The 72,089-nt window shown below is 39.3% G+C and overlaps 1 protein-coding gene across 2 annotated transcripts; it reads left to right on the top strand.

Annotated features, from left to right (window-relative positions):
• The first annotated feature begins 51,246 nt into the window (after positions 1-51,246).
• Positions 51,247-71,711, top strand: Oprk1 (opioid receptor kappa 1). Of its 2 annotated transcripts, XM_004653361.3 has the most exons (4): positions 51,247-51,442; positions 51,777-52,081; positions 63,691-64,043; positions 67,971-71,711. In XM_004653361.3, the coding sequence occupies exons 2-4, from the start codon at positions 51,825-51,827 to the stop codon at positions 68,501-68,503; spliced, it is 1,143 nt and encodes a 380-aa protein (XP_004653418.1). In that variant the 5' UTR covers positions 51,247-51,442; positions 51,777-51,824; the 3' UTR covers positions 68,504-71,711. The 2 variants fall into 2 exon arrangements, with proteins under 2 accessions (XP_004653418.1, XP_045000510.1); XM_045144575.1 differs by lacking the exon at positions 51,247-51,442 and having other exon boundaries at positions 51,964-52,046.
• Positions 71,712-72,089: the final 378 nt, after the last annotated feature.

Here is a 72,089-nt window from a genome sequence, read left to right as displayed (position 1 = left end):
CTTCATTTGTTTCAATATAATAGACTTCAGGAGCTCAAATTAGTCATTGGCACATTATAGGAAGGCAAGATCGATTTAATAGTAGGTTTTCAAAATAAAGGAACTAGTCAAATGAAAACCTTATCATTGCTCTGTTAGCAGGAAAAACTCAGCAGACATCCAGTAGGCAGCTATACCCCAGTGTTAAGCATAGTATACCCTAATAGAACAGCTTCAAGTCATCTGGAAAAGGACCCTGGGGTAGCTCAGGATGTACCTGGCAATAGACAAGGGTGACCACGGAACTGAGAGCATTCACCTTTCCCCAAGCACCCCAAGCACCCCAAGCCCATAATGTTTTTCAATATACCATTGTTTGACCTCCCTATTTTTGTCCAGCAAACTTCTTTCAAGGTCAAACTCAGATATAATATAGGCTTGAAAATATTCCTACCCTCATAGATTCTAATCACTTCCCTTTGTGCCTTTTGTTCATTGTCTGCTTGAAAACATTCTAACAATTCAAGCCTTTGATTCTTTTACTCCTCTAAACACAGATTCAACAGTAGAGGTGATGAGTTATGCATATTCCTTTAGCCAGTGCCTGGCAAGATGGAACTGATTAGTGGTGAATTAAGCAATCACTGTGACGGTGTGTGCTTACTGCATCCGGTTTGCTCTGACAACTAGGATTAAATTGTGTCAATTTTGACTTCACTGGTTCAAGTCAATATTGCATAAATAGACATGAAAGTATAAATTTACCTCCAGGAAAGTGAGGATTATACTGTCTCTTCATTATTTAAATTATCTACCTTTATACCTGTGAAAGATAAACCTAAAGTAGATGGTAAGACCCAATTGCTTAAGACACCTCATGCTTTGATTGCAAAACACTAGGAGTCAAGCTGGAACTAAGATGAATGCTTCATCCCTGATGGTTATAATCTGGGCAATACTATTCAGGTTTCTAGGGGAGCAAAGTCATCAAAAGCCTTACCTGGCAATGGAAACTACAAGCTATACAACATACAAACCAAGCAAGATGTGCCCACTGGCACATTAGTAGCATGACTATTATGGGGGTAACCAACTGCTCTCTGATTGGTTTTGATACCTGTGACATGGGAGGGAACTCAACCCTGGTAATTAAAACTCAGTCAAAAGCCTATGGTTGGGAATGTCATAGACCGTAGGGGAAAGCTGCTACTATTGTTTGGCTAAGTGGGTATGTTGTTTCCACTGAGCACATTGTCCTCTAAATGCTTATTTCTGCCCACAGACTGGTGCTGCTCTCACCCTTGGTCAGAGAAGTATTTTTCTGCAGATGGTGCAGATGTCAGTGGCTACTGGGGAGAATCAAAAAGTCATCAAAGTGCTAACAATAAGTGACTGCTGAGTGCTTATACAAAATATGGCATCTCTATCATGCCCTCTCAGGCTCAGTAAACACTATGGAGGAAGAATCAGGAAAAATATATGAGCTACAGGATGGGGAGGAGTGCTTTGCAACACTGTCTTCTGGACATGGTGGCCATTTCATTCACAACCTCATGGCAGCTGTTGTTACCTGCACATGGCTTATACAATATCAGGCCCATCAATATCCCATTGTGCATTATGGAGGAGTGCAAGAAAAGACAAAAGAAGAAGAGGAACTAGTTGGCAAGAAGAAGAGGGTCAGTGGAAGTGGGTGTGCAGGGGCAGCCAAAGAAGGTAGGGAGAGTGGGTTATGATCAAAATGTATTATATGGGGCTGGAGAGATGGCTTAGCGGTTAAGCGCTTGCCTGTGAAGTCTAAGGACCCTGGTTCAAGCTCGGTTCCCCAGGACCCATGTAAGCCAGATGCACAAGGTGGTGCATGCATCTGGAGTTCATTTGCAGTGGCTGGAGACCCTAGCATACCCATTCTCTCTTTCTCTCTCTGCCTCTTTCTCTCATCTCAAATAAATAAATAAAAATAAACAAACAAAAAAGCCTAAATAAAACCTTCAGAATATATCACGGGAAGATTATAATGAGTATTTCTCAAAAAAAAAATCACAAACACACTCACTCTTCAATATTATGCTTTTATTTAAAAAAAAAAATAGTAGATTAGGGGTATTTTCCCTGAAGTAGGAATTTTAAAATGGTTAACTTTCCTGTGTATGGTTTCGGTTTGGAGTAGCTGCAGCCATATTGAATCATATAGCCACCATCATTGCCTCCAAGATAACACTGGCTGGTCTTCTTACATAGCTTCCCACTTAGCCATACATGAAACCATTCAACAGTAATGTGGACCATAACCTAGAAATTTGCTTGATTCCTGATGCTGATATTAATTTAATGAACCAGATATAGTATACCTTGGGTGAACTCACTTCTGCCCAAATTGTGAAGATCCACTTCATGTTTCTGCCGTCTGGGATCACACTTTTGTCAAGAAGTCCTTGAATAAACTTCACACTGTGAGATCCTAGATCTTTCTGTCTTATTTTTTTCTCTCTCATACACCTTGTACCCCACTCTCATAAACTGGGGCCATGCTCTTTTGTAATATTTGGATAGTTCCATTATTATGTTGATTTGGCTTTTCTTACAGAAACTATTTCTGTGACTTTTGGATTTTGGATTGTGATCACCTTAAAGGATAGGAGAACAGAGTGTAGCTATTATTGATTTAACTTGATCAATATGTAGAGTCAAGTGGGTAGGTTGGGATCTATAGTGAAATTTAATCTATAATTTAAACAGTGAAATCATCTTCAAAGAATGTAGCAACTCTATCATGAGAACATTATGTTCAGGGCTGAGATGGTTCAGAGAGTAAGGAAGCTTGCTTGCAAAGTCTGTTGGCCCCGGGATCAATTCTCACACCAACCATGTAAGCTGGATGCAAAGAGTGGTGTAAGCATCTGATTAGCAGCAAGAGCCCCTGACACACACACACACACACACACCACACACACACAAATAAATAAATCTAAAGTAGAAAATGTCATACTTAGAATTGAATCAATGAGAAAGACTAAAGGAAAATAGAATTCATCTTCATACATGGCTTTGCATTTTGGATCAAGTAAAACTTTGAAAGTCAAAGCAAATCACAAATGTGTGTTTTCAATTCTAATTATGACCCATGCTTCTCTATTAAATCCAAGCATAGTCACAGCTGTCATTTCCATCTTTTTGAAGTTATGTTGGAATTTAACACTCAATAACCTTTGATAAGACACAGTTTCTTCTTGTTCCTAGTCTCTCCACCCACCTATATGCTTGCATACATATGAATATGCAAAACACACACACACACACACACACACACACACACACAACCTTGTTTTGGCTGATAAGAAAGGAAGGGTCCAGGTAATCATTTTAGAAATGTTCCCCAAACATGATTATCATTTATGCTATTGCTATAACTTCATGATCATGGTATCTCCCATGCCAGGTAAGCATTATTACTACATACTAAAAATATTAGAATACTTTGTTTAGCTCAGTTTGTATTCATCCATGAAGTATAGCACATGGAACCATTTTAGTCATTTCTTTAATATTGGTAAGGAGTTACAGGCATGAATTATCCCAGTTGTTTGCTCCTGGCCTCTGTCTATATGACCACTGGTCATGACCATTGTGTGCATCCTCCTGTTGGCCAAGTGTCATCTCAGACATACCCCCTGGTATCACACTTATGATGAACCCTAGTCAGGTATTATATTAGGCTCCCTCATGCCACTGTCTGTAAGGACTACTGGGAAGGGTCATCTGAGGTGCTTTCTCTTGTCATCTTGTCTGTAAAGATTCCTGAGTAGGTACCATTTCAGATGCTCCCCTTTGACCTTGTCTTTGATCACTAAGAGAGGCATCTCCCTTGGCTCTCTCCCATAGTGATCTCCAGGCACCACCAGCTTTCCCATTGCCCTGTCTGTGCTGATCACTGGGTCCTGGCTATTTCAGGGTCTCTCTTCTTTCACTCTGGTGACCATGGACTCCCTTCATTTGACCACTCTCGCACGACTGTTGGGCAGGCCCATGTAAGATACTATCTCTTTTTGTCCACTTGACTCTAGCTATTGATCAAGTTAAATCAATAATAGCTACACTTGGTTCTCCTATTCTTTAAGGTGATCACAATCCAAAATCCAAAAGTCACAGAAATAGTTTCTGTAAGTTCTGTAAGTTTCTGTGATGGCCATGAGGTCTCTCATGCATTGCATCTGAGCAACACAGACACTTCCCTGTGGTCACAGTATAAATGGGTGAATTATACTGTCTACTTTTGGTCCTGCTTGTGTTAAGCCAGGTAGATATAACTTTCAGTCCATTTAAAACCAAATACTCCTACACCACATGAAGAAATTTCACTGTTAGCACTTTTCCATAACTAAATTGTTTTCTCAAAGCAGACCACTATGAGCACCTTCTTTGCATGATGGTATCAATGTTATTTGGCACAATTCTGAAGGCACTAAGTTCCTTAGCTGTGGACAGATTCAAAATCATATTCAAATGCCCTTTCAAAGTTTCAAAGTCAGCATACTGCTCTTTGCAGAAACTAGAGAAATACATTTGAAAAACATTTGAGACACTGATGTGGAAACCACAAATGATAGCTTGGCTGCACTGAATTAATTTGTGTGCATAGAGGTGGAAAAAAATGTCATTGAGGCTCTTGGAAAGAATTTTTAAAAAAGTGAAGCCCCTTCTTTTTTTAACCAGTGCTTTCTGAATTGGGTACTAATTACATAAATTATAAGTTCATGAGAGAAAAGGACTGAAGATACTTTATTGGACTTGGGAAGAATTAGGAGACAATAAAGAAATCAAACTATGATTTTCAAAAAGGACTAGAAAACAGAGTGGGGAAGGTCAAGTTGTTAAAGTGCCAAGCAATCAAACACAAAATTAAAATGAAAGTCAAATGGGTCAAAAATGTTTAGGAGAAAAAATTCCTGGGTTACCTAATAAAACAAAAAGGAGGTGTGTGTGTGTGTGTGTGTGTGTGTGTGTGTGTGTGTGTGTGTAGGTGTGTACACAGTCATGCACACTTTTTGATGACCAAAAGAAACTGTCTTCATGTGGGCTTGGGGAATAAAATGTCAACTTGCTTTGTTTTGTTACACTTCAGGGAAACTTGTCTCATCTTGTGCTTTTCTGATAAAGAAACTTTCTCTAGAGAAATTTTTAGGGCTTGGATATAAAAAGCCTCCCATAGGCTTGTATATTTGAACACTTGGTTCCCAGTTGGTGCCATTGTCCCTGAATGTTGTGGAAACTCTAGGAGGTGGAGCCTTTCTGGAAGAAATGGATCACTGGGAACAGGCCTTGAGGTTTCATAGAAGGGACCACTTCCTGATTCACCCACTGCATCCTGACTGCAATGTGACAACCGGTTTCCTACTCCTACCTTGCCTTCCCCACCACAAAACTTCTTTCAGATTATAAGGTTGTTGCAGTTAGGTTCACACAGCTGGTAGAAATCACCCAACCAAGAGCAGCTTGTTGGGGGGAAAGTGGTTTATTTTGGCTTACAGGCTGTAAGGGGAAGCTCCATGATGTCAGGGAAAATTATGGTGTGAGCTGAGGGTGGACATCACTCCTGGCCAATGTCAGGTGGACAATAGGAAAGTATGCCAAACACTGGCAAGAGGAAATGGCTATAATACCCATAACCCTGTCCCCAACAATATACTCCTCCAGGAGGCTTTAATTTCCAGTTGCCATCAGCTGGGGAGATTAACATTTACAATACCTAAGTCTATAGGGGACACCTGAATCAAACCACCACAAAGCTGAATTAGTTATTTTCCCTCTATAAATTATTTATGATTGGGTATTTGTTCACAGCAATAAGACAGTAACTGATGTGTTCCTAAAAAATTCCTTCAAAAGGCTGGAGAGATGGCTTAGTGGTTAAGGCATTTACCTGCAAATCCAAAAGACCCTGGTTCAATTCTCCAGGACCCATGCAAGCCAGACGCACAAGGGGGTACATGCATCTGGAACTCATTTGCAGTGGCTAGAGCCACTGGTGTGTGTGCAATCTCTCTCTCCCTCCCTCTTTTTCTCTCTGAAATAAATAAATAAATAAAAATTTTTAAAATGCCTTCAAAATATAAAATGAAAATAGTTCCCCAATTTTTAAAGTCTCTTTTCCTTAAATCACCTTAAAATATTTTATTTATTTATTTATTTATTTATTTATTTATTTATTTATTTGAGAGAAAGAGAGAGAGAACAGAGGACCAGGGCTTCCATCCCCTGCAAACAAACTCCAGACACATGTGCCACCTTGTGCATCTGGCTTACATAGGTCCTGGGGAATTAGATGTGGGTCCTTTGGCTTTGCAGGCAAATGCCTCAACCAGTAAGCCATCTCTCCATAAATCACTTTTTTTGTTGATTGAGTTTATGGTTTACTTATGACTCAAACATTCCAATGTTGTGATAATGTTTTGATTAGCAAAAGACATAGATAAAGGCAACTTAATGTAATTTTAAAAATTCACTCACGAGAATTTTTCCTTTTTTCCTCCTAAAGCTTATGCTATCATTTACAAGAACATTTTTATCTCAGAGGGAAGGAATATTATACCCAGAAAGTTCACTTTTTGACATTTTATCTGCCTGGAGGTTGACCAAGTACATAGATGAACACACAAGTTAGAATATTTAAGCTCTGCCTTGGGTTCACATATCTACCAGAATTTAGAGCCTAGAAAATACAATAGAAGTCATGTCTATATTACTTCATAAAAGTCAGGTGTACTAAAAATTTAGTTGTTGCATTATGGTCCTAGAGAAATGTTACCTTGTTGAAGGTGAAACATTTGCCATTCCCTGGGCACTATGTACATCTCCAGCTAACTTACTATCTCAATAAGCTTTAATATGAACACTGAGCTAGTCCTATGCTGGACTCCAAATGAAGAATTCCCTAGTGCTCTCTGCCTTTGCAGTAGAGTGTTGCCTTTGTTTGGCCTTAGAGCTTGAGTAGCCATGATAGATAGTTAAGAACTGTGCGGAAGGCTAGGGCTGTGGTAGTAGTAGTATTAAAGGAATACTACATATTTAATGTTTCTAGCTTATATTAGTTTAGATGGAATATAATCAATGTATCTATAAGAAATGTAAATGTACCTAGGACTTTCAATGAAGCGATAGATGTTGCACTTCCCTCCTCTGAAACTGTAGCAGGGAGGATTCCTGTGATGGTAGCTAACAAGAATTCTGTGACTCTGAGCCTGACTCCTTTGGATAATATGTAACTATCTTATCTCAGGAGATAGCAGCCTGTACTTAATCTTATTTGACAGAATCCTACACTTACGAATGTAAATCTCTCCCCTCTCTAAGTGTGGGAGAATTCAGATGAAGGGTTGTAAAAGGTAGATAAGTTCAGCACAATCTGAGTTCAGGGCCTCTGTCAGGTTTTTGGCATTAGCCAGCAGAGGTCCATGCGTGAATAAAGGCTCTCTCCTTCTCTCTGAAGTGGATTTTGCCTGATTATCCTCATTGACTCATTAATTCCTTTAATAGCAACTTGATGGTTTTAAATTTCATATGGCCTTTTAGCTAAGAGGTGGTCTTAAGTCTCAGAAGAGATTGGATTTTTGCAGTGTTGGGACTGTTAAGAATATGGAAATTCTTTATTTAATTATTATTTGTGAGTGTCCATGTGTGTGTTGACATGCACATGCTACAGCATATGGAGAGAGGTCAGAGGGCAACTTATAGATGTCTGTGCTTTTCTTCCACCTTCACTGAGACAGGATCTCTTGTTATAGCAAAGGAACATCATTAAAGCTGGACCATGACCTTCAGACTATTCTTTGTCCACCTCCGTTTGTCCTAGGAACACTGGGGTCACAGATGCATGTCCACTTGACATCCAGCCTAATGCAGATGTTGGGAAGAATTGAACCTGGGCTGACACAATTGTCACCAAGTGCCTTTAGCCCTTGAGCAATCTCCTCAATATCTAAGAATGTTTTATGAGGTAGGTTCTCACTCTAGCCCAGGCTAACCTGGAATTCACTTTGTATTCTCAGGGTAGCCTTGAACTCACAGTGATCCTCCTACCTCTGCCTCCCAAGTGCTGGGATTAAAGGCATGCACCACTATGCCAGCTTGCATTTTGTTTGTCTTAACTACATTTTTTCCTTTAAAACTATTATTTATGTTTTTATATCTTTGCGTGTGCATATGTGTGTGGTGTGTATGTATTCCTTTGTATGAATGTAGGCACATACCATGGCCCACATGTGTGGATCACAGCATAGCTTCAGGTATTGATAATCACCTTCCACACTGTTTGAGGCTCTTATTGCTTGACATTTTGTATAACAGACTGGATGGCCTGTGAGCTTCAGCAGAGTATCCTCTCTTCACCTCCCATTTTTTTGTAGGTGCATTGGAGTTATAGATGTGCACTACTGCCTCTGGCTTTACATGGGATTTCTGGGAATCCAAACTCAGTTCCTCATGATTGTGTATACAGCATTTTGTGGGTGGCATAATTTTTGGGAGGCTATGAAGCCTTTCCAAGGTGGGACCTGGCCAGATGACTCATGTGGTAAGGAGCCTATGCCACACATGCCACCATCATGAGCACCCCATGCCTTCACTGCTACAACAGCCTGAAACTATAATGCCAAGTATACACTCCTTCCCTTTACATGTTTTTGTTGGGTATTCTGCCATTGTGTTACAAAAAGAAAGAACTGAAATGTGTTATAGTAAAGGGATCTCATATATTATACAACTCAAGAACAAAGGCAATTATCCTGACCCCTTATTATCAATGGGAGGACTAGAAATGAGTACACTGAGAAAGACCTGTCCTGTGAGTCTAATAGTTGAGGAAAAAGAGGGAATCTTCCATCTTCTGAAGGAACTACAAAACCTGTCCAGGCAAATTTTTGCTGACAGCTATGTTAAAATAACTGGGAGGGGATGGGTGTGTTGGCCCATGCCTTTAATCCCAGCATGCAGGAGAAAGAGGTAGGAGGATTGCTGAGAGTTTGAGGCCAGCTTGAGTCTAATTAGTGAATTCCAGGTCAGTCTGAGCTAGCGTGAAACAAAAACAAAAAATAAATATAAATATAACTGGAAGGAGTTGTGGAAGGTTTCACCAGAATATATTTACTTGAAGGGTATTTCCCTTGATATACCTTCTAAAGCATAAAATCAGTGCAAGTTTCATTTTGTAGTAAACTATTTGGTAGAGGTTTATATTTTTCCATGGCAGCCCTGACATTATATTTTTAGAAACTTTGGTGTTGGGCTGAAGAGATTGCTTAATGCTAAAGCACTTGCCTGTAGAGCCAAAAGACACGGGTTCAACTCCCCAGGACCCACATAAGTCAGATACACAAGAGGACACATGCATCTGGAATTCGTTTTCAGTGGCTAGAGGTCCTGGAATGTTCATTCTCTCACTCTCTCTTTCTCTCTCTCAAATAAATAATTTTTTTAAAAAAGAAACATTTGTGACTCCTAACTTGAATCTACCTGAGATGCTGACATAACTAATAAGATCTCAAGGACCAGACAATAGGGATGGTGGAGCAGGAGGAGAGGGTTAGGGGGCACCAAAAACTGGACCCAAATGGAACTGGTACATGGTATTATGAAAGACAGACTAAAAGGTTGAACCTTCATCAGGTCCTTAGAGGGAATACCCAAATCAAAAGGACCTGGAAAAGGTATAATTAAGACTAACCTTAATCTTCTCCTGTCTTTCTCTCTCTCTCCCTCCCCACTCTCTCTCTTCTCTATTTCTCTTTATATTCCCTATCCTTTTTGGTTCCTTTTCCCTTGGCGCTGGCCTGTAACTCTCAGCACCAGGATGCGGTTAATGTTCACAATGCGCTGCTGATCAGAGACCTACAAGGTTTCCCAGAAGAAGGCAGATTTCTGTCAGAGCACTTGATGATGCACCAAAGGTTAACGGTAAGACCCTACTGCCAAGGACACCATATGCTGTTGGTACAGAACATGGAGAAACCTGGCTAGAATCTGGAAAAGAGTCAGTGCCCAAACAATTAGCTTGCCTAGTGCCAGCAGGTACTATATGAGCGACTGGAGGGAAATGGCCAACATCTGTCCAAGCAACTTGTGGTCTAAGCTACTCAGTGGCAAACAACCTGATGTCATGCTCACCCAAGTGCAATAGTAGCACACAGCCATGGTGCGTAACCACCTGCTTTTGAACTGGCTAACAGGATTACTCAGTGGAATGGAACCCATAGCTGGAACTGGGAAACAAGTCAGAACCATATCCACAAAACAAGTTCACTTTCCAATATCAAGCTCCCACAAATCTTGGGCTACAACAGGGCCTACAACTATTTAATTCTCTCTAAAATAATAATGGTTATTCCATTTATCGGGTGCTAATTTCACTCTCCATTGGAGAATCTGCTTCTCTTTTACAGATGGACACAGAACCTGAGGAGAGAATCAGCCCATCACACCTCACCATAGCCCCAGCTGAAACCATAGAGTAACTGGTGAAATGAGCAAGAGTGCTGCTTTCTTGATGAACCTGGTACCAGAAAAGGGTGAAGGAGATAGACACAGAGAACACTCAACTCCTATCAAACCAGATATCCAGAGACACAGTGGCTCTCAAAACCTCATCATTGAAGTAGACCTAAAATGAACCCAACATGGCTCAGGGAAATTTGTGGAAGAGGGGGTGAAAAGAATGTTAGAGCCACAAGTTGGGATGTTGTGCACAGAGACATTGCCTCTTACCTATAACTGATGGCTACCCCCACAATGCAAGACCCACAATCCCCAATAAGGAGGGTCCTTTGAGAGGGGGAAGGACAGGGAGGAGGCTAATGATGGTACCAACATGGCTGTTTACACACTGAGTATGTACATAACTAATAAATTTTTAAAAAGAAACTTTGCCCTTGATTCAGTAATCTTTCTCATCCATAAGGAAAAATAACCCTGAACTTGAAAAACAGAAAATAAAATACAGCCATAATAGATATTCTTACAGTAACATAAGAACGGGGTCATTGCCAGCACTGGGGAGATGGAGACAGGAAATCCCTGGGCCTTGCTAGCTCATGTAGCTTAGTCAAGTGAGCTGATTGAGTGAGAGACTGCATCTTAAAAAATAAGGTGGAGAGAGAGAGCCAGTCATGGTGGTGCATGCCTTTAATCTCAGCTCTGGGGAGGCAGAGGTAGGAGGATCGCCATGAGTTTGAGGTGGCCCTGAGACTACACAGTGAATTCCAGGTCAGCCTGGGCTAGAGTGAAATCCTACCTTGAAAAAGCAAGCAAAGAAAAAAAAAATAAGATGGAGAACACTTGACTTCAACTTTAGGTCCCCCACCATACACACATGCATGCATCTGTATACATGCTGTCCACACATGCAAACATATACATACACACACATACTCTCATTAAAAAGCTATAGAAATTAAGTTCTGTCATTGGGGGAGGGGACATGATGGAGAGTGGAGTTTCAAAGGGAAAGTGGGGGGAGGGAGGGAATTACCATGAGATATTGTTTATAATTATGGAAGTTGTCAAAGAACCTTCACCAGGCCCTTACAGGGAACACCTGAACCACAAGACACTGGAGAGGGTAGGATCAAGTCTAACCTAAATCTTCTACATCTTCCCTTCCTCCCTCTCCCTCTCCCTCTCCCTCTCCCTGTCTCTCTCTCTCTTCTTTCTAACTCTTGTATATTAGTTATCTTTTTCCTATTTTCTTAGTGGGCACTGACCTGTAATTCCCAGTACCAGCATGAGGCTATCATCCACAATGAGCTTTTGATCAGAGAGACCTACAAGATTTTCTAAAAGAAAGACAGATTTCTGTCAGAGTATTTGATGACCCCACCAAAGGTTAGTGGTAAGACCCTACTGCTGAAGACACCTTATGTGGTTGACGTGTAAAATGGAATGGCATGGCTGGAAGCTGGAAGAGTGTCAGTCCCCAGACAGCATGTCTAGTGCTAGAGGGTGCTACATGGATGACTGGGGGAAAATGACCAACATCTGTCCGAGCAACTCATGGTCTAACCTACTTACCAGCAAATAACCTGTTGTGATGCCCACACAAGTGCAATAGTGGCACACAGCCATGGTGGGGAACCAACTGCTCTTGATTTGGCTAACTGATCCCCTCAGTGGTATGGGACCCATAGCTGGAGCTGGGAAACAAGGTAGAACCATATCCAAACGTAAGCCCACTCTCCAATATCAAGCTATCATCAATCATGGGCTACAAGAGGGCCTACACCTATTAAATTCTCTATAAAAAAAGTAAGGGTTATCTCATTTGTCCTGGTGCTAACTTACTCTCAGTTGGAGTATCTGCTTCTCTTTTTCAGATAGATGTAGATCCTAAGGAGAGAGCCACCCCATCATACCTCAAAAGGGCCCTGGCTGAAACTAAGAAAAATTGGTGAAACAAGCAAGGGTGCTGTTTTCCTGTTGAACCAGATACTAGCACAAGGGGGAAGGAGACCAACACAGAGAAAAATCAACTCCTACCAAATCAGAGAGCCAGAGCCCCAGAGGCCCCCAACACCTTATCACTGAAGCAGACCAAAAACGAACCCAACATGGCTCAGGGAAATTTTGAAGAAGAGGGGGTGGAAAGAATGTCAGAGCCACATGTTGGGTCAGGATATGCAGAGACATTTATTGTACCAATAACTGTCGGCTAACTCCACAATGCACAACCCATATACCTCAACAAGGAGGGGCCAATGGGGAGGGGGTAGGTCATGGATGAGACTAATAATGGTACCAAACTGACTGTATTTGCTGAATACAAAACTAATTAAAAAAATAAAAAAATAAAAAATAAATACACCCACAAAAAAAAGGGGGAAGGGAAAAAATAATGTGGTTAAATAACACAGTCTGTACAAAGGGTTATGTCTTAATATGAAATTAGTTACTGGCCACAGTAAAACTATATATCTTAAAGAAAAATTGGTAGTGCTTAAGGAAGCCAAGAATTTATTCCAAGCCAGCACATTGTGACAATGGCTGGGCAGAATTAGAAGCTTTCCTAAGACTTTTGAGTGATATAAAAACTTAGACACCATCTTGCTTTAACATTTCCAGTGTTAGAAATTCTCAAACTGTTGTCATTGATGGTATACTTGGGAAGAGTGAAGAGAGTTGTAAGAGTGGGTATTTTTTTCTTTTTAGTTTGAAAGGAATATTTAATTATTCAAGTCTACTGTGTATTTTAGAAAATTTAAGATTAATTCACTTATACAAATTTTATATGTTTCATTCAAGTTTATTCTTAAGTATTTTATCATTTTTGCTATAATCACAAATAGAAATTTTTCCTACTGGTTATTGGCTTAGTATGTGAAGGCTATTAACCTCTGTACATGATTTTTCATTGATTTTTCTAGGCTTTCCCAGAGAGAATTTTATCTCTTCTACAAATTGTTTCTTGTATTTGCTAATTCTTATGCTTCTTGTTCTTGCTTTGTTCATGATACTGGTAAAATATCCTTAAGTTTTTTTATTAAATAAAATGTGTTATGACTGCATCTATCAATTCCTATTTTCTTGAACATTTTCATCAAAACCATATATAAAACTTAATCAAAACCTTTTTAACACCTGTAGACATAACCATATTACCTTTAGGTCTATTAATAAGATATATTATACTAATGAAGGTTCTAATGTTGATTCACTTTGCAATTTTGAGTACATGTCACTCAGTTATTGCTATTTTCTTGATAAAGTGTGAGATTTGGTTTGCTAGTACTTTAATACTTTTGCATTGATCTTTAGAATCATTATTTGTAATTTTGTTTTGTTGTATATATGGACTTTTAAAAACTAGTTAGAAATTTTAACCCTAGGCTTGCTTCAGTTTTTCTTAATTTTCAAAGCCCTGGGCAGTTTATGGAGCTCTAGGATGCTCTGGCCTTTGATTGTTGGTGGAATTCCCCTGTGGCCTGTCTAGGCTCAATGTCTCCCTTGCAGCTGTTCTTACCTGTCCTGCCATTTATAGGATAGAACATCGTTTGGCCTCTGGGAGGATGGAGCAGAGCTGCTTAGGCTAAGCATCCCTACATTATCCACATGAATAACAGAAGTGTTAGCCAACCTGTACACATAGAAACCAAATGGCTTCCAGAATACTCTAACCAATATAAAGATTCATGAAACATTTCAACAGATATTGTATAACAGCACTTTATTTAGGGGTGATTTGTTGTATTTACTTCTGTAAATAGCTGTATGTAGCCCATCAGAATAGGCATATATTTTCACATACATTACAAAAAGCTTGGTGATTGAAGAGGGGTGCCATTGTCCATTTTCTTTATTACTGTGTAGTTCCTACCTTCTTCATTTGTTTGAGCTCTTTCTGTACTGAGAGTAAAACTATAAATAGTTTCAAATATATGCCGGCAATTTGATAACTCTTAAGTTGACCAGGTTTATCCCAAAAAGACATTTACATAATTTTTAGTCATTCCTATAATCACATTCACTGCATGAGTTTTTGAATCACAAAATACCAGTGTTGAAAGAAAACTGGGAGACCTTTTTTGGTCATTATCATGAATAGTTTCTTAGTCACTTTAACAATTTAACATAAAATCTAAACTTTCTGCCCAGAGTAAAAGGAAACACGAGGTGTCTTGCATACAATGTCATAGTGTTCAAGGACTTCCCTAAAGCTAATGTGTGTACCTAGATTCAGAGACCATGATGAAACAACTAGTAAGGCAAAGCTGGGGGCTGCTGTTGTTGCCTACTTGTTTTGAACAGATGAAGACAACATATGTAGAAAGTAAGAAGATAATTTTATATGTTTTACCAGACTCTAAATCTAATGGTACCATGACCTTGACCTTCAGGAACAAGAAAAAAAGTCTGAACAAGTTTTAAAAAGGACAGTTGGCTAGGGATATAGCTCAGTTGCTAGAGTACTTCCCTAGCATACTTGAAGCCCTGGGTTTGATCTTAAGAACAGCATGGTAGTTCAGGCTTGTAATTGCAAAATGTAAGAGGTAGATACAAGAAGATCAGAGGTTTAAAGTCATTCTTGGCTACATAGTGAGTTTAAGGCCAGCATGGAATATATTATATCCTATCTCAAAAACAAATAAGTCTTCAATTCCTATCTCATATTATTGGTATCAAATAGGATATCAATTGAACTAAACTCTTCTTTTTTAAATTGAATATAATTTATTAAAATCTGCATTGTACTTTCATGAGTAAAGTTGGAGTGCTATTTTAAGGCTTAATTTAATTTTAATAAGGAATGAATTCATAAATCAAATTTCAATCTCTTCAGGACACTTTCAGATTTTTCTTTTTGGCAATTTTTTTACCAGCACAAAGGGGAAGGAGATCAACGCAGAGAAAAATCAACTCCTACCAAATCAGAGAGCCAAAGCCTCAGAGGCCCCCAACACCTCAGCACTGGGCATCAACTTTAACATTCTAAGAAAGGGTAAGAACATCTGTATGAAAGCATACAAAGCATCGTTTGTGGCCAGAGAGCAAGATTTTAGAGAACTCGGTGCCATTCAGGAGTATTTTTGCATGATTTTTCCATAATGAAACTGACATAATAAAATATAAAGGGCTTGTAATCCTAAGAATGAATTTTTACTTGATGATCTTTGATTACATTGCCTCTAGTGACTTTTATGTCATCTTTTGTATGGGAGATTTTCTTCTTAGCCAAGAAAGGAAATCTTCAGATACTCGTCTCCCAGGGTCATGTCAGTGTTTTCTGTTAGATTCACTAGGCACTGTGCACAAGCTCAGCTCCTCCAGGGTCCTAGATCTGACTTTGTGAGATAGTGGGACAGGAATAAAAGACAGACAAACAAAATCAGATACACTTCCAAAGCATCATATCCTATTTCAGAATCCATAATGCTGGCAGCCAGTGGTCCAATGTGGCAAGAAGATGATCATTATTTAGAAGAGCTCATAGAGTGCTGAATTCCCCAGTTTGAATTAATTGCCAACTAATTTTACATTAAGCTAGTACATGTACATTGGAAATGATTGCTAATTCTGTGAAGATCAGCATCTAGCCACATGGAGGCTGCATCACACATGGCAGCTGGGTAAAGCCTCTTGGTCTGGCTGGGTGGGCATTTATGTCATCTGCTGGGACCTGGTAAGCCTCTAGTTCAAGGCATATGGCCAAGTTGGTGAGGGAAAATATGACCCACACCAGTGATTATACTGTTTTGTGAAGACCAGAATGGATACATTATATGAAGTCATGTGTTACAGGAGTATGTCTGGAAATTCTTTGCTAACATCTAATGTCAAGTTTCATGTTTATGAGGATGATTTGTTGGACAACTATCATCTCAGATCAAAGCCTCAAGGCTATAAACTTTATCAAGCATGATTTCAACACGCTACATCATCTTGTCAATTTTGCCCCTGCCTCATCATATTATCAATCTAAAATCCCAGACAAGTAAGTGCTTTTAACCACTGAGCAATCTTCCCAGCCCCTATCAAGCTATAATTCCAATTACTGTTTACTAGGTGTCATATGTACCATGAACTCACTTACATGTAGACTGATGAGGTTATCTCAGAGATTTGCTTCACTGCATTGGTAGTGACCTGAGTCTAGCACCTGTAGCTTTTCTCAGGATTGTTCTCTACAGACCTAAGTATCCAACATGTCTACAAAGTTTTAATAAGGAATCCTTCTACTCTAAATCACAGCAAAACTGAAGCTTTAATGTAGCTCTTCATTGTAGCAAGTATGTTTGAAAGTACATGCTCATCAAATTGTATCAGACAAACTTGGATGTAGATGTTACTTTTTTATTTTTTAAGTTTTATTTATTTGAGAGATTCGGAGAGATTCGGAGAGATTCGGAGAGAGAGAGAGAGAGAGAGAGAGAGAGAATGGACATGGCCAGGACCTCCAACCACTGCAAATGAACTCTAGACGCATTGCTACCTTGTGCATCTGGTTTATGTGGGTCCTGGGAAATCTAACCAGGGTCCTTTGGCCTTAACTGCTAATCCATCCCTCTAGTCCTAGATGTTACTTTGAGATAAGCTCTGACTACCAGTCTAGAAATGTAAAATAGATGAACCCAAGAAGAGAGGAAGGCAAGGAGTAGAATCATTACATACTGTATAGAGCACTTAAATACTTTGAGCCACCCAGCAAAGGGAAAGCAAAGGGCATGTGGTCGTCAGCAGGGGAGAACCTAGGAAGATGAGTAAACAATTTACCTTGGAACATCATCCAGATCTGTTGCTGAACTATCTTATTTGCATTTATCAGAAGTGACCACTTCTATACACTACAGAAATAAAGTGATAAACAAAGTGATTGCAAGCTGCACATATTTTTGTGTCTTCAGAAAACCCAAGCTGAGTCCCCAGGGAGACTCAGAAGCATTATTGATGTGACACAATTCTCACAACCATGAAATGTGATATCGGCATTCTACATGAAATATAAAAGGCCCAAGGAATATAAAAGCCAAAACATTTTCTTATTTTATTTTGATGTCAACAAAGCAAAACAAAACGAAAATTGTAGGTAATGAATTATACAGTTTAAATTTATTTCCAGTAAAGAGAAATGCCTTGTCTCAGAAGCCCATGTATATGCTTTAGATTGATTGCACTTGCAAAAATCATTTCATTACTGCTTGATCCTCACTTTCACTGTCCCTCATTGAAAAACTAGTATAGCCACAGCTATCTCCATCATTCTGTTTCCATTTTCCTTGTGATTTATCTCTTCCCTTAAATTGCTCTATTTATATCATCAAAAAAAAATGTAGTCAAGGAACAAGCAATACTCAATTTCCTGCATAGGCAGGTGGTGTGAAATGCCAAAAATAAATATACCTGTGGGAATCAGCATTAGACTTGAAGTTAACGATCTCATTGATTTATTAATATCTTTGAAAAAGTGATATGCTATTTGTTAACTTTAATTGCAAAGGATACTTAATTGGCAAAGTGAAGGGCCACTAAAATGCACAGATGTCAAGTATTTGTAGGAATATTCAAAAGAAAAGTGAAAATTAATTGTCAATGTTTAAAAATTTGAGGGAATATTTTTTACAACCTTATGTTGTAATGTTCTAAATAATGATGAGTTAATCCAAATTTTTCATGAAATGGGGAACAAAATCATATTCTGACATGCTACTTTACTAATGCCCTTTACCCAACCAATCCATAATTGGGATTATTTAATTATATACCAGAACTCCATCTTGAGACGTAGTGACCCTCTTTTTTTATGATCATTCATATGCTGCAGGTACTGACATGAGAAAAATATTGAGAAATTATTATTATTATTATTTTTGTTTTTTGAGATAGGGTCTCACTCTAGCCCATGCTCACCTGGAATTCACTATGGAGTCTCTGGGTGGCCTCAAACTCACAGCAATCCTTCTATCTCTGCCTCCTGAGTGCTAGGATTAAAGGCATGCACCATCACGCCCAGTGAGAAATTATGTTTTAAATGAAGGGAACATTGAAATTCTTAAATGTACATAGAAATACACAGATGAAGTGGAGGAAGAAAGGGAAAGAAAAAGGAAGGAAGGGAGGGAGGGAGAGAATATATCACATGTCATGTCATGCATTACCAACCTTCCCCACCAAACACAAGAACAAGAAAGCCTAGGGCAATGGTTTATGTGTTGGATGATGTGGAAATAAGTGCTGTGAGAGCTAGTGCCAAGTAGGTTTGTTAACTGTTGTTCATACCAACACAGGGTTGGGTTGGGAGTGGGAGAAGTGGATTTGGGCAGATGCACATCTGGAATAGTGATACAGCTATGAAGTCATCCAGGGATGACCAGTTGAAGATGGCCTTGTAGAATTGCCCAGAGGGAGGCAAACAAGCCAGACCATTGACCTCCAATTCTAATCATTTATGGAGTCATAATTTGCCCTAGAAAATCAGACCGAATTTTTGTAATGCAGTTCCTTCAGCTTAAAGCATGTGGAGACTAAAGAAAAGACCAAACATCACACACACACACACCCCAAAACAAAACAAAACAAAACAGGGTGACAGGGATTAATTCATATTTTCCAATAATAATTATCAATATTAAGGATCTCAGTTTTATAATCAAAAGACACAGACTAATAGGCTATATCAGAAAACAGGATCCATCATTTTGCTGCTTTCAAGAAACTCCCCTAAGAGCTGGAGAGATGGATTAGCTGTTAAGGTATATACCTGAAAAACCAAAGGACCCAGGTTTGACTCCCCAGGACCCACATAAGCCAGATGTACAAGGGGGCACAGTGGCTGGAGGCCCTGAGTGCTCATTCTCTCTCTCTCTCTCATTCTCTCTCTCTGTCTCTCTCAGCCTTTTTCACTCTCTCTTTATCTCTCTATCTCTCTCTCTCTAAAATATAAAAATAAGTTTTAAAAAAAAAGAAACTCCCTGGGCCATCAGAGATAGACACTACTTTGAGGTGGAAGAATGGAAAAGATATCCCAAGCAAATAAAAACCAAAACAAGCAGAGTTTCTATGCTAATATCTGAAAAAAATTAGTCTGCAAATGAAAATTAATCAGAATAGATACTGAAGGTCCTTTCAAATGATTAAGGGTACAATAAATCAAGATGGAGTTAAAATTCTAAACATATATTACCAAACACAGATATACCTAATTTTATTTTTAAAATTATTCTAGCTTTACAGTCAGAGGTAAATAGGAACATAATAGTGGACCATTTCAAAATCCTGCTATCATCAAGGGACAGTTCATCTGGACAGAAAATCAGCAAAGAAACATTTGGGTCAAATGATACCAATAACGTAGATAAAATTAGTCTATCTAACATTTATAGAACATTCCATCCAAACACTATAGAATACACAGTATGATCAACAGCCCATGGAATGTTCTCTAAAATAAATCGACTATTAACACACCAAAGCAAGTCTCAGCCAGACGTGATGTACACCTTTAATCCCAGCACTCAGGAGGCAGGAGGCAGAGGTAGGATTGCTGAGCATTTGAGGCCAGCTTGAGACTACATAGTGAAATTCCAGGTCAGCTTGAGCTAGAGTGAAACCCTAACTCTAAAAAAAAAGTATAGGAAACATTTAAATAGCTTCTTGTATTCCATCTGATCACAAGGTAATAAAGGTAGAAATCAACAAGTAAAAGTATAGAAAACAAGTAACTAATGGGTGAATAAACAACATAGTATTGAATAACGATTGTGATACTAAACAACGCAAAAAGAAAATAAAACATTCCTATAATTGAATGGAATTGAAAATACAACATGTCCAAATCTATGGGATATGTTCTATAAGTAAGGTTTATAGTTCTAAGTACCTATATAACAAAAAGTAAAGAACAGGGCTGGAGAGATGGTTCATCGGCTAACGGCACTTGTTTACAAAGCCTGAAAACCTGGAGTTTGGTTCCCCAGTACTCATGTAGACATACTCAAGCCATATGTACTAAGTGGCACATTCATCTGGAGTTCATTCACAGGGCAGAAAGCCCTGGGACACCCATACTCACTCTGTCTCCTTTTCAAATAAATAAATAAAATTTTATATAAAAAGGAGGGCTGGAGAGATGGTTTAGTGGTTAAGGTGCTTGCCTGCAAAGCCAAAGGACCTTGGCTTGATTCCCCAAGACCCATGTAAGCCAGATGCACAAGGGGGCGCATGCATCTAGAGTTCATTTATAGTGGCTGGAAGCCCTGGAGTGCCCATTGTCTCAATCTCTCCCCCCTCTCCCTTTTTCTTTCTCTGAAATAAACAAATGAAAATAAAATATTAGAGAAACAGATATCTCCAGTAACGCATTTAATGATGCAGCTGAAGAACTTAGACAAGCAAGAACAAATACAAAAGTATTAGATAAAAAGAAATAATTAAGACCAAAATGTTTACTCTTACCATTTCTATTTCCTGCAATGTTTGAAGTCATAGAGAGAGAAGACAAGAGAAGGCAAAAAGACACAACTAGGAAAAGAAGTAAAACTTTTCTTAATTGTAAACAATATGATTTTATATATAAAAAACCCCAAATATTGTATTGGGAAACTCATAGAGCTGATAAGCACCTTTGGCAAAGTGTAATGATACAAAATTTATGTATGAAAATAAGTAGTCTTCTTATATACCAATAAAAAATATACTGAGAAAGTCACTAGTGAAATAATTCTACTCACAATAGCCACAAAATTAAATATCTTAATAAACCTAACCAAGGAAGTAGAACACCTCTACAATGAAAACTAAAACACTAAAGGAACAGATAAGAGAATACACAAGAAGATGGCAAGACCTCCAATGCGCATGGATTAGAATTAATATCAGGAAAATGACCATGCTACCAAAAGCAACATACAGATGCAATGTAATCCCTATCAAAATTCTAGCACCATTCTCCAAAGAACTATTTTTAAAATCTTAAAATTAATATGCAAGCACAAAAGGTACTCAAGTCAGAATGGCTATAGTCAAGAAAACAAATTACAACAAATGCTGGCAAAGGTGTCATGAATAGTGTAAATGAGTGCAGTCATTACGGAATTCAATGTGTAGGTTTGTCAAATAGATGCAAGTAGAACTGTCATATGACCCAGCTGTACCCTTCTGGAAAATATCCTAGAGACTCCACCCTTTACTACAGTGATTATTGCTTGTCCTAGTTTATTGCTGTGCTACTCACAAAATAAAATCAGCCTAGCTAAGTATCAACTGATGAATGGATGATGACGATATGATACAGACACAGAGTGTCATTTTATCTAGCTGAGATCATTGAAATTTTTGGGAAAATGGATGGATCTGGAAAAGATACTCAGTGAGACAATCCAAATTCAGAAAGATAAACACTATATATTCTCTCTTATATGTGGATCCTCTCTTTGAGCTTTTAGGTATGTCTATGAGTAAGATCAGTAGAGGCTGGAAATCTAGAAATTGGCCATGAGGGTGCAGAAGGATGGGAGAGGACTTAAGGATAGGGGACAGTAGGACACATGTGATATAAAAACAGAAGGGAGGTATCTTGGGGATAGAAAAGTTTAAGAATAGGGTGGGAGAATGGAGGAGAGTTGGGAGGAATACTAACCAAAACTAAAAACATATAAGAAAAATGCACATAAACCTACTTCTTTGCTAGATAGTTTAAAATTTTTCAGCATAGGTAATTTTCATGGGTAGATAATCCTGCTCCCAGAAACTGTAGGTTACTAATAAGAGAATATTAATAACAGGTGTACAATATCTCCCAGTGAATTGTTGATCAGGGAGTGCCTCTGAGGTCTCCAAAGCAAACCATTGCCATACTCTTGGTTGCTCACCAGAGCTAGATGGTAAAACCTTTTTGCTGCATTAGCTATTTGTTTTAGTTGTAGGACTCTAAGTAGTCAAGATGGAATTGACCTGGGAGATTGCTCAATGTTGGTTGGTTGTCTTAGGGCTTGAAGGTGTTATGCAGGCTGCTGTGCAGAAAAGTCATCAACAATCATACCCAGCAGTGGACCTCCTGAGCTACACAACATATCTTCCAGGCAGGATGTGCACACTTGTGCAACAGTGACATGACTATTATGGGAATAATGCACTGTTCCCTGACTGTATTTAAGGCCCACTTCATAGAAAGGAATTCATGCCTAGTATTTAAAACCTAACCAAAATCCTATGGCTAGCGAGGTCCTAAGCCCTGAAAGGGAAGCTGCTACTGTTATTTGGTTTAAATGGATATGTTGTATACCCAACAAATTACCCTCAAGCTATGTGCCATTCTTTGGCTAGTGAAGCTTTTCTTTGAATATCATGGTGACTACTGAGGAGACTCAAAACATATGAAAGTACAGAAAATTAATGTCACTGGAGTGCTCATTGATATATGACATATCTATATCACTTCTGAAGTCTCAGTTAATATAGAAGAAGAAACAGAAACAATATAAAGAAAGAGTGTAAGAATCAGAGGATAGGAGGAGAGTTGTGGAACACTGCTATCTAGGCATGATATGGCCATTGCTCTTATGACCTCTCAGGGTCCTATAGTGTGCTATAACCTGCACAAGTCCTATATTATGCTAGACCCATCAACACTCCATCAAGCATGATTGAGTTGACCATGATGCCCCCCTCTGTCCCTGAGAAAATGTAGGCAAGTATTGGCAGCTGATGAGGCAAGAAACATTTTGTGTAGTGATACAGCCATGGGGAGGCTCTACATGTTCTAGTAAATAAACCCCACCCATGCCTTAAGCTCAAGGCAACACACCTATCTCAGCTACCCAACTAGGAGAATAAAAGGCATGGGCCACTATACCAGACTTAGGACCTTTTCATTATTTTACCTTATTTTATTTATGAGAGAGATAGAAAGAGAGAGAGAGAGAGAGAGAAGCATATGAGAGAAAATGAAATGGGCCCATCAGGGCCTTAGGCTGCTGCAAACAAATTCCAGACTCCTGGGCCACCTTGTGCATCTGGCTTAGGTGGGTTCTGGGGAACTGAATCTGGGTTGGTTGGCTTTACCTTAATTACTAAGCCATCTCTCCAGCCTGACTTTGTATTATTAATCGCACTCATGTTTATATATTCCATGCTGGTTTTGTTTATGCCTGCATATTATTCATTTGGATCTTAGGTTTGTTCCATATTTTCTCCACCTTGTCTATTATTGGAATCTCTACTACTCTTCCTACACATCTATATTTCCCTCTCTTTCCAACCTTCTTTCCACATTCTCTCCTCTGTATTCTCCCTTTTTATTCTCATAACTATGGCCTTCTATAGTCTCAACACCCTATAAAATCTATGGAAAACAAATATCCTAACTTTCTTTTATCAGATGCTTGTGCCACCTTTATCTTTTTCAAATTTAATCTCATCATAACCTACCTTATACCCTTCCTACTTCTAAGTAACAAAAACCCAAACATTCTTGACATCAGCCTTTAATCACCAGTAATTATTAAAAAAACTTTTTTGAGGTAGGCTCTTGCTCTAGCCTAATATGACCTGTAATTCACTATGTAGTCTCAGGCTGGCCATGAACTTATAGCAATTTTCCAACCTTTTCCTCCTGAATGCTGGGATTAAAGGTGTGCACCATCATACCTGGCTCAACAGCAATTATTAAAGTTAAAAAGATCATTTTGTTTAATTTTCTACTAGGACACTCACATACCAGGCATATCTATCAGGTTGGGTCACTCTTGAAATTACTCTAGGAGGAATATAGAGATCACACCTGGAAACTTGACCCTGAAGATATAACTGCTGATATACACATCTCAGAATATAGCTGATGAAAAGAAAATCCAAGCAAGGAAATTATTAGAGATGTGGAAATGGAGAATGATAGAAAATTTCAATGCCACCCTTTAATCTCTATATTCACTGCATTTTTACATTGTATATTTGAAGTCAAGTTCTTATCTTGTGCTTCATTCTAGCAGCTGTCATATGGAAAAATTTCTGTATAAGATGTTTTATTTCAGCACCAAATAAGCATAAATCCAAGAAGTTTTACATAGTTAAGGGAGAAACTAAAATTATTCTATAACTAAATTTATTTTGGTGTCTTTTGTAGAAAAGGCTGGGATCATAAGCAAATGTGGCTCACATAAGTGTCAGCAATTTTCACCTCAGAATATTAGCTGAATGTGTTCCACAGGGTTGTGGGTACAGAGCCTTCTGTGAACCTCTCCAGGAGGGTGTGAATATCATCACAAGTTGGTCCTACAGGACCACAGATAGTGAAAGTCCCAAGAAAACCTTTTTGTAAAACATTAATTTACATGCAAGAAGATTCTCACATTAAATTCTGGTATGAGTAAAGAAATATTTCCCTTCATACAAAAAAGCAAAACATCTCTGATTTGAATCTCCTATCAAGCACTATCAGATTCTCCCAAACCAGTTTCCAGTACAGATTACTTTTTCTAAATTCATCTGTCAAGATAGATCCAATTTAATCTCCTCTTTAGGATTATCAGCAAGAATATAAGGTAACTTTCTGGCTTCAAAGTATTAGCAGTCTCTTCATTCCTTTGGATACTTTCATTCTTTGCTGACTGGTAGTGTGGGTAACAGGTAGAAGGATTCGTGTGGTAAACATCCTGTATGATGTCTGTTAAGGAAGTTTCTTAGTCCTCAGATAACAGGAGATCCTAGGCAGGGAGAAAGGGAATAAGGAGGGCCACTGGCAGCTAGTGTCTTCTCAGATAGCATTTGGGACATAACATGTGGCTATGTCAGTTTCTGGTGAGAATGGAATGATCCTGGCCTATAAGATTCTTTCTCATGTAGACAGTAGATGCTGCCCATGTCTGGAGACCCCTTAAGACACATGAACACCAGTGCAGGGACACCCTCTGACATAAACAGCATGGTGAACGGTCAGCAGCCCCCTTTGCAAATCTCCATACTACTCTTGGTTGTTGACAGCTGCTGCTTCCCCTTGCCAAGACATGGCTAAGGTCTTCTGAGATCAGGAGAAAATCCACTCTTACAACCTGGAGAGGATGTCTTTAAGCCAGAAGGCAAAAAACATGATACAGCTGAGGACATGACAAGATGGGAGGAATAACCAGCTTTGATGAGATGTCCTTTTAGACCACAGAAACTCACAGTTGCTTGCTGACTTCCATGGCTAAGAACTTGGAAACTATAACCTTTCCTCTGCCTTCTCTTTCCATTTCCTTTCACAGGACACCAGCCAAAATCCTAAGCCTGCTTGCTCTGACGCTCTGAGCTTTCTCATTCGCTCTTTGAAGACACCCCCTCACTCTCCGCAGCTGCAGCTGCTGTCAGGCTGCTGTTGCTGAGCCTGTCAGCTTGCTCTTCTGCTAGCTCAGGATGCCTAACTTTTCTCTTACCTGGCTCTCTCGTCCTAGGTACTTCCAAGATATCATTTGTCTGCCTTATTGTTTCTCTCTCAAACTCCAATAAAATTGCTGCCAAGTTTAAAAAATATTGACATCAGAATTCAATATAGGATTTGTTGATCCAGATCTCCCCGCAAAGGGAATAAGAGGGAGTTTATTCTGAAGCAAGATATAAGTGACCATGGCCTGAGACCACAAATTTAGGTTGCCTCAAATTCCATGTTCCAACATGTTAACAATTTCATGAAGTTTTTTATAGTTTCAGAAGAAAAAAAAAAAAAGATCATAAAGTAAGGCACTTTTCAAGTACATTTGTAGTAATATCAGATGGGGTTCAGCAAAGCAGGTAAAGCTCTAATGTAGGCTTCAGATGCTATCTGATGACATTCTGAGTCTTCTAGTTGGTGGACGCTAGTGGTTTTTTAGTACCCTTCAAAAATCTAATAGTTGCAAGTATGTTAGGTCAAACACAGAGGTGAGCAATAAATGCCTATTAAGGGGAATAGAGTGCCCAAGAAAATTTGGCTCTGAACCTGTAACATTCCATCTCTTCACAAACACAGAAGTGCTAATTGGTCAAATCAGCCTCATTAGAATGTCCCCCATAGCCTCTTATGCTTGTGATTAATCCTCATACTTAATGCCTACCTGGTGGAGCCTTTGGAATATAGAGTTGTGCTGCTAGGGGAGGGCTTTGAGGTGTCATAGCCTAGCCCCACTCATAACATATATCTCATTCTTCCTACTTCTTCCATGCTAATGAAGAGATGTGACATCCAGCTGTCTGTCGCTGCCATACTAATTTCTCCTCAAAGTTATAAACTGGAAATAAGTATTTTTTTCACAGCAATGAGTAAACAACTGCTTCAAAGGTTGCAGCTGTTTTTGGAGAACTATCATTCATTATTTATAATTACTACAAAAATATAAAATGAGATATTGTTAACTTGTTTCTTACCTGTGTGCTCACCAGAAGACATAACCAGACTAAAGTGCACTTAATTTCTTCATAGCTAAAAGATGCTGGTTTTGTGGAGGATGTACCTGAATTTTAACAAGAAATACTTTACTCCAAATTCTGCTGACGTTATAGTAAACCCTGTCTTCTATTACAAATATCAATAAAATGTAATATTTATATAAGAAAACACAGTTATGTATTTGTATTACACAAGATACATACAGTTGGGTGTATGCCCTAAGCACCATTTAAAATACTTTATATTTATTTATTTGACAGGGAAACAGGGAGAGAGAATGGGCATATCAGGGCCTCCAACCACTGCAAACTCCAGATGTGTGTGCCCCTTGTGCATCTGGCTAAAGTAGGTCCTGGGGAATAGGACCTGAGTCCTTTGGCCTTGCAGGCAAATGCCTTAACCTCTAAGCTATCCCTCCAGACCACCTTTTAAGATATTATTTGCCATCTCTAGAGTTTACCTCATAGTCAATACTGCAGAGAGATTCTGAAAGCACATATAATTCTTAGACAATTGTATTTTAAAGACTTTCAGTTTCTCAATCTATGAGAAGCTAAAAGCACCCCATTTTGAATTGCATGAAAATTTAAATGATTGATTTGAGATCTTTCTTTGTTTTGAATAAGTGAATTTATAAGTGTCATAATGTGATTGTGTTCTAGTTTTAGGACATACTTTTTATGACAAAGCATGGTTGGACTTGTGTGTGACTTAGAGCCTACTCTTGCCTATGCTTAGCTTGGTACTTAAAGCTTAGAGAGTGCTTTTCTGATCACTCCTCAGATGACACAGACCAGACAGGTACACATTTCTCCTGGTCACTGGAGAAATCATTAGTTTTAGATAGGCTCTTTTTTTATTTAAAATTTTTTTTAAATTTATTTATTTGTGAGTGACAGAGAGAGAGAGAGAGGCAGATAGAGAGAGAGAGAGAGAGAGAGAGAGAGAGAGAGAGAGAGAGAGAGAATGGGTACACCAGGGCTTCGAGCCATTGTAAATGAACTACAGACTCGTGTGCCCCTTGTGCATCGGACTAACGTGGGTCCTGGGGAATCGAGCCTCGAACCAGGGTCCTTAGGCTTCACAGGCAGGTGCTTAACAGCTAAGCCATCTCTCCAGCCCTAGATAGGCTCTCTTTAATTATCTTTTTCACAATGATGTCATTGTTTTGGACTGCTCTCTCTTTTTTTTTTTTTTTAATTTTTATTAACATTTTCCATGATTATAAAATATATCCCATGGTAATTCCCTCCCTCCCCACCCCCACACTTTCCCGTTTGAAATTCCATTCTCAATCATATTACCTCCCCATTACAATCATTGTAATTACATATATACAATATCAACCTATTAAGTATCCTCCTCCCTTCCTTTCTCCACCCTTTATGTCTCCTTTTCAACTTACTGGCCTCTGCTACTAAGTATTTTCATTCTCACACAGAAGCCCAGTCATCTGTAGCTAGGATCCCCATATGAGGGAGAACATGTGGCGCTTGGCTTTCTGGGCCTGGGTTACCTGACTTAGTATAATACTTTCCAGGTCCATCCATTTTTCTGCAAATTTCATAACTTCATTTTTCTTTACCGCTGAGTAGAACTCCATTGTATAAATGTACCACATCTTCATTATCCACTCATCTGTTGAGGGACATCTAGGCTGGTTCCATTTCCCAGCTATTATAAATTGAGCAGCAATAAACATGGTTGAGCATGTACTTCTAAGGAAATGAGATGAGTCCTTTGGATATATGCCTAGGAGTGCTATAGCTGGGTCATATGGTAGATCAATCTCTAGCTGCTTTAGGAACCTCCACACTGTTTTCCACAATGGCTGGACCAGATTGCATTCCCACCAGCAGTGCAGAAGAGTTCCTTTTTTTCCACATCCCCGCCAACATTTATGATCATTTGTTTTCATGATGGTGGCCAATCTGACAGGAGTGAGATGGAATCTCAATGTAGTTTTAATCTGCATTTCCCTGATGACTAGTGACGTAGAACATTTTTTTAGGTGCTTATATGCCATTCGTATTTCTTCCTTTGAGAACTCTCTATTTAGCTCCTTAGCCCATTTTTTGATTGGCCTGTTTGATTCCTTATTAGTTAACTTTTTGAGTTCTTTGTATATCCTAGATATTAATCCTCTATCAGATATATAGCTGGCGAAGATTTTTTCCCATTCTGTAGGTTGCCTCTTTGCTTTTTTCACTGTGTCCTTTGCGGTGCAAAATCTTTGTAATTTCATTAGGTCCCAGTGGTTAATCTGTGGTTTTATTGCCTGAGCAATTGGGGTTGTATTCAGAAAGTCTTTGCCAAGACCAATATGTTGAAGGGTTTCCCCTACTTTTTCCTCTAGCAGTTTCAAAGTTTCCGGTCTGATGTTAAGGTCTTTAATCCATTTGGACTTAATTCTTGTGCATGGCGAGAGAGAAGAATCTATTTTCATCCTTCTGCAGATATTTATCCAGTTTTCAAAACACCATTTGCTGAAGAGGCTGTCTCTTCTCCAATGAGTATTTTTGGCATTTTTATCGAATATCAGGTGGCTATAGCTACTTGGGCTTACATCTGGGTCCTCTATTCTGTTCCACTGATCTACATGTCTGTTTTTGTGCCAGTACCATGCTGTTTTTGTTACTATGGCTCTGTAGTATAGGTTAAAATCAGGTATGGTGATACCACCAGCCTCTTTTTTGTTGCTCAGTATTATTTTAGATATTTGAGGTTTTTTATGATTCCAAATGAATTTTTGGATTGTTTTTTCTATTTCCATGAAGAAAGCCTTTGGAATTTTGATAGGGATTGCATTAAATGTGTAGATTGCTTTAGGTAAGATTGCCATTTTCACGATATTGATTCTTCCAAGCCAGGAACAAGGGATGTTCCTCCACTTTCTAGTGTCTTCTGCAATTTCTCGCTTGAGTGTCTTAAAGTTCTCATTGTATAAATTCTTTACTTCCTTAGTTAGGTTTATTCCAAGGTATTTTATTTTTTTTGATGCAATTGTGAATGGGAGTGATTCTCTGATTTCATCCTCTGTGTGTTTGTTGTTAGCATATACGAAGGCTACTGATTTCTGTATATTTATTTTGTATCCTGCTACATTGCTGTAGGTTTTGATCAGCTCTAACAGCTTGCTAGTAGAGTCTTTAGGGTCCTTTATGTATAGAATCATGTCATCTGCAAATAATGATAACTTGATTTCTTCCTTTCCAATTTGTATCCCTTTTATGTGTGTCTCTTGCCTTATTGCTATGGCTAAGACTTCCAAAACTATATTAAATAGAAGTGGAGACAGTGGACACCCTTGTCTTGTTCCTGATTTTAGTGGAAAAGCTTCCAGTTTTTCCCCATTTAGTAATATGTTGGCTGTAGGCTTGTCATAAATAGCCTTTATTATATTGAGATATGTTCCTTCTATTCCCAGTCTCTGTAGGACTTTTGTCATGAAGGGATGTTGGATTTTGTCAAATGCTTTCTCTGCATCTAATGAGATGATCATGTGATTTTTGTCCTTCAACCCATTTATGTAATGTATTACATTTATAGATTTGCGTATGTTGAACCATCCCTGCATCTCTGGGATAAAGCCTACTTGGTCAGGGTGAATGATCTTTTTGATATACTCTTGTATTCTGTTTGCCAATATTTTGTTGAGAATTTTTGCATCTATGTTCATGAGGGAGATTGGTCTGTAATTTTCTTTTTTTGTTCTATCTTTGCCTGGTTTTGGTATCAGGGTGATGCTGGCCTCATAGAAGGAGTTTGGTAGGATTCCTTCTTTTTCTATTTCCTGGAAAAGCTTAAGAAGCAATGGTGTTAGCTCTTCCTTAAAAGTCTGGTAAAATTCAGCAGTGAATCCATCCGGGCCTGGGCTTTTTTTAGTTGGGAGATTATTGATAACTGCTCGGATCTCCATGTTTGTTATAGGTCTATTTAAGTGATTAATCTCACTTTGATTTAATTTAGGTAGGTCATATAGATCAAGGAAATCATCCATTTCTTTCAGATTTTCATACTTTGTGGAGTATATGCTTTTATAGTATGTCCCTATAATTTTTTGAATTTCTCTGGAATCTGTTGTGATGTTACCTTGTTCATCTCTGATTTTATTAATTTGTGTCTCTTCTCTCTTTCTTTTGGTCAGATTTGCTAAGGGTTTATCAATCTTGTTTATCCTTTCAAAGAACCAACTCTTTGTTTCATTAATTCTTTGGATTGTTCTTTTTGTTTCTATTTCATTAATTTCTGCCCTAATCTTTACTATTTCTTCCCGTCTACTACTTTTTGGTTTGCCTTGTTCTTCTTTTTCCAAGGCTTTAAGGCGAAGCATTAGGTCGTTTACTTGCGACCTTTCTAATTTCTTAATATAGGCACTTAAGGCTATAAATTTACCTCTTAGAACTGCCTTCATTGTGTCCCAGAGATTTTGGTATGTTGTGTTCTCATTATCATTTGACTCTATAAATTTTTTGATTTCCTTTTTGATTTCTTCATTGACCCACTCATCATTTAGTAGTGTATTGTTTAGTTTCCATGATTTTGTGTATGCTCTATAGCCTTTCTTGCTACTGATTTGTAGTTTAATTCCATTGTGGTCAGATAGAATGCAAGGAATTATTTCAATTTTCCTGAATTTGTTAAGATTTGCTTTGTGTCCTAATATATGGTCTATTTTAGAGAATGTTCCATGTGCTGCTGAAAAGAATGTATATTCTGCAGCCTTTGGATGAAATGTCCTGTATATATCTGTTAGGTCCATTCCTTCTATGACCTCATTTAGTCCAGATGCCTCTCTGTTTATTCTTTCCCTGGATGACCTGTCAATTGATGAGAGTGGGGTGTTAAAGTCACCCACCACCACTGTGTTTGGTGTTATCTGTGACCTTAGTTCTAATAGTGTTTGTTTGACGAATTTGGGAGCCCCCATGTTAGGTGCATATATGTTTAGGATTGTAATGTCCTCCTGTTGTAGTGTGCCCTTAATCAATATAAAGTGACCTTCCTTATCTTTCTTGACTAACTTCGGACTAAAGTCCACCCTGTCTGATATTAGGATAGCAACCCCTGCTTGTTTTCTAGGCCCATTTGCTTGAAACACCGTCTTCCAACCTTTCACCCTAAGATAATGTCTATCCTTTGTAGAAAGGTGAGTTTCTTGAAGACAACAAATTGTAGGATCCTGCTTTTTAACCCAGTCTGCAAATCTATGTCTTTTCGTTGGGGCATTGAGACCGTTGATATTAAGAGATATTATTGAAAGGTGTGTATTTATGTTTGCCATTTGTGTGTGTGTGTGTGTGTGTGTTACTTGTTCTACCTGTGCTCTCTTCTGTTAACTGGTATTTGAGTATGGCTGGTTTTTTCTAGGTTCCTTATATGTGTGCTTTTCCTTTTGTTCAGCATGGAGGATTCTATCAAGTATTTTCTGTAGAGCTGGTTTTGTCTTCAGATATTCCTTTAACCTGCTTTTGTCATGGAATGTCTTTATTTCTCCATCTATTTGGATGGATAACTTTGCAGGATAAAGTAACCTTGGTTGACAGTTGTTATCTTTCAGAACTTGGAATATATCACTCCAGGCCCTTCTGGCTTTAAAAGTTTGTGTTGCATAATCTGCTGTAATCCTGATGGGCTTGCTTTTGTAGGTAACTTGATTTTTCTCTCTAACTGCTTTCAATATTTTTTCTTTGGTTTGTGTGTTTGGAAGTTTGAGTATAATGTGGCGAGGAGAGTTTCTTTCTGGGTTTTGTCTGGCTGGGGTTCTAAAGGCTTCCTGTATCTGTATTGGCACCTCTTTCCCAATTTGGGGAAAATTTTCCTCTATGATTTTGTTGAAGATGCCTACTATGCCTCTGGAGTGGAATTCTTCTCCTTCTACTATGCCCTGAATTCTTATATTGGATCTTTTCATAGTGTCCCGAATATCTTGAAATTCCCACTCATACTTTTCTAAAAGTTTGTCTTTCTCTTTGTTGGACTGCATTAGGTCTGCCACCTGATCTTCTAGCTTAGATATTCTGTCCTCTCCCTCATCCATCCTACTGGTGAGATTTTCTACAGAGTTTTTTATTTCATTAACTGTGTTCTTCATTGCTAGTAATTCTGACTGGTTTTTCTTTATTATTTCTATTTCTCTATTTATGTCTTGTATTGCCTTCTTTATTTCATTAAATTGGTGTCCTGCCTCTTCTTTGATTCCTTTGATTTCCTCTTTGATTTCCTCTTTGATTTCTTCTTTGATTGTTTTCATGTGTTCTTTGACCTCTTTGAACATATTTATAATTATTCTTTTGAACTCTTTCTCAGGCATTTCCTCTAACTCTTTCTCACTGGAGGACATTTCTGATGCATTAATACTTTTAGGTGGATTTATATCGTCTTGCTTTTTAGTGTTTCTTGTGTTATAATGTATATATTTTTGCATCTTGGATTAAGTTAATGCTTGGATTTTCTAGCTAGCTGTGTATTCTTAGCTGTATCAATTGATTTGATGTAATATATTTTCAGGGTAGGACCTTAAGGTATTAGGTGTGGCTCTTAAGACTCTCAGAGTATCTACAAAGATGTTCTTAGGGGTTGAGTTTCCCTGCTATAGGAGTATTCAAGCAGGCTGAGTGGAATAATATACTGGTAGATTCTAAAATTTAGCTAAACACTGTACCCAGTCCATCAAAAACAGCCCCGAGTATGTATGCAAGAGTAGTTATTATAATGACCAGATCCTCTATCAACAAAGAGGTTTAGATTTCTGGTCTGTTGAGGTATCCAAGTCAGCTTGTGACCAAGTGAGACCCTTCCCTGGTGCAATCCCAGTTACCTTGGGTGATTGTGGTCTCAGTCAAGTTGCTGCCTGGGTCGTCGGGCTGCTGTTCTGATTTCTGGAGCTGGGCACTTGCTTTTCCTACGGGGCAAACTGAGCCGCTGCTGCCGCCTCTGCAGCTGTTGTAGATGCCACCCCCGGAGCCCCCACCGCTGCTGAAGCTGCCGTTGCCGTGTCCACCGCTGCTGCTCCCCCCGAAGCCGCTGCTGCGGGATCTGCCGCCGCTGCCGCTCCTGGGTCCGCTGCTGCTGGGGCCACTGGTACCGGTGCTGGAGCCGCTGAAGTTGCTGCCGAATTCTGCTCCTGCTTGGGTCCCGCCGTCAGCCCAAGTTGGCGTGGCCGGGTCCCAGGCCGCTGCTGTGTTCGCTGGAGCTGGGTTCAGGCGGCGGCGGGGGAGGGGAGGGAGCCGCGGCTGCTCTGGTTGTATCGCTTCTCCACGTGTGCTTTTACCTCGCGGTCTGCTCCCCCCTCCGTTGCTCGCTGCCGCTCTCCCCTCACGTTTCCCGAGTTGCGGAGAGCGCGGTGTGAGGGGCAAATCCCGCACCTGGCTTGTCCTGCGGCTCGAGCCGAGAGTCCGGCGGTTTTCTGCCGCTCCGCGGTTGCGGCGGGTAGCTGAGCCGCCCCGGAGCCGCTGTTCCCGCCTGTGCAGGCTCTGGATGCTCTATAACTCTTCCACTTCTCCGCTGCCGCCTCAACTTCCTATACACCTCACTTTTTAGTAAAAGTGTGTATTTTGCTGAGTTTTTTTTGGTCTTTCCCCCCCCCAGGCTGCTTTGGAGTGGTACCTACGCCGCCATCTTAACTGGAAGTCCTGCTCTCTCTTTTTATGGTATCTTCCCTAGCTTCCCCATTCCTCTCTAGTTGTGTCTTTTAAAATATTTAGTCCATGGATGGAGAGATGGCCTAGTGGCACTTGCCTGAAGAGCCAAAGAACACAGGTTTGATTCTCCAGGACCCATGTAAACCAGATGTACAAAGTGGCACATGTGTCTGGAGGCCCTGGTGTGCCCACTCTCTCTCTTCCTTTCTCTCTCTCTTAAATAAATAAATTAATATTAAATAAATATTTAATATTTTAGTTAGCATACAGAGATTTAGGTATCATTCATTCTGGAATTTTCAAGTAAAATTTATATTAGTTGATTCATATGCCCGCTTTCCCCAACTCCTCACTGTTCCTTAATTCCACTATCTTCTTGTATTCTGTTTACATGTCACATGTGGGTAGATTTTCTTCTCTTTCCTTGCCCCTCTTCCTATTCATTTCTTCTTACTCATTTACCCACATTTTCTCCCCTTTATATACATACTCATGAGTATTACAAGCCAGGATCCAAATACCTGAAAGAAATGTGATTTTAGTTGTTCTGAGTTTGGGTCCAGTTCCATCCAATTTCCTTCAAATTTCATAATTTCATTTTTTTTGTACTGATGAATATAATTCCATTGTGTATATCCATTATCCATCCATCTGTTCATGGCATTTAGGTTGATTCCTTTTCATAGCTATTGTAAATAGAGCAACAATAAACATGGATGAACAAATATATCTATAGCAGAGTGTGGAATACTTAGGGTATATGCTCAGAAAAGGTATGACTAGGTTGAATGGGAGTTCTATTTCTATTTTTAAATATTTATTTATGAGATAGAGAGAATGGGCACTCTAAGGCCTCTAGCCACTTAAAAACTAACCTTCAGATGCATGCATCACCTTCTGCAGCTGGCTCTACATGGGTTCTGGGGAACCTAACTTGGGTCCTTTGGCTTCACAGGCAAGTAAGTGCCTTAACCGCAAAGTCATCTTTCCAACCTTCTGCTTTTTTTTTTTTTTTTTTTGAGATAGCTCCATACTGACTTCTATAATGGCTATACTAGTTTGCACTCCCACCAGCAGTGAATAAGCAATCCTCTTTGCCCGAACCCTAGTCAGCATTTGTTGTCACTTTTTTATTTTTTGTTTTGTTTTTGTTTTTTAAGATAGCCATTCTGGCTTGGGTGACAGGAAATCTGAAAGTGTTTTTAATTTGTTTTTCCCTAATGGCTATGGATGTTGAACACTTTTTAAAAATAAATACTTATTGGCTATTTGTATTCTTTTGTGAACTCTCTGTTCATTTTGTTAGCCCATTTGATGATGTTCAGCTTTATTTGGTAGTTTTGCAGTTCTTTGCAAATTCTTATTATTAGCTGACTGCCTGAAGTGTAGCTGGCAAAGATTTTCTCCCATTCTGTAGGCTGTTTGTTCACTTTGCTGATGCTTTCCAAATGGATCAAAGACCTTAGTACAAAACCTGAAACATTTAAACTGATAGAGGAAAAATAGGGAATATATTTCAAGACATAGGCACAGGCAAGAACTTTCTGAACAGGACTCCAATAGCATAGTAAAGAGCCCCAAAGATTTATACAAGAAAGTTCATGAACTTTAAAAGATTCTAATTGCTTCTTTAAGAGCATTGATGTCTCAAATTGCCATTTTTATTAGAGGTATTGATGACCCCTATGTTTGCTGTAGTTACCATCTCATTGCTGGCACCAAATGCCTAACTAAAGCAGTTGATTGGAGTAAAGGGTTTATTTTGGCTTACAGTCTCTAGGAGAAGCTTCATGATGACAGACTAAAAAATACCCCTGCTAGCAGGTAGAAAACTGTAGCAATGGGAAAATGACAAGGCTCTGGCAAGGAGGATCTGGCTATTATACCCCTAAGTTAACCAGGAGTAACACACCTCCTCTAGCGAGGCTCTACCTCCCAAATCAGCTGAGACCAAACACTCAAAGCATATGAGTTTGTGGAGGACATCTGATTCAAACTACCACAATGTTACTGAGTAAATGACTTCTTTCATAACATCAGACATGAAAAGATGCAAACATACATATGTTCTCAATAAAACCAACTTTTGGCATGACTTGTTTTGAGGCACAAATTACTCCACAGTGATTCAAATACAGCCAGATCCCGTGGCAGACACAGGACTTTGCTATTCTCTGAGCAGAAACTCTGCAGTAGGAACAGAAGATGGGTGAGGGGTGGGATGGGGTACACTTACCGCTCCATGAAGACTTCTGGAGCTCAAGCTGGGCCTGTGTAGAGTGATATAGCAGATGCATTCTCATTGCTGGGACAAACCACCTATCCAGAAACATCTAATGGGAACACCAGAATCGCAGGGTCCTGGAGAGGGTAAGATTAAAACTAACCTTAAGCTTCCCATTTCTCTCTCTCTCTCCCTCTTCTCTCCATCTCCTTTATGTTACCTGTCTTTTTCTTCCTTCTTTACCTTGGTGCTGGCCTGTAGCTTCCAGTACCAGCATATGGTTAACATCCACCATGAGCTTTTGATCAAAGAGAGCTACAAGGTGGCCCATAAGTAGACAGATTTCTGTTAGAGTACTTGATGACCCACTAAAGGTTAGTGGTAAGACACTACTGCTTAAGGTACCACATGTATTGGTATAGAACATGGAAGTGATCTGGCTGGAATCTGGAAGAGAGTTGGTCCCCACATAGTTAGCTCATCTAGTGCCAGAAGTTGCTACATTAGCAACAGAGAAAAAATGACCAACATCTGTCCAAGCAACTCATGGTCAAAACTATACTCAGATGTAAAAGACCTGACATGATGCTCACCCAAGTGCAATAGTGGCACACAGCCATGGTGGGTAACCAACTGCTCTTGATTTGGCTAATTGATCTGCTCAGTGGAATGGAACCCATAGTTGGAGTTGGGAAACAAGTCAGAATCATATTCAAAAAACTCTCTCTCTCTCTTGTTCTCCTTGGAAATAAATAAAATGTTCAAAATAAAATAAAATGCTTTTTAAAATGGTAATCATGAGGGGGGAATTATAAAATTATTTTGGTTATTGTGATCTTCTTCTTGGCTCTTGAGCTTGGTTGTTTGACTGTCCCATGCTGGGACAGGGAATCCAGAGCAGGGAGCTTGTAGAAGCCAGGAAACAGATTTTGCAAGCAAGTGCTTTTAACCCCTAAGCTGTTTCTCCAACTCTAGATTAACACTTTTTAAACTAAAAATATTTCTTTTTATCAAAACTTAGTGCTTTACTTATTTGGTTATTTATTGGTATTTTTTTCATAGAATCAAATTTAAAACAGGACTGTGTCATATTTACTCCTCACAGCTGTGCTCACCCATACCTTGCCCATGCAGGGAACACAGACCAGGGAGCTGGGAGGAGCTAGGAAACAGAGGTCTGTCCTACTGGCTCCACATGTGTGCCTGTACGCAGATAGGTACAGGGAACCCAGACCAGGGAGCTGGGAGGAGACAGGAGACAGGGGTCTGGCCTACTCACCCCACACCACCATGCCCCACTCTCCATTACTTATTATTTTTAGTACTAACATAGATTCTATAGTATTTAAAAATAAAATAGAACCTCTCAAAAAAAAAAAAAAGAATTATGTAGAAGGAAGACTACTCAACAAAATGTGAACTAGATTTTGTAGAGGTAAAGAGGAAGGCATTCTGCTCAATTTTAAGAGAAACTGGGGGAAAATTTTTGTCTTCTCATCAAGAAAGTATTTTTAAAAAGTCACAACTCAGACTAACTATATTATAAAAGCTAGGGGTGTAGTAGCATATTAAACAAAATATCAAAACCATTTATTGATGATGAATTTATTAAGTAATGCTTGGTGAGTATGGCAGATATACCCTGAAAAAGGGAGATGTTTCTAAAATTAGGTTTTTTTTTTTCTCACCAGATTATGGCCAGAAAAAAATGAAGAAATTAGAATCTATTAAAAGAACCTTGGAGAGTAGAGCTGCTAATTTTAAATTTTATGCTTTGGCAATGGATAATATCCCTGATGCTACAGATATGACTCAACTTGACATTTTCATAAAAGGTATTGATGATGACTATGCCACCGAAAAAAATGACTTCCCTAGGTCCACTAAAAGATACAAGAGTGTTGAAAGACTTATATGGTGAAATAACAAAACAAGACAAAAAAATGTTAAAGCTGGGCATAGTGGTGCACACCTTTAATTCAAGCACTTGGGAGGCAGAAGTAGGAGGATTGCTGTGAGTTCTAGGCCACCCTGAGACTACAGAATGAATTCCAGGTCAGCCTGAGCTAGAGTGATACCCTACCTCAAAAACTAAAATAAATAAATAAATAAAAATAAAAACGTGTTAAGGTGATTTTCTTTGTCCAGGGTCTCCATATCTAGTACAGTTACTGATGGTGCCTAGGCATTGGTAGGCAAATAAGAGGATCTTGTCAAGTTAATAGATGATGCCATTTTTGCTTAAACTTCCTGTTTAATGAGGTGTCATGGAAAAGGGCTTCAAAATACATATGTGAAAGTGTTATAAATGGATAATGTCATGCACTTCAGCAATTTCTTAAGGATCAATGTATTAAACCGTCTCTAATTTTTGGATTTCCTTAAGAGCTAATGTTGCCTGCAGTGACATAATTGCTTTCTGGAAGTAAGATGGATAAGCCAAAATCAAATTTTACAAGGACATTATGTTTTGAAACATGTGACCAAGTTGTTTATTATATCAAAAACACAATTTGTAAACAAAAAAAAGAAAAAAAACCCACAATTTGTGCCAATATTTGATGATGAAAAGTGGCTTACAGATTTCACATTTTAGTGGAATTGACCACTTATTTAAGTAAATTAAACATGTGTCTTCAAGGTAAAAACCAGCTTATTAATGCAATGTTTCAAACCATAACAGTATTAAAATTAAACTGAAATGACAGCAGTCTAAAATTAAGACAAACAATTTTATACATTTTGACACTTTGGCTTATAAATCATCATGTGTATAGCAAAAGTGTAGCATTAAAAATGCTATTCATTTCTTGTAAGAATTTGAAAATACATTTCAAGATTTCTGGGAAAATAATCAATATTTTGTTAAACATATGACTCCATTTTTAGTTCATGCAATTATGTTACCTGATATTTTCCAAAGGAAGTTCACAGAGCTGAAATTCAACTTAAAGAAAAATTTGATCTTTATGTGACTTTTAGAGGTCCTTTCGTTGTAGTACCTCATATCCTTCTCTACACACTCATACTGTATTCATCACTTTTTTTGAGAATCTGTATTTGTGAGCTTCAATTTTTATGAAATAAGCTCACTAAGAGCCAAATTAGAACCAAAATGCTTGATGAGCAGCTTGAGAACTCCTGGAAAACTGTGACCACTAATAAAGAAAACAACATGTTCAAGTAATAAAGCTTCATTGATGTTTTCATTACAAAAGTAAAAGAGGCCAACATAGGAGTCTCCATGCCAACAGACTCAGTTATTCCCTTACTGGGTATGTGCCCTAAAACCTTCAAGCCTCAGTTCAGAGAGATTTGCTCAATCATGTTTACAGAGGCTCAATTCATAATAGCTAAGAGCTGGAATCAACCCAGATGTCCACCACTAGAAGAATGGATAACTTAGACGTGGTATATCTACACAATGGAATTCTACACAGCAGTAAGAAAAATGACACAATGAAATTTGAAGAAAAAGGGTTGAACCTGGAACAGATCATTCCCAGTGAACTTACTTATCACAGAAAGATAATTTCCACATAGTCTCACTCATCTACAGTACCTATCCTGAATCTATCCAAGATACCAACATACCCAGCAAGCATCTCAAGGACTAGACAATAGGGTGGGTGGGGAGGGAGGGGAGGGCAAGGGAAGGAGTAGGGGATACAAATCTGGACCCAAACGGCAATGGTACCATAAAATTGTACATCCTAAAAGGCAGACCAAATGGTTGAAACTTCACCAGGCCCTAGAGAGAACACCCAAGTCATAAGGCACTGGAGAGGGTACGATGAAGGCTGACCTTAATCTTCTACAGCCTCTCTCTCTCTCTCTCTCTCTCTCTCTCTCTCTCTCTCTCTCTCTCTCTCTCTCTCTCTCTCCCCTCTTCTCTCTAACTCTTTTATATTACTTATCTTGTTCTTTCTTCTCTTTATGGGCACTGACCTGTAACTCCCAGTACCAGCAGGTGGCTATCATCCACAATGAGCTTTTGATCAGAGACACTTACAAGGCTTCCTAGAAGAGACAGATTTCTGTCAGAGTACTTGATGGTGCACCGAAGGTTAGTGGTAAGACCCTACTGCTAAAGACACCATATGTGGTTGACATGTAACATGGAGTGACATGGCTGGAAGCTGAAAGAGAGTCAGTCCCTAGACAGTCAGCACGTCTAGTGCCAGAAGGTGCTACATGGGTCACTGGGGGAAAATGACCAATACCTGTCCAAGCAACTCATGGTCTAACCTACTTAGCAGCAAATAACCTGACTTGATGCTCACACAAGTGCAATAGTGGTATACAGCCATGATGGGAAGCCAACTGCTTTCGATTTGGCTAACTGATCCACTCAGTGGAATGGAACCCATAGCTGGAGCTGAGAAACAAGTCAGTCAGAACCATATCCAAAAATGAGCTCGCTCTCCATTATCAAGTTATCACTAATCATGGGCTACAAGAGGGCCTACACCTATTAAATTCTCTCTAAAAAATTTGAGGTTATTCCATTTATCTGGTGCTACCTTTACTCTACATTAGAGAATCTGCTTCTCTTTTTTAGATAGACACAGATCCTAAGGAGAGAACCACCCTATCATACCTCAAAAGGCCCTAGCTGAAACTAAGAACAGTTGGCAAAACAAGAAAAGGTGCTGTTTTCTTGGTGAACCTAGTACCAGCACAAGGGTGAAGGAGATTGACACAGAGAACAATCAACTCCTACCAAATCAGATATCCAGAGACACAGAGACTCCTAAGACCTATCACTGAAGCAGAACTAAAATGAACCTAACATGGCTCAGGGAGATTTGTGGAAGAGGGGGCGGAAAAAATGACAAAGCCACACATTGGGTCATGATACACAGAGACATTTCCTCCTACCCATAACTGAGGGCTAACTCCACAATGCATGACCCATATACCTCAACAAGGAGGGGCCAGGGAGAGGGGGTAGGACAGGGAGGAGGCAAACAATGGTACCAAACTGACTGTATTCACTACAAAACTAAGTAATAAAAATAAATAAATAAATAAAAAGAAGCCAACATAAACCTAGCAGGTATTTGACAGAGTCTAATCAGCCTACCTCTGGTAATTTATCTAAAGCTGACTTGAACTCATTTGCAGTGATAAGCATACTAATCAAATCATTGTTTATGACAGCAAGAAAAAAAAAAACAGTCAAAGTATTTTGCCATCACTTAGATAGTATCTTGATATGTAACCCAGACTGGCCTTGAACTTTTTTTTGGATCTTTTTGCTTCAGCCTGGAGTATGGAGGTTAAATGCATGCCAAGTGCTCACCCCACCCCCGTAGCCCAAGGTTTTATCTGTGAAGGGCTAAGGACTGGTCACATCAACCCCTGCTCATTCCCTATCAGAAGTACTCTGAAGAAGATAACTAATGTTAAAACAAAGGGAAAAACTGTATCATGCCATAGAAATGTCTCTAGTATGTGCAGCTCCATGAAAGGCACATGGCTTGGAACAGTGGATATTTTTGTGCGAAAATATGAACAGTAATTGAATTCTATTTGCATGAAGAGTAATATATATGTATATGAAACTGAAAAATAGTTTACTTATGTAAGATGGAGATAGAGTGAATACAGAAAGAGAGGGAGTTGAACTTCTCAGCACTTCTATAAATAGCTTAACTTGCAGATTATGTGAATGTATTACCAAGATAATTTTTCTTTTTAAACCAATAAAAAGAAACCTCTTTGAGCTACACATGATATTTTCTTAATATTTGCTATCTAAACTTAATAAATTGTACTGCATTTTTAACTTTAAGAATGAATCAGTTATTTTCCCTGAATAAATATATTGGAGTATTCATTTATTCAACACATGACCATTTCTTCTTGCTTGGCTGTCTAAATTATACCCCTTTCACAGTAGTTTAACATTAATGCAACTTTTTAAAGAAATTTTATTGTGACCATTCATCTGTTTTATAAGATGCACTAGCTAGCTCTTGTGCAAGGAAAACAATCAAATCACAGATCATGCTTCAATGCTCCAGTGAACACTCAACATTCTTCTAACATTTTAATTTTATTCCCATGACTCATCTCTACTTTCATTAAACCAAAAATTTTGTGCAACCTGGGAAGGTTAAAAGGTCACTGGGTTGGAACTTGAAACAATTATTCTATTCCTACTTCCTCCACTTATTCAATGATCATGGTTATATAGCTTAACTTTTTGCAGTCTTTTTTTTTTTTTGGAGTCTTGTTTTTAAATTATAAAACAGAAATAAGGATTTGTATATAAAATTCAGGAAGATATTATGACCAAATGAGCTATTATTATAGGGAAATGCTTTGATAAAATCAAAGGCTTTTTATAAACTTATTATATTCATTTTACAATGACCACATAATGTGATTTAACTTGCTGCATAGAGTTTGAAACAAAAAGAAAGGTATCTTTGAAGTAAAGCGTGCTTCGCTTCAAGACTTGCTGCGTTATTGAAAACATGTGTGTCAATTTCATCTTTGTTTACTTTTATCCCTTTCCCAAACATATAATTTTATAACACCTACTCCCTCTGATGTTCACATCTCCTTGTTTGTACATTCTGTTAAACTGTAAAAACAAAACAGAAATAAAATTAAGCAGAATTCACCTCTGTGTCACCTGAAAAAATGCTTGTAATTACCTCCCTCCCCCCTTTTCCTCCCACTCCCCTCCTTTCTCTCTTGGCAGATTATTCAAGCATTTTCTAGTCCGTTTTTTGTGGTTTATAGAACTGTGCTCTTTTAAAACAATCACTCTGAGTGCAACCTTAAACTCTTACTTTTAATGGCATAGGCAGTAAAGTCCTAGAAATTAAGAGACATCTTTTTCTTAAAAGTCAAAAATATCATTCAGAAAGCTACTGTGGATGCAATGGAAAACTAGTTCTACTACTAGGGATTGTTTTCAAGCCTCTGAGTACTAGCTGAATAACTGTGAAATTTATTGTAAAGTAAATACCATTTGGGCCAAACACTGCCTTCAGAGACATGGCTTACTGATCTTGCACGTCTGGAGTCCTGAGCTCCTAAGTTTTATTAAGCTCAGTGAATTTATTGATCTTAATAAACACAGTGTTATGTAAGACTCAAAGGACTCACCAATTGGTTTTCTGTAGGTTTATTATACCTTGACTTCTATCACTTTGGTCATATTTTTACTTTAAGATATATGTTAACAAAAAGAAAATAATGCTATCAAAGTTGGTAAATCCATTGTAACCACTGTGTCAGACACCTTTCAGACACATGCTAATGTATATCATTACTGTTTCTAGCTTCAAGCTATCCCCTGTCTTTTGCTCTTTACTGTGAAATGAAATATATTCCTTGCCATTATTCTTCACTCATTAAATCATATGTAGCTAACCAACACCAGAGACTGTATTAGAGATATAAGTGATCATATCATCATAAATATTAAGTCCAAGTAGTATTCAGTCTTTGCATATAGGATAGTGGGTTTGATGAGTTTAGATAGTCTAAAAACCTACTATGATCAGTTCTGGTGACTGGTGACTGGTAACTGGAATATGAGGATTGGTAGAAGGACTGGCTATGAGACATGCCATTTTCCTGCCTTTTGCAAAACTGACGGTGCGCACTATGGCCTTGTCTCTGCTCTCACATCAGGGAGCGGGAGAGTGGAGAGGAAGACTTACTGTCTGTGGGTTGCCCAAGTATTCTCACGGAGTTAAGCACAAACCTTTCTGGACTATTCAAGTGTAAAGCAGAAAGCAGTCATTCAGGGATTCGGGGGCTGAAAAGTTCCTGGATATCAAGGAAACCACTGCACTGGGCATCCATAACCATGGTAACTCTTGAAGATGGAAAATCTTTGACCACGTTGCTGTTCCTTGAGACCCATGTCTTCATAATTGAGGTGAAGCCCTAACACATTCAAATGAGTTGTGGGGAACACTTTCACCAAGAGAGTGTGCTTGTATCTTTAAAAATGATTTTCCAGTTCAGCTTTCAGATGCTGGAGAAATGCCTACAGATATGCTTCAAACCAATGTTTATGAGTAAAGCAAAGTCAGTAGTCTAGACAGTAAGGAGGTTTTCAGGCTCATTTGGGGTAGATTGCATTAGAGCTGGTTTCAGATGACCACAGTGAAAAGTATCCCAATGATGGCCACTCTTCTTCTTATATCTCTTCTAAGATACACAAGGAACCTGCAAGGCAAGAAGAGCTTTATTCCCAGGGGGAAAAAAAAAAAGTAATGATGAATGGTGTTATTGACTTAAGGCTTGATGTAAGGATAGGGAGGTGATTTACTGGCCACATCAAAGATCAAATAAAACAAAGAGGGAAAAATGTAAAAACTCCTTGGAAATATTTATACAAACAGAGTGTGATAAATAAAAAGACATGAGATTTAATACTACTGTTGACTTCTTGGGAATGTTCAACTTCCTACGAATGCAGCTCATGGGCTAATCAGCTGAGACACAAATGTGAGATTGTGCCCTGGCAACATCAATTCAACTGACTACTGAATCAGAGTCCTCCTCTTTCCACAGTGACAACTGAGGCTGCTATTTGGTCAACAACCAGTTTAGGGATGACCAGTAACCTCAAGAGAAGCGTATAGAATTTTCATGGTTAAATGAAATAGTGAGCCTCTGCTTAGGGCTCTGCATCAATAGTATTTTATGGCACTAGTCAAGTATTTAGTAATACCAAGATAATTCAAAGACAAGCTGCTCACTAGAAGAATCAAGACAGAGACCTTTCGGGTTCAATCAGGGCATTTTGAAAGATAGATTATTAAGTACAAAATTGTGCTCTTTTGAAGCAACTGATTTCCTACTAAAAAACAAATGTATTAACAACGTCCAGGGCACTGGATGAACTCTGAGGCTGTCCATCTCCCACCTGGCAGCAGAGTAAGTATGATGAACACATTCACATGAACCAGGGCATATGAAGACAGGGATCACTTCTGCAAACTCTGTAATTGAGGAATGTTTAATAAAAAGATTATTTATACAGTATGGGTAAATTTTGTGCAAACCAGTGAAGGATAAACTCCACACCCCAGAGAGAGAAGCAGGAGAGCATTAGTAAGGAACTTTGCCTGAAGGGAAGAGGACAGAAGAAGTCTTGAGCTGAAGCTGTACCAGAAGGGTTGCTCGGCAGGAGCCCTGTAGACTGACCACAGAGCCCCCAAGATGGTATTGAGGGAAAAAAATCAACTTCCCTCTCCTCTTGCCTGCTGTTCTCTTGCCATATGCATCCCATTGCATGGAGATTATTAGAATCTTCTCCACCACAGAGCAGGCCCAAAAGGCGGAGAGAGAATGAACAGGAACAAGTAGACCATATCCAGAGCATATGGATTTGGGAAAATAGAAAAATCATGCCTTTGTGCCCCAGGACTGAGTTGTGGATGCTCAAATATTATACCAGTAGAGTGCCTAGAACCTTCATTAGCAGAGAAGGACATTCCTGCACCCCAGGGTGTGCACTCTCTGCATGTTCGGTATGTCCAGGCAGGCTGTTGTGCCCTCTCAGTTATGATATAAAATGAGGAATGGCTTTACATTAGCATATAAAGACAGAGTTATCTTTCCAGTGGCCATCTGGCACAGCCTGTGCCCCAAAGTAGGAATTCCTTCAACAGAGAACTTGCAAGCTCTGTGAGGCTTCAGCTTTTCATTAGGTTTTATTGTCTCTTCATTTTTACTATGATGATCAAATATAAAACCTAATTTTAATTACAGATAGTTCTGGGGTCTCAGTGACTTCCTTTATTCAAATATCTTATGTATGTGTCCTGTGGATACTTGATTATCCTGTCCTTGAGATTCTCTTTTTCTCTGACAGCTTCTCTCTCTACTCCTTCACTCATGTCTGCTTTATGTCAATTTCCTCTGATGGATTCCTACTAATTCAGTTTTCTCAAATTTTTCTCATCAGCTTGATGGATTGCCACATTTATTTTGGATGCTCTTGTTCACTTCCCTGGATCCAACCACCTTTTTTGTCTCTTATGCTCAAACTCTCCTCCCCATATCAGGTACACAAATAAATGCTTCCCTGGTGGCCCAAACTCAGCCTTCCAAAACCAGAGATCATTATGTTCTACCCAAAGCTTGCAGTGATTTCCCTAGAATTTCTTTCCATTAATGATACTGTCATGCACTTGGTCACCCAAGCATTGTCCCAAAGTAATTCTAGGTTCTTCCTCCTCCCTAAATTCCAAATTCACTCAAACTACAAGTCTTGCCAATTTAATTTCCTAAATGGTCCTCAGAACTATCATCTCTTCCCCAACTTCTTAGCAATTGTATTGCTTTAGTGCTGAGCTGTTGCTTACCTAAGCCTTTAGGAGAGGTTTAGCGCTGATTCTGCCCAAGTGCTCACTCCATCCGACTCCTCCCATTTCTCAATTTCCCTTACAGAGCAGCCTTTGCATGACAGTGTATGTACCATAGTTCTTTTGGTACTCCAACTGTGGTTCCCTCCACCCTGCTCAGCTCTCACAGTGGACCCATAGGATACTTGTGACTCAGCAAACCCTCCACATCTTGGCAGGCTGTCACACCTTTGCTATGTGCCTTCTCACTTGTTTCTAGTAAATATTACTCACATTTCAACCTCTACCTTGGTGTCATCTTTGCTATATACTGGAGATAATTTCTGCCTCCTTTGGACTAGTTCTGTCCTTCCAGTTCTGTCCTGGGGCAAATAGGCCATTCTTTTTACCAGAGCTTCTCCTATTCACCACTGTGACAAGTGACTGGTAACAGATTTGATGGATTCAAGTCACCAAAGAGGCTTAGTATGAAAAGTTTCAGTTTTGAGTCTAGGCCCATAGGAGATTCCTTTTGACCCTCATCTATGTACAATAAAGATGACTTTTAAGCATGGAAGTAAATATGCTGATTCAATATGGACTTCCATCTTTCATTCCAGTCACTACTGTCCCTCAAATGAAGAAAGTGATGTTTTATAAATCCAAATCTGAGCATTACTCCCTTTGACTGGGCATTTTCAGTGTCTATCACTATTAGATTGAATTCCAAAATAGTTGGTCAGACAGAAGGACCTGCCATTGTACTTTATACCCCACACTGCCCTTGACTACAATGCCACATTTATGCCCTCTTCTGCTCTCTAATGTCCTTTCCATGTCCTGCAGTCTGCCTATAGAGGTCCGGTTTTCCTCTCTCCTGCATAATAACCATGAGGTATCAGCTCCAATATCATATCTTTTAGAAGAATATTCCTCATGCTTTCTCACACACTATGACTCCCTGGCATCCGGTCTTCTTCAGAGCCTCTACACACTGTGCAGGTTGTACAGCAAGTAAGCACGCATGCAAAATTTCACAGCATGACTTCACTTCCAAGATGAGGTGAATGGAAACATGTATAATGATAACTCACTGAAGGTGTTTCTAGAAGGGAGGCCATCTTTAAACACTTTATTTATTTACTTATATAAGAGAAAGAGGTAGGTAGATAGAGAGAATGGGCTTACCAGAGCCTCCAGCCACTGCCAACAAACTCCAGACACATGCACCACATTATGCATCTGGCTTACATGGGTTCTGGAGAGTTGAAACTGGGTCTTTAGGCTTTGGAGGCAAGCACCTTAACTGCTAAGCCATCTCTCCAGCCCAAAGGGGGACAGTTTTCAATGTTTGAACAGACATATTGCACTGGCTATCAGTCACCCTACTTTATTTCCTAGCTAAGATTTTCTCTAGAGTTGGTTCTGTTAGTAATTATTCATAAGAGATTTACAATTTAGATTCTATTTCTCATGCCAGAGCCACTTTGAGAGGGATTGCTTCTGTCTATGTTGCTGTTACACTCTCAGGACCTCCTTTTTCTTCTGCTGCTTGGAGACACTCAGCAGTAGGTGTTGAGTGAAGTGAGCTGGGGCTGGCTACATCTTGGTTTAGTGCTGTGTGAATGCACCTGGGATTTTAAACCACTTTGTCAATTCTGTCCTGGTTTATGTCTGTTGCAAGAACCATAAGAAAGCAAGTTAATCACAGCTGGCTGGAAGGGTATCCAGTCTATCTGACAGAAATGTCAAAGCTTACAGCACCCAAGGTGTTTTGTGGTGATAATAAATAAAAGTCCCAACACTTTTCTTTGTAAAAGAGCTTTCCTTGTCATTTTAAGCATGTTTTCATGGGGTAGAAAGGCAAGTAGAAATAACTTACTAGTAAGTTAACTCACGGTGCTTTATAACAGTGTACAAAACTTAACAGTTCATTTTTCTTTCTATTTTAGAGATTTTATCCAATATTATAAAACCTCTCATTCCCAAGAGTATGACTTCAGGGGAACAGCCATTCAGATGCAGGCTGGTTTCCCTGGCAACAGGAGCCACCTTTAGGTATCTCAATGTTCCACCTATCTTGACTTCACTTAATTTTGATCATTAATTTGATTTTTAATGGCATGTGTGTGGGGGGGAGAATAGGCATGAAACCACTTTTAATTAATGGTCTTTAATATTTAAAAAAACTGTCTCACTTCAAAAAGTTTTCCTATTAATGCACATAATTAGAAAATCATCTTCTAGGGCTGCAGAGGTTGCTCAGTGGTTAAGGTGCTTGCCTGAAAAGCTTAATGTTCAGGGCTCAATTCCCCAGTACCCAAGTAAAGCCAGAAGCACAGATGCATCTGGAGATCATCTGCAGTTGCTGGAGGCCCAGGTGTGTCCATTCTCTCTTGTGCTCTATCTCTTTCTCCCACTCTCTTTCTCTTCTCTATTTCTCTTTCCATCTTACAAATAGACAAACAAACATGTTTTCAAAAGAAAAGAAACTTGTCTTCTAGCTAGAAGTCCTATACTGGCTTCTGCATCCTTCTTCAGTGGTAGAAGTATATCCCAGGAAACCCTTCATTCTCAATGCCTTCTCTATGTGCAGGCTAAACCAACCATAAATTGAAAATTTTCTGTTTTAAATAAAAATTGTTTTTCTATTGACAAATAAAGAAACCAGGAAATGTGAGAATAAGAGTAACAAGAGGCTGGAGGACGGAGACATGCTCCAAAAGATTGTACTGAAGCACAGCTGTATCCTTAACACATGAAACAGTAAGTAGATTAAAAGCTAGATAGGAAATTCGGGACTTCCCAGTATTTTCCTTGGACAAGTCATTTTTCACTTTCTTCTCAATGACAATGCTACTCAGGGTTTGTTAAGTTCAAGTCGAATACCTTGCTGGGCTGGTACTAGCGGCATGTGATCCCTGGCAGATAGTATGTCCCTAGTCAGGAGCAGGAAGACACTGCTACCTTCCTTATGAAGAAGACAAAGGTAGATTCATGGTGGTCTTAGCAGGGCTGCTTGCAAAAGCAGCTGTTGCTTTCCAATGAGAGCTTGCCATCAGACTTAAAGGTTCAAGACTGAAGATCCCTCTCAGAACCCGGAACTGAAGGGACACTGGTGGCCAATGGGAGGTTTTCCTTTTGCTTTTCACCTCCATCAGTCAGGAGAGCTGTGTGTTCATTCGCATCCTGTGGGGAGACAGATGGGCAAATTGAAAGAAGGAGGCATCCTTTTTGACGGTCGGTTGAATGGAAAGGCTATGTCAGCCATTCTAGAACCCAGCTGTGGGCCTGAGTGTGAATTATGGTGAGCAGTGGGGGCCCGAGTTTTTCAGTCGGGGTCAGTGGGTCCACTGAAGAAGTTCACCTCTGGTCAGCTCCAAACCTGCTTATGGTACCCAATGGGATAAGGTGGGCTTCACTCTCTTCCAGGACCCTCCTGGACATCCCTCTATCCCCCGCTTGGTCCCTTTGTGTGTCCTTTGCCTAGGGGTCTCTTTCACCCAGCAGAATCTGACGCTGATCTTTGGCCTGCCATAGTCAGGCAAAGACATAGTGAAAACAGTTTCTGTATAGAGTTCAGGTCCTATGGTATAAGAAGCGAGGAGAACTTGGTGACTGCCGGATGGGTGTAAACAGAGACACCCCCACAGTCCTGGTTAGCAGGGGCCAGTGAGGAGAAGCACCCTACCACACAGAGAATACCTGTCACGGGCACTTTGCATGGAGCCTGCCATCCCATTGGAGCTGAACAAGAACAACAGAACGCACAGAAATAGCCTTTCCTCTGCATCTTAAATCATTAATATTGTATAACCCGCTCTTATTCTAACTGGAATATTTTTCGGCTTCACTTGGGTCATTCTCTAAATGAAATTTAAAATTAAGACTGATTCTCTTATGAATAGAGGCAAGTCTTGTAACGCAAGTCAGTAAGTTCCAAAAACATTACAAAGGATCCGATGGGATCCACACGCACCCTGGTGCTACCTCGGAGCGCACTGCCCTGGTACTAAATCCCGCGCTGCGCTCTGGAGTGGTGTATTGCGGGGAGCCCGGGCGGGTGGGGGCGCGCGGTGGTGGGGCTGTGGGCGGGGTGGGTGGGCGGATCTCAGGCGACGCGGCAGCTTGGCAGCTCCAGCCAGCGGGTCCCCTGCCCCCGACAGTGAGCAGCGTCCCACCCCGCCGCCTCCAGCAGTGGGAGCCACGCACTGAGCAGCTGGGGCGCAGGGGACACTGGGGAAGCAAGCGCCCCAGAGCCTGAGCGCCCAGCGGAGCCCCGCCACCAGAGCCAGAGCCACTGACGCTGGATGGCAGGTGCGTGGCCACCAGGAAGACTGAGAGGGACCTGGTAGTGCGGGGCGCCCCGGGGACCACTTTTCCTGTCTCCACAAAGCAGGTGAGCTTGGGGCTTTCTAGGCACATGGGCTTCTGCTCTGTGCTTTGTGGCAGGGTTGTTCCTTGTTGTCCTTGGAAACTCCGACGGACACTGTAGGGATGTTGCACCCCTGGACAGTGGCTAGTGTAGGGGGGCACCGCAGGAATTGGAGATGGTGAGAGTTGTCTCCACTCTTGCCTGTTACCAGCCAGGCACAGCGGCCGGTGGGGATGGACACAGGGAGGTCCGTCCTCCCTCTTCCTCCTGCAGGGATGTGGGGGAGCCTGAGGGGATGTCATAGGGTCGCGGACAAAGTTTGCCTCTTTGGATCCCGTCTGTCCTTTGTCTCCCGCAGCCCCGCAGGTGCCGCATCTCCTCGCTGTCCGGCTGCTGCGGCGTCACCATGGAGTCCCCGGTGCAGATCTTCCGCCGGGAGCCGGGCCCCACCTGCGCCCCGAGCGCCTGCAGGCTCCCCAACGGCAGCGCTTATTTCCCCGACTGGGCCGAAGCGGACAGCAACGGTAGCGCGGCGGCGGAGGACGGGCAGCTCGAGTCCACGCACATCTCCCCAGCCATCCCCGTCATCATCACGGCCGTCTACTCCGTGGTGTTCGTCGTGGGCTTGGTGGGTAACTCGCTGGTCATGTTCGTGATCATCAGGTGAGCGCGGGCTCAGGGGACAGCAGAGACTGGGCGGCTCTGGGAATGAGCCAGCCTAGTGATTGGGGTTCTTTGGTGAAGGGTTGGGATTCTGAGAGTGGCATCTTGAAAGGGGTGAAGGACTTCTTGGGGAGGTTGCTAGGCGGTTGAAGGGCTCACACTGAGCGAGGCTCTCAGAGGTGGCTTGCGAAAGTAAAAGCCACCTGCCTCTGCGGAATCTAGAACCCAAAACCCTGCTGAAAGATCTGTGTAGGAAAGTACCAAGCTTCAGAACGGAAGTTCAAAGTGTTCTGGTAAGGAAACTAGTCTGCCTGTGTGGTCTCCTGCCTGGTTGCCTGCTCTGGGGTAAAGCATTTTGCCTACTGTCTGTGTAAATATATCTTGAGACATATTTCAGGCCCACCAAATACACTGGAGATAATTCTGAATTGTCTGTGACTCATGAAACAAAAGCCAGTATGCTATTTAGTGTTATTACTGTCGACAGAGTATAATTTTGCATGCTTGAGATCGAGCCCAGTGGCATATGCTAGACAAGGGCTCTGCCACTGAGCTACACCTTAGCCAGGAGCTTTTTGAGACAAGGTCTCATGTCACTCAGGCTGGTTTTGAATTTGCTCTGTAGCCCAGGCAGAGCTCCCAATCCTTTTGCCCCTGTCTCCTTGAGGGCTAGGATTTCAGGTGTGGGCTATTATGTCCAGTGTATAAAAGCCTCATTAAATACCCAAATGCATCTCATTGACTATCAGTAACTATTATACATTAGCCATCTAAATGTGGGCTCTGCAGAATTTTTAGTTACTTTGTTATTTTCCCCACCATGAGAAAATATTTTGCTATTTTTTCATGAAATTGTCTTAAAGTCAGTTTCCAATAATAATGATCCAAATAGCCACACGTATGTTAATGTTCTGATAAGTGCAACAATTCTTAATTTTCAAAAAATAAAATGAGTTTAAAAAACCAAAATTTTATTCTGTGGGAACTTTGAGATCTATGTGTTTTCATTCACTTTCTGGGAGACCTAGTGCTTTGGATATATACACCTTTGAGAGTAAGAATTTTAAATTCCTTTGAGGAGTCCCTAAAATCAAGGGGGATACAAGTCACCCTGCTTACAGACATTGAAGGGATGAAAAATTCTTCTGTTCTTTTTCATCTTGATTTTAGTTTTGAAATAAGTCCTTTATTTATTACTATGAACGTTGAAAACAACATCTGTCAGAGAATGAGTCTTTTTCCTGGAAAGCTGTTGTAATAAAAACACCTCTTTATCACAGAGTGGGCTTTGGAATGTCAAGTCTTTCATTCCTGAAATTAAAACCACCATTTAAGCCTTTCAGTGCATATCATACATATAAAATTAGTGTATAGAGCTTGGCGTCCTTGTCCTCCATGAAGGCTTAATACATGTAAGAGGTATTTGATCAGTGGTAAGTGCCATTAAAGAGGAGGAGTCTATGATAAAGGCAAAGTGTTTGCAGCTCATGAGTAATCACAAGGCTGGTAATGATAACAGAGGAGATTCGACAACAGAAAAGACCACTGTATTCAGGTTAAAAAATAATTTTTAGGGAATTCCTATAGAGGCATGTTTTTGGTAATAAAATTGTTGCTACACAGATGAGTACACTAATGGAAAACATTAGCTCTCTTCTTTTTCGTGTCATTCAAAGTGCTTAAGTAAAGCAAGACATCTTACTGTTATGTGAATAAACACCAGCCATCATGAGTGTGGAAAGGCTTCTCTGTTACTTTATAGCTTTGTAAATGACCCTATAGACCTGGATTAAACAGAATGAAGAAACCTAAAATAGCATTTAGATACTATGTACAAAAGTAGGCAATTATAAGAAAAAGAGTTCTTTTAGTTTAAGTAGAAGTTTTAGTGAACCGAGTTTTGTATCAGTTGCTTTCTCATTGCTGGGGTAAAATCTGACCAGAACTTAGGAAGGGAAGAGTTTGGTTTGGCTTACACTTGCAGAGGGTGGAGTCTGTATGGCAAGGAAGGCATGAAAGGAATGGAAAGCGTGCCACACTGCAGCACAGGAAGCAGAGGGAAGCAAGAATAAGGATGGCCAGGTTACAAAGCCTCAAGGCCTGACTGCTGTGATACACTTCTTCCAGCAGAGCTCCACCTCCTAAAGGTTCACTATCTTCCCAAAGATGCCATCTCACACGGATCAAGTAATCAGACACATGAGCCTATGTGTGCATGAAGGAGCAGTTTACATTCAAACCACCATAAATTCCCATAGATATTTAGATTAGGACTTGTTAGATAGGGATACATTCAGTGAAAATACTTTGAAAGTTACATTTCACAAAGAATGTCCATTCTTCTCCCACTTTCTTAACTACACAGTTTTTAGGCTTGAATATATTAAAAGCAAAATGCATCTGTAACCCAGAAGGCAAACTACAGTTTACTTCAGAAGGGAAAAGAGGTTTTATAATTTCTTCATACTGATAGACTCAAAGAACTGAAGAATAAAACCTTTGAAGGAAATTTGATGGATTTGGGTTTATTTAGCTTAGGAGAACACCTAGAGATTCCAGGGAGGACACAAGAGGGTAATGGTGCATTTGCCAGAAATGTGCAAAGCTGGAGTGTGGGTTCATGTGCATCAAGCACTTTTTGTTGTTGTTTATTTTAAATTATTTATTTGAGAGTGACAGAGAGAAAGAGAGGCAGAGAGAGAGAGAGAGAGAGAGAGATTGGCAGAGAGAGGTAGAGAGAGAATGGGCACACCAGGGCTGCCAGCCACTGCAAACAAACTCCAGATGCATGTGCCCCCTTGTGCATCTGGTTTACATGGGTCCTGGGGAATTGAGCCTCGAACTGGGATCCTTAGGCTTCACAGGCAAGAGCTTAACTGCTAAGTCATCTCTCCAGCCCTCAAGCAATTTTTATGAAAGCTGGGCTTAAAATTATGGCAGTCCATTTTGAGAAGAAGTATTCTTTAGTATGGAAAGTGTCCCAGCATTGTTTGTCCTTCCAGAGACTTATTCCAGAAGTGGAAATGCAGCTCAGATGCCTGGCAGGCGCAGGTCTAGGGCAGCCATCTTCAACCTGGGGGAAGTTTAGGGCTGTGGAAAAAATGCAGACTATTTTTTAGATTGCCTTAAACAAATAGCTCTTCCCACCTTGGGCTCTTGGAGTACTCCCTGGTATCTTTGGAGTATATTTAAAGTTTCAGGAGTTCTCATCATTGAATGTGCACCAAGTGTCATAACCCATAATATGAGGGCACATTAGCATCTCACTATGAAGACATTAAAACATACTCTAACTTCTCATTGGGTTTTGGGGGTTGTGGTTTTTGTGTGTGTCCACTGGTGAGAAGTTTAGAATTAAAACCCAAAATATCTTGACTTCCTCATTTGTAGTTCACTCTTAGCACTCAGGCCACCTGCACACTTGACCTAAGTCAGAAATCTTAGACATGCAAGCCCTACTTGTATTTCAAACATCTATACTCACACCTACTTGCCTCCTTAGCAAGCATAATTGAAATCAAATGGGCACATAATAAGTGCTGAACAGAAAATTCTCCCTACCTCATGTGAATTATTTTACTTAATCTTAACCAATGATAGGAATATTCTAAAACCTCTTTGCCCCTTTGAAGTAAACTGTAGCTTGCTTTCTGGGTTATAGATGCACTTTGCTTTCCTAAAATCTGTGTAGTTGAGAAAGTGGGAGAAGGATGGACATTCTTTGTGAACTATGTAACTTTGAAAAACAAGGAACCACATTCTATGGAAATGACTAACTACCTTGGCCTAAATTAAAATGTCTTCTCAAAGGTAGAGTTACTGCACTCATGCTTGCTGTATGACTCTAGGCACCCAGTCGGTGTAGTAGGAAGCAACACACACACTATCTTCTAGTGGTAGTGGAAGTGATAGACTCCCACCCGAGTGCCTATTGGAACTCAGTTGAACATTTGTTCTTTCCATGGCAGTGAGAGGAAGGGGGGAACTTCTCCTTGGGTACTGTGTATTCCAGTGGAATCATTACTTGGACATTCCCTGCAGCAATAGCATGCTCAGATATGATGTATACCTCAGGTCCTGGCGGTACTTGGCTGCCTATGTGGTAACTGCAGGGCAAGGGCCAGACATTCCTGCTTCTGTTCTGTTCTCTTTATAGCTTTTTCCTGTGCACATTGGAGAACAATAATGCTGGGGAACTCCAAGGACCTCACTCCCATGTGAATATACCTCTTCTTTAGAATACTATAGACTGTGGCTGGAGAGATGGCTTAGCAGTTAAATGCTTGCCTGTGAAGCCTAAGGACCCCGGTTCAAGGCTCGATTCCCCAGGACCCACGTTAGCTAGATGCACAAGGTGCCGCATATGTCTGGAGTTGGTTTGCAGTGGCTGGAGGCCCTGGCATGCCCATTCTCTCCCTCTCTCTCTCTCTCTGTCTCTCTCTCTCTCTCTCTCGGTCCCTCCCTCCCTCCCTCTTTTGTTCTCTCTCTGTCTGTCACTCTCAAATAAATAAATAAAAATAAACAACAAAAAATTTTAAAAAAAGAATGCTATAGACTGAGAGAAATTCAAACTTATGTTATTTCAAAACAATGGTTGTGTTTTATTTCTTTGTAGAGATGGATAAGGTACTACCCTTTAGTACAGAGCTGTAATTTCTATAAAAAGTAATCCAGAAGGAAACTTAGCAAATCCACCTCATTGAGATGAATTGTAAATATCTGGGGAGTTAATGAAACAAGCTCATTATGTTTTCAAAGCATTCAGCTGAAAAGTCATATGAGACAGTCATTTTTATTCCTGATCTTCTATTTTCTTTAATATTTAAAAATATACTTTTCTAAAATGCCAGTTTTATGTTCACAGGAAGACAAAATAGACAGGGCAGATTTCCCACATGCCCCTTGCACCCCACATACACAGTCTCCCCATCTTCAGCAACCCCACTGAATGGGTCATTTGTTACAACTGATGAACCAATATCAAAACAACACTGTCACCCAGACTGCAGCATTTACACTGAAGCTCATTCCCTAATAAGTTCCACTGGGACAGAAGGAACAAATGAAAATTGTATATATTGGAGATGTGCAATGTGGACATTTGTAATGTAATTTGTTTTTTTAATGTTGCCAGCCTGTGGTGCTAGTGGAAAGTGGCAGAACTTTTAAAGGTGGAGCTTAGTGTCACTGGGGGAATGTTCTTGAGGAGGAGATCCAAACACTGTCTCTAGTCTCTCACTCTCTCCTTCTCTCCTTTCTTGATGCATAAAGTGAACAGAATTCCTCTGCCATATGTCATATGCATGTGTTCAAGTTCACTCTATGAACTGTTAGATATTTGCTATAGTAAAGGAGTGCACTTAGAGAAAAGAAGTAGCTAAGCTTATTTTTTTTTTCATTATGTTGGTACCAAAGATGGGCTTTTTACAATCTCACTACTTTGGGTTTCAGGCAAGTCACCTACTTCCTCTGAACTCTTTTTTTGTCCCCAAATGGGTACAGTTGGCCCTTCATGCTTGAAGGTGCCTCTATAAACAAACCAAAGATGTGTGTACCCTATACACATACATGCAGAGGCCAAAGGAGAATACTAGGTGGCCACATTTTTCCCATTCATCTATTTCCTTGAGACAAAGTCTCTATAGACCTTTTATTTATTTATTTTATAAAACATTATTCCCAAAACAATATGTTTTAACAGACATCCACATATTATTTATTACATGAGATATGAGCAACCTAGATGCTATTCACATAGGTTGTATATAAATACTATCCTATTTCATACAAGAGGCATGAATCCTTATGGAATTTGGTGTCTTTGGAAGCTATGAGAAGACATCTATACTGTCTATGGAAAAAAACTTCAATACCATAGATATTTGGCAGTGTTTTACCTAAAAAGTGCTCTATGCTATGCTTTATAGAAGCGGTCCTCCTGGATATGCCATCCTTAAAGTTTTCTACCATCATAATGCAGACTGGCCCACACTAATCAGAATGACATTCAACTTTTAGCAAAATGGCAAAATTGCAAAAATGGTAACATTCGCAGAATGACATTATTTTTCTGATAAAATAAAATGCCTGACTCTGTAAGCATCTTTGAAGAAGATGGTCCTGAGTTGTTTTACTTAATACATATGGATTCTGATAGCCCCTAAGAAATATGGAAATGTCTTCTAAGACTTTATCAGACTTCCTTTCCGGGAAAATTAGGAGTAATAGTATTTTGAGGGGTTATACTTTGGATTTTTAGGGTTGTGGTCACAAATGACCACAATCTCAATAGCAGCCACTGCCAGAACATTGACAGTGGAGACCAACATCACCTGAGCAGTTATCAAGGACAAGGGTCCACTCATGCTTAGTAATTTTATACTGCATGTTATCAAATCACCATGAAAACTTTGTTAGATAAAATGAAATTCCTAAAACAGTACCTGTCACATAATGAGCCATCAGTATATGCTTAAAATGATTTTGTTCTTCTGGAATCTAAGGTTCTTTTTGGCCCAGCACCACTGTTGCCATACAGCCAGCCTGGCATCACTCCCTGGTAGGACTCCTGAGCCAGGAAACTCATCTTCTCAGCACCACCTGCAAGGAGACACTGGCTCTCCAGCCTCTCTATGCACGTAGTGGTTCTGAAGCTCAAGGTCCTGCCAGATACTGATTGCAAGTTACCATCCTTTTGTGTATTCCTTTAGTTCACATGATAATTTGGAGTCAATTAGTTTGATCCTAAGACTGAGTCTATATATTGAATTTATTTTGCAGTTACCTAAAATTTTAATAGTCACTTGATAAACACATTGAAACAGGAGAGGGATGAAGACAGGAAACACAATAGAAACAAGAGTAGGAAGAGAAGAAAGGATGTTTAGATCAACATAGGACAAAACTGGAGGTAAAGGCTAAAAGCAAAGAAATCAATACAGCTAAAAGGATGTTAGGAATCAATTGTGAGAACTAAGATTTATTGTGCTATTGTCATGAAGATTGTGAAATGAAGTTGCCAATTAAAGATGTATCACTGGACTTAAAATAACAACAGCAAAACCTGGGCAATGTAGCTCCTCAGCAAAGGAGGTCAGCGTAAGCATCTTTGTCTTATCTGAGCAGAGCAGGCCCAGAGAGAGAAGGAGAATCCCCCAGGCCACTAGCCACAGGTCAGTATTATCTCTTCTGGTGCCTCCTTTCTAGCGCCACATTCTTCCAGAAACTCTGCCTGCTGACACTGGTTCCTGACATCTCAAAACATAATTTTGATCCTTTCACCATCACACAAAGGCCCATGGATTCCATTCTCTTGCAAAAAGGTGTTGCCTAGGAGAGGTGAATTAGAGTGTCCAGCACCAGTAGCATTTTGAGCTCTCTGAAGCATTCTCCATGGAGCTCATACTCCCAAGTCCTCAGTTGACCCTTCTTCCTGGTCTGTCCTTTGCCATCCATGCAGTGCTCTGCAGTGTTGATTTATATTTGTAGTACTGCTGGTTTAGCAAGGATGGCCCCTGGTCTTTGCTCTTTTAATGCCATATGCTCCTATGGCATGCATGCTAAAAAAGGCATCTGCCTTCTGCTTCTCCACATAAGCCAAACCTTCCCACCTACATGGTACCATTTTATTTGAAATGCTTACAATTTTTTGTAATGATGTGGTATGGATAAAATGGGGAAAAAATTAGGCTGGAGGATGGCTTAGAAGTTAGGCAGTTGCCTACAAAGCCAAAAGACCTAGGTTTGACTCCTCAGGACCCATGTAAGCCAGATGCACAAAGTGGCACATGCATCTGGAATTTGTTTGTAGTGACTAGAGGCCATGGAGCACCCATTCTCTGTCTCTGTTTCATTCTTTCTCTCTCTCTCTCACACTCAAATGAATAAATAAAAATAAATTTAGAAAAGGAAAAGTTTTCATCACTTATCATCAGAAGGAAGCTTTCTTATTTCTTCCTCAGTTGACATAAAATGAGTGAGATGACTGACTAATGTTTTATGGTGGCTGAGCATAAACTATGCCAGAAGGGTCCATCAGAATCTCTGAGGATAATGGTCATGTCTTGTTTTAGATCCATATGCTCATAGGGACTGGTCAAATTCAGTATACAAGACCATGAACAAGTATTTATTTAACTTCTACTTTAAGTTACAACTATATGTTCTCATATAGTTTCTCATATCGCAGGTTTGTAAGCATGTGTCTCCAGAACCTTGGTGAGGCCTGTCCTGATCCTCCCACTGAGATTGATCTCTGCATATGCTGTTCCGATCCCTTCTTTATCCAAGCCCTAATTCTTTCTGGCTATAAGAAAGACAGGACATAAGTCTCAGGGTCAACTTGAAAGGCAGTTGTGAAAATCAAAATAAGATACATGGAAGTCAAGATACTGGATTTTGAAAACTTTCAAGTACTAGAATAATGTAAAAATACAGAAAATGGCGTCAAAATCTTGGGCTGGAAATTTTGCTATGCCGTTTAAACTATGTGACTTTATGAAGATTTAAGGAAATACTGTGTTTCTTAGTTGCCTTATCTATAAAAAATGGAGATTGACATTTGTCATGTGGAGTTATTGGGAGTCCTAAATATAATTGGATCTATGGAATACATAAGGAGGGCTAGACCCAAGGAACCTTCTGAAATGACTAATTATTATAATAAGCATCCATATTCAGATTTTTTATTCTGAAGTCTAATCACAAGATATTAATTCTTTGTAAGTTTCATACCCTTATTAGTTACAAATATTTTTTGCCACATGTTCTCCCTCATATGTGGTTCCTAGCTACAGATGATTGGGCTTCCACATGAGAAGGAAAATACTTAGTAGCAGAGGCCAGTAAGTTAAAGAGGAGATATAAAGGGAAGAGAAAGGAAGGGATGAGGGTACTTAATAGGTTGGTCTTGTATATATGTAACTACAATGATTGAGATGGGGAGGTAATATGATGGAGAATGGAATTTCAAAGGGGAGAGTGCCAGGGGTGGGGAGGGAGGGTATTACCATGGGATATTTTTTATAATCATGGAAAATGTTAACAAAAATTGTGAAAAGAAAAAAAAAGAAAGGGTACAGGAGGAACACGAATATGATCAAAATATATTAAATACATGTATGTAAAAAAGTCATAATAAAAAATAAATATTTTTAAATGTTAATATGCCAAGTATCACTCAATATATTATGAGTATCTAATATACCTATTATATTTTATGGTAGTTTAAGAGTCATTTCATGCATGTTTTTCTACTATGGCATGACCCATGGTTCATTTTACCTCCATGTTTTAAAATTTAGGCTGAATTGGGTAAATAAGGCCATGAGCATTACCTGAAAATGAAATTCCCCTTCTTTCATGTGCTAAGTGGTAGAATCTAGCCACATATGAGTAGGAAGAGAAGTCAGAGAACACAAAATAAATTAAACATGCTCTCTGGATTAGGTGAATTTAATTAATTATCACTGGAATTCTTTGAGGTGAACATTTTATTTTTCATTTAGTCATTGTGGAAAGTGTGTGGTGGTTAGTAACTGCTGGTACATATACATTGGATCTTGAATATTACCTACATAGAGGCCTGTGGATTAAGCACACATTCCCCAGTTTGGTTAGAGATCCTTTGAGAAATGAGGCTTAGTGGGAGGAATTTAAGTTACTGGAAGTGTGACCTTAAATGGGGTCTTGGGATCCCAAGATTCTTTTCATACTCTGCTCATGGTGGTGAGGTGAGTGGCTTGTGCTCCTGCCATGATGTCTTTACTCATCACAGGCCCAAAGCAACAGGGCCAATAAGCTATGAACTAGAACCTCCAAGATAGTAAGCTAAAATAAACCTTTTCTCTATACACGTCAATTATCTCGGGAATTTGTTATCATAATGGGAAGATGACAAACACACTCCTCCAGAATGTCTGTTTGTTGGAGGAAGAAAGAAAGACTAGGCACCAGGTATGCCTTACCAAATTTTGTAAAGCAAAGAGAGAGTGTAGCTTCATAAAGACACAGAGGAATGTTAGTCACAGAATGCAAGAGAAGTTGTCAAGAATATAAGAACATGGCCTGCTGAAAGTTTGCAAGTAACTGGGACTTCATTGGAGTCAGTTGAAAAAGTAGGAGGTATGTTTTGGCATCCCTTCTTTTGAGATAGGGAATGATTTTCTTTTAAGAGAGATTACAATGGAGGGAACAAGTAAACCTCATAAATCTGAATATCAAAATGAAACAGAAAAGATTCTTTTTTCATACTGTAAAGGAAGGGTAAGCAGATATAAGATTCTCTTCTCATGGTGTAAAGAAGGGGTAAGCAGGGCTTATTTATTTGAGAGAGAGAAAAAGTAGCAGATATATAGAGAGAATGGACATACTAGGGCTTCTAACTATTACAAATGAATTCCAGATGCATGTACCACCTTGGACATCTGGCTTACATGTGTACTGGGGAATAGAGCCTGTATCCTTAGACTTCGTAGGCAGATACTTTACCTGCTAATCTCTCTAGTCCCTAAGATTCTCTTCTATAGAGTAAAAGAGGGGTAAGCAGATATAAGCATATTTTCACCTTTTATTTTTGTATTAACATACAAATAATTAGGTTTAGTTATACCATTTTTCAAACAGGATTTTTGTTGTGTCACTTCCATGTTTTCTCTCTCATCTTTCCTTCCCCACCAGGAATCTCTTTCTACTTTCAGTACCATAGGTTTTTTCCAAAAGTATTATAATATTTTAAAGGGAGTATATGGGATGTTTAATGCTCCATGAATTTTTGAAGGTCAATTTTCTAAGTAAAACAGCTCAATTCAAATTTAGGTGAAAATGATGTTATTATAAAACTTCATGTTAAAAAATAAAAAGTAATTTTGATTTATAGGCAGACCTAGTCTATCTTAAAAATTGTGGCCTTCTCCATTGAAAGGAAAAGTAAATTGTGTTCTTAAAATATATTTCAAGATTGTAGTAAAAAAAATATAATTGTTATCATTTGCTGTGGTATTGCTGTGACAGCTATAAATGAATCCAGCTTGTTTTATTTACGTAATATAGTTAAAATTACAAGGAAGTGGCATATTTGAAAGCAGAAACCAACAACCCTGTGTTTTAACCCTTATAATTGAACATATTTAAAATGCAAACACCATTTTAGTTTTTAAAAGGTTGAGTAATTATGATGAGTTATTTCTCAAATAATCATGAAGGGAGAATTGTTATATTTGCTTTACACAAATGACAGAAAAACAAAGGATTTTTAAAAAAATTCTTAAAACCAAGAAATCCTGTGAAGTATTCAAAATAATTGGCATTCCCTAAATAAAGGCCTCTACTATGCAAGCCTGTAAAGTTCTATGAGTATATTCATATATTTATATGCCTATGCTATCTTTAGGGTCTCTTTTGAAACATTTTTAGCAAAGCACTGAAACCATACTAATGATGACCAATCTTTTTGCCTACTTTCTTCCTATAGAATAGTCCTCTTACATAGTACATACTCAGTGAGAACATAAAGAATATACAAACGAATAAAATTAATAATAAAAAGGCTGTCCCATACATTGATTTGAATGGAAAATTGGAAGGAAATGCCAGTTCTTCTTGTCTTTTAGATATACGAAGATGAAGACAGCCACCAACATCTACATCTTTAACTTGGCTTTGGCAGATGCCTTGGTTACCACCACCATGCCCTTCCAGAGCACAGTCTACCTGATGAATTCCTGGCCATTTGGGGATGTTCTTTGCAAGATTGTAATTTCCATTGACTACTACAACATGTTTACCAGCATATTCACCTTGACCATGATGAGTGTGGACCGCTACATTGCTGTATGCCATCCGGTAAAGGCTCTGGACTTCCGCACACCTTTGAAGGCCAAGATCATCAATATCTGTATTTGGCTCCTGTCATCCTCTGTTGGCATTTCAGCAATAGTCCTTGGAGGCACCAAAGTCAGAGATGGTAAGGGCAGTTGTTTGCATGCCAATTATTAAAAAATAATTCTAATTAGATAAACTTTTACTTTGAAAATGAGTGGAATGCATATCTAGAGTGAAATAAAATATAATGGACATGCAGCCAGGCGTGGTGGCACACACCTTTAATCTCAGCACTTGGGAGGCAGAGGTGGAGGATCGCGGTGAGTTTGAGGCCACCCTGAGACTACATAGTGAATTCCAGGTCAGCCTGGGCTAGAGTGAGACCCTACCTTGAAAACCAAAATAATAATAATAATAATAATAATAATAATAATAAAATAAAAGACATTTTGGGAAGCACTGGCCTCAACATTTGTATTTTAATTGACAACATGAAAGACCAAACAAAAAGTGACCAGGAATAATTCTAACAGTATTTCAAGGAGTAACAAGATAAAGAAAGAGGTATATGAACATAAGGTCTCTGGTTGCTCCCAAATTACTTTAAAGTCAATAAATTAATCTTCCTTTTGAAATAAAAAAAAAAAGAATCTGGATGAATGAGGATGAAGCAAGGAATAATAGGCATGGGGGTTTGAAAATATAACCTGTGAGTCCAGGAGTTACCTTGTCTTTCCCCGTAACAAGGATTAAATCATTAAAGGTACATTTTGGCTCTTTTATCTTCTCTAAGGTCATTCCTTATATTATTTTTTTGTGACAGCTTCACTGGCTGTAAGATAGTTCATAATCAGGTTCATCTATGGTAGTAGTTATGGAGAAAATTAGATTTTGGACATGTTAGTTCCTGCCCGGTGCAAGCAGGAGAACTATATTTTTTTTCTGAATTTCTCACTATGTTCCTTATAATCTTGGTCATAAAATGATATTATGAAAGAAATGGGTCTCAATTAGATTTTTGAAAGAAGCAATGAAGATAGATGTGTTTTTGCTTCAGGAAGATATTGCTAGAGGTGTATGTACAGATGCAATGGAGGAAAAGTAATCTGTAATTGAAGATTAATGTAGCCCAAAAGAGAACATGAGGACATATAGTCTTACAGGAGAGCTACTCTCTCCTCTCTTCTCCCCGCACCTGTCTCTGCCTCTCTCTCTCTCTTTCTCCAGATCTCCTGTAGCCCAGGGTGGCCTCTGTTCTCCAACTTGTTGTATATCCAAGGATAACCTTGAACTTCTGATTCTTATGTCTCTAGCTCTTGAGTGCTGGGACTATAGGCATGTGCCACGTGGTTTTTGTAGTGCTAGGTAGCTATCCAACTCAGGGGTTCATGAAAGCTAGGCAAGCACTTATCCAACTAAACTACACTTCCAGCCTACTGTTAAAATTTTCTCTAAAGCATACTTTGTTTATAAAATGAAATTATATATCCATGACCTGTGGTCATTTTGGAGTTCTTTATCATGTTGCTTGTGAAGGGCCTTGAATAACCAGAAGGTATGTTTCAGATAACCTCACTCTCTGGTTCAGGGCTCATTGGCATTTGTGTTCAGCATGCCAGAAACATCATTTGATGGGTGAGTGGTCTTCACAAGCCTTGGCTTGCTGCTCCTTGCCAGTATCTCTCTGAGGTTGATTCAGTTGCAAGGACTCTTGCATGTTGCAACTCTTTAACATTATGGATACAAAGTGTTGAACCAATGCTTAACATATATATGTACATTAATTATTTTAGGAATTCATAGTCTGCCTATCACTATTATTTTAGTAGCTAAGAGCTGTTATAATAACTCTAAGCAGAACAGCTATTTTAAATAAAAAAAGATACAAGAAAATCTTTAACTTGGCTATTAGATCTAACTTTAATTATGGAAGTTGTGAGATGCTGGAATATATATCAATGGCAGCTGCAACCCTACAGGAGTCATATAAAAAAGGAAAAGAAATACTACTTGAAGTGTTCTATACACATTAATTGTTCATATTTATGGGATGCAATGTGATCTTTCAACACATGTGTACAACATGAGTGATCAAATCAGGGCAATTTGCATATCTACTACCTTAAACATTTATCTTTTCCTCCTTGGTAAGGTTCAAAGTTCTCTAGCTATTTTTGTAATATTTTATTTATTTATTTGAGAGAGTGAAAGTGGGAGAGAGAGGGGTGCACTAGGGCCTCTAGTCATTGCAAATGAACTCCAGATATATGTACCACCTTGTGCATCTGGCTTACATGGGTACTGGGGAATTGAACCTTGGTCCTTAGGTTTCTTAGGCAAGCACCTTAACCACTAAGCAATCTTTGCAGCCCTAGTAATTTTTTTCATCTTTATCAGACAAGGTTTTACTCTATAGCCCAAGTAGGCCTGCCCCAGCCTTCCTGGTGCTGAGGTTACAGGCTTGTGCTACTACTCCTGGATCCTTTAGCTATTTTGAATCATATGTTACATTATAATATATGTTATTGTAATTTAACTGTAACTGTGTATTTGTCCAACCTCTGATAAACACTCCACACTTCCACTTTTCTCAGTCACTGATAACCAATATTCTAGCCTCAACTTTGATATGATTAAGTTTTCTCTTTAAAAAAAATATCTTTATCTATTTATTTGCAAGGAGGAAGAGAGAGAGAGAGAGAGAGAAAGAGAGAGAGAGAGAGAAGAGAGAAGAGAGAGAGAGAGGGAGGGAGGGAGAGAATGGGAGTGCCAGGGCATCTAGCTACTACAAACAAACTCCAGATGCATGCACCACCTTGTGCATATGGCTCTACATGGGTATTGGGGAATTAAACCCTGGTCATCAGGTTTTGAAGGGAAACGCCTTAACTGCTGATCTATCTCTCAAGCCTATGATTAACTTTTCTAGATTTTTTTATATGAGAGCAATTATGTAACATTTAAAGAACGAACTTAAGCAACTGTAAAGATTCTTCAAACTGACCATACCCAGTCTTCCTATATATAAAATATTTGATTAAAGTCACAGGTTAAGACCGATTTTCTTAATGATTATCTTTTTATTAATGATACAAATTCATTTTCATTGACATTTTTCAATGAAATTTCCAACTTTATCATTGGTGTTTATTTCACAGATTTAAATTTTTTTTGTTTATTTTTATTTATTTATTTGAGAGTGACAGACAGAGGGAAAGAGACAGATATATGTATATATAGAGAGAATTGGTACTCCAGGGCCTCCAGCCACTGCAAATGAACTCCAGAAGCGTGTGCCCCCTTGTGCATCTGGCTTACGTGGGTCCTGGGGAATCAAGCCTCCAACCAGGGTCCTTAGGCTTCACAGGCAAGCACTTAACTGCTAAGCCATCTCTCCAGCCCCATATTTCACATAGATTTGTAGAAGTAAGTATCATTGACCATTTTATCTATTAATGAATTACTTATTAGCTCCTCCAAAATGTAAGAGAGTTTGTTCAAGAAAAAGCAGAGCTAAAAGGTACATCCAAATTACACATCAACTCTGTTCATCTTTGCTTAGTATTGTAGTCAGCTTATGTTGCTGGGATTAACTTCTAAACCAGGCACAGTTTATTGGAGGAAGAGGATCTGTCATACAGTTGTGTGTATTATTAATAAGCAACAGCTTTTTAGATGAATTGCTTTATGTAGAATAGGGTGTTTAGTATAATATGACACCCATTCTTATTTTGCTGATCTATATCAATATCACATTTTTTCCTTTTTAAAAACATATTTTATTTATTTATTTGAGAGAGAGAGAGAGAGAGAAAGAGAGGGAGAATGGGCACACCAGGGCCTCCACTCACTGCAAACAAACTCCAGATGCATGTGTTCCCTTGTGCATCTGGCTTATGTGGGTCCTAGGGAATCGAATCAGGAACCTATTTGGCTTTTCAGCCAAATGCCTTAACTGCTAAGCCAGCTTTCCAGCCCCTCAGCTTTACATCTTTAACATGGTGCAGTCCCAATACTGACAATGATGGTGCTCTCTTCATGGCCCTGTTGATTTTGGCCCCTCCCACAGATGTGGATATCATCGAGTGCTCGCTACAGTTCCCTGATGATGACTATTCCTGGTGGGACCTCTTCATGAAGATCTGTGTCTTCGTCTTTGCCTTTGTGATCCCCATCCTCATCATCATCGTCTGCTACACCCTGATGATCCTGCGCCTGAAGAGTGTCAGGCTCCTTTCTGGATCCCGAGAGAAGGATCGCAACCTCCGCAGAATCACTAGACTGGTGTTGGTGGTGGTGGCGGTCTTTATCATCTGTTGGACCCCCATTCACATCTTCATCCTTGTGGAGGCTCTGGGCAGCACCTCCCACAGCACTGCTGCCCTCTCCAGCTATTACTTTTGCATTGCCTTGGGTTATACTAACAGCAGTCTCAATCCCATCCTTTATGCTTTTCTTGATGAAAACTTCAAGCGCTGTTTTAGGGACTTCTGCTTCCCCATCAAGATGAGGATGGAGCGACAGAGCACAAGCAGAGTGAGAAACACGGTTCAGGATCCTACTTACATGAGAGATGTGGATGGGATGAATAAGCCAGTATGACTAGTCGTGGAGATGTCTTCTTACAGTTCTCCAGGAAGAGAAGAGTTCAATGATTTTGGCTTTACCCAGATTACCACTGCAGTCTGAGAAGGAAAGATGAGATATTTAACACACTCTTTAAAAATCTCATGGATTGCTTTGAAGTTATGAGATGTAAGCTGTATTAGTGACCCAGGTCCCTGGAAGCAACAATGCTGTAGCATGGAGGACAGAAAATCCTAGGAACAAATGGACCACTACTCTGGGTCTGAGAATCCAGCCTAATTCTCAACCCTGTTGATGAACAAAGAAATGGGCCTTTTTCTTCTGATTTTCTAGGTTTAGTTGGTGCCCTTCTGCTGTGACCTTCCTATGCAATGTGGTTTCTAAGCTCTGTTTAAGAAAACTGGGAAAATAAAAGCAAGATCATTGGTTCCAGAGCTTACTAGACACTCGATTCATATGCTTTACACTGACAGCAACAACCTCAAAAAGAATGAAGCATATCTACATGCTTCGTAGGCCAAGCTTATTCAGGACTTGGATGCCAACCTGCAATGCCTGATGTTCACCTATGGTGTATAATATCATCTTGACATTGTGAATTTACTTAAACATGTTAATGGTGGCTTTTAACATTGTCTAATATATGAAAACTACAGTTGCTATTCAGATACATAATATTCTGATAAAGCATGTACTGATACCAAGAAGTATAAAGGTTACCATCAAAAAGTGTATAAAGTTTTATCTTTAAATAATACTCTATGTATAAAAAAGGAGCAGGCTTTCTTTCCAACAAGGAAATTTCTCAAGAGTGCATTAGTGGTATCTGAGAGGTATTAAGAGTTGATGCTGAGACATTTTGCTGCCACATAAGATACTCTCTGGGAATCAGTCATAGTGTGATTTCTTCTAGATTTATCAAACACCATTTAGACATTTAACAACATTCAAACTTGGCTTTAACAAATATCCCAACCTTGAATTCAATCCAAGATTATAGTCTTTACAGAATCTAGTATGTTTGTAGCATCTCTTTGTAAATCCATAGCTATTGCAGATTTTCTCTATTCATGGAGAAGAAGGTATGATAATGTGTATCTCAAGATACTATTTTGTGCCTTTCAGCAGGAAGTAGAATTGTTCCTAAATGTGTGCTGAATAAGGAAATGAAGCTTCTTGGGGTGCCTGAACACAGCTTGCATGGGGTTCTCAAAGGCCATGCCTGCTGAGAATAATGCCCTGAGCAGCACATTTAGGATAATTTTGCTAAAACTTCCAGATGACACATAAATTTTCTCTTCTTTTCCTTAAAAGTCATGGTTTCATAGGTAATGGCTTTTTGTGACTTGCCTGGGAAGAAGAAGAAAGGGATAATTTAGAAATTGCACTTATCTGTAGGCCTGTGTCTTATAAGGACAGCACCCTTCGTAGTGCAAGCAGATCATCTGACATGTGATCTGAATAATTCTACATCTCTGCTCACCCTGTGCTTGACTCTGGCATGCTCACCCTCTTCCTTCTGAAGACAAAGTCCTGCATTAAAGGCTGGAGAATTTCAATGATCATGTTTGCCTCCATTCCAGATTTTTAAAAATATTGTATGTATTTATTTGTTTGAGAGAAAGAGAGAAGAAGACAAAGAGAGGAAGAGGCAGATAGACAGAGAATTGAGGTACCAGAGCCACCAACCACTGCAAATGAACTCAAGATGCATGCACCACTTTGTGCATCTGGCTTATGTGGGTAAGAGAATTGAACCTGGGACCTTAGGCATCTCTTCAGCCCTGCATTTCAGATTTTTATGGAACTCAATGCAATGGCTTAAGTTGACCTAGTAGATATTTTTCCTAATGAATATGAAGCACTCTTCTGAGTATTTATTAAATGTCACTGAAATCCCTACATACTTTTATATTCTTGTATATGAAGCAAAATTGGACTTGATTAAGAAAAGTTTTAAATATAGATTTAATGTGGGGGTTAAAATAAGGAAAGACACTCTATTGAGAGTGGGAATGAGCTTGTTAAGTAAGATAGTTGCCACTCTATATCCTGTAGCTGAATATAAATACATAGGACTGGCTTAAGTGTTGGTTGACATTAACCCAATAGTTAAAAATGTTGCTACTATATGAGAGATATCTATATACAGAGTCCTTCTAGGAAAAATCCCACTGAGATAAGAAATTTTAAAAGCTTCTACAGAGTATCAAAGCCCAGAAGATTTTGTTTGTGAATTCTTACATAATACAAAAATACAATAGAGATATTACCATGATAGATGAACTTAGACCATTCTCTTTAGAATTCCATATACTCTTCTTAGGAGTAATTGCCATTATTGGGGTCTGAATCTTCTTATGATTCTTCTGCATCTCTTGATATATAAATGTGCATACCAAAGAAAAAGACAAGTAGCTTTAATGCTCATGAGATGTGCTTCAAGTTTCCCAACTACTGCTAATGCTGACCCCCTCAAATTGAAAAGGAAATATGCCAATGTCATTTTAGGGTATTACTTTAAAGAATGATCAAAGGAATCACATGTGACAAGAAAAATGCCAACCATAAAATTGTGTTTTAATATTGAAAGTGTATACAAGTGTTTATTTTTGTGAGCAAAAGCACATGCATATGTTCATGTGTGTGTTGCTGTGGGACAGTGGTTATAGTGTCATTCTTTAATTGTTGCAGACAGTGCATTTGTCCAAGTCCCATGGACCCTTAGGTAGCTATGGTTTGAGATTCCTGCTCTACCATCAAACAAAGGAGGCCTGCTAGGTCTCTGATGTCATAAACTTGAGATTGACTCTGCATGAGCTTTATCTTTTCATCCAGGTAACAGTTTTTTGAACAAAAACATCACTTAGAAAAACCACAGAAATTTGAGAAGATGGTTTCATTCTGTATTGGTATATTACAAAGAAACAAATGCTATTAAACTTGGAGCTGGGAGGAAGGATCATTAAGTTAAAGTATTGGCTGCACAAGCATGAGGACATGAGTTTGCATTGCAGGTCCCCGTGTAAAATGCTGAGTATGGCAGTGCACATCTATAATACTAGAACTGGGGAGGTAGAGACAGGACTGTAGGACTTTCTGGCTAACTTGTCTAGCCCAAAGGGTGAGCTGTGGATTCAATGAGAGATGCATGTTATCTCAGAGAAAAAAAAAAGGTTGGAGTGTGATCCAATAATGTCAATCTCTGTCCTCTATTTGCATACATCATACACATGCAGAAGTTGTTAAATTTATATGCAACAATTTAAGAATGCTTAATCTAACACTGGGATAGAAGGTGAACAAAATGAAAGAATACATTAGCTTGTTTTAAATTAAAGCATTTTAAGGAGAAAGCTGTGACATGGTTGTACATACATTCAATGAGATTTCAAGTAAGTGTTACTTGGATAACTCAGCACCAATATGAAAACCCCATCCAAGAAGACCGTAAACTGGCTTGCAACAATATAATTTTCTTCTCTTAAGGAAAATTACATTCAAATATCCTTTACTATAATGTATATTACTTATATGTTTACAAGATAGTTCTGTATTGTATATGTGATTCTGTGCCTTGTAATAAAACAAAAATTGTACC

The sequence above is a fragment of the Jaculus jaculus genome, chromosome 2 (genome assembly GCF_020740685.1).
Source record: "Jaculus jaculus isolate mJacJac1 chromosome 2, mJacJac1.mat.Y.cur, whole genome shotgun sequence".
In the NCBI taxonomy this organism is placed as follows: Eukaryota; Metazoa; Chordata; class Mammalia; order Rodentia; family Dipodidae; genus Jaculus; species Jaculus jaculus.
The sequence above is the reverse complement of the archived record's forward strand: the minus strand, read 5'-3'. Positions and strand labels throughout refer to the sequence as shown.

Bases quoted from the DNA above. Each gene is read 5' to 3' on its own strand.
- Oprk1 (XM_004653361.3), top strand. From the start codon at position 51,825: ATGGAGTCCCCGGTGCAGATCTTCCGCCGGGAGCCGGGCCCCACCTGC. The intron at 52,082-63,690 runs GTGAGCGCGGGC...CTTGTCTTTTAG, and splicing joins GTCATGTTCGTGATCATCAG to ATATACGAAGATGAAGACAG. The intron at 64,044-67,970 runs GTAAGGGCAGTT...CCCCTCCCACAG, and splicing joins AGGCACCAAAGTCAGAGATG to ATGTGGATATCATCGAGTGC.